General features: G+C 31.6%; 2 protein-coding genes across 2 annotated transcripts in view; both read left to right on the forward strand.

The window, feature by feature from the left end:
- The window catches only part of LOC134717666 (perlucin-like protein), a 7419-nt gene extending 4855 nt beyond the window's left edge, over positions 1-2564 (forward strand). The window contains exon 4 of the mRNA XM_063580162.1: positions 2320-2564. Within this exon, the coding sequence (XP_063436232.1) occupies positions 2320-2564 (245 nt within the window). The remainder of the gene's footprint in view (positions 1-2319) is intronic.
- Positions 2565-15150: 12586 nt separating this feature from the next.
- LOC134718604 (deleted in malignant brain tumors 1 protein-like) lies at positions 15151-59781 on the forward strand. Its single transcript, XM_063581232.1, has 27 exons — positions 15151-15213; positions 18533-18581; positions 19620-19655; positions 21422-21463; positions 22629-22770; positions 24671-24825; positions 25808-25858; positions 27590-27613; positions 27909-28053; positions 29908-30071; positions 31380-31400; positions 33049-33105; positions 35413-35436; positions 35726-35870; positions 39574-39737; positions 41727-41747; positions 42801-42866; positions 43834-43975; positions 44477-44655; positions 47497-47556; positions 48250-48391; positions 49900-50069; positions 50992-51036; positions 52811-53013; positions 56823-57226; positions 58228-58499; positions 59558-59781. The coding sequence occupies exons 1-27, from the start codon at positions 15193-15195 to the stop codon at positions 59728-59730; spliced, it is 3117 nt and encodes a 1038-aa protein (XP_063437302.1). The 5' UTR covers positions 15151-15192; the 3' UTR covers positions 59731-59781.
- Positions 59782-62220: the final 2439 nt, after the last annotated feature.

Raw genomic sequence — 62220 nt, forward strand, 5'->3', positions numbered from 1 at the left:
TGGATGCATTCGAGATGCTTACAGAATGGTTTTATTGTCCAAAAGGAGATGGTAAGAATCCTATTAGGCATATTGGATCCTTCTGGCGTTGCTGCGAGAGTTAAGCGCAAACTAAAAAGAAGGCACTATAGATCCAAGGGTCCCAACTACATATGGCACCTTGACTCATATGATAAGTTAAAACCGTATGGAATTTGTGTCAACGGATGTATAGATGGGTTTTCAAGGTTTATAATTTGGTTACGTGCTGGTAGAAGCAATAATAACCCACGAATTGTAGCGGGATTTTATGTAGAAGCTTTGACTTCTTTAGAAAGGGTACCACATTCAATACGATCAGACATGGGAACCGAAAACAGTTATATTGCTGAAATGCAGTCATTCTTAAGGAGGAATGGTCCCGGAAGCAGAACAGCTTTTCTCTATGGAACAAGTCAACACAATCAACGTATAGAGAGCTGGTGGGGAATACTTAGAAAAGAATGTGTACAATTTTGGATGGAATTCTTTGAACAGATGAAGCAAGACGGCTACTTCACAGGCGACTTCATCGATAAAAGTCTGATACAATATTTTTTCATGGATATTATCAGAGTAAGATAGAATATGATATATAAATATCATCTTAAATCAAAACGAAACAACGAAGAACTATTCCAAACGCTTAATTTGATAAACGTTTAACATGTTATATGTTTCAGTATAAAAACGTACTTGAAAGAGACATTTTATATAAAAAAAAGTCGTAAAGACATAAAGACTTAAACTGGCAATGTTTTCTTCCAAAAATTTGCAACCACTGGCCCTTGTAATTATCTTTTGACCCTTTTATCTCTGAAACAAACAAAAAAAAGCTATGTTAGAACGGTTAAATGAAATTTAAACAGGAATTTCATATTTTTGTCAATGTGAAATCGACAAGAATGCGATTGGACCAAATACTTGGAAAATGTTATTTTGTCAGCTTAAGCCCATAATTGTTGAATTTGTAATAAGGTTGTAACTTGAATAATAACAACGCACCCTTATGATCATTGTGCTCAGAGGTAATGGAGTGGTCGTAGTGATCGTAATATAACGACTGGATTATTCGGGTTAATAAGGTTGTGGTTTATGATTTGACCGTTCTTAAAACATTTTTATCTCCAATAACGAAAAAAGCATGAATTAGTATGGTTGTTGAAAAGTATAAGTCTCAGACCGCGGCTCCTAACGGTGGCTACATAGATTGTGTTCACAAATGCAGACATTTAACATCCATGCATTATGTCACATTGATTAAATATCATTAAACTAACCTTTCTTCATAAACTTCATCCAAGCAAGAAATCCGCAATGTACAAATCACGCGCATGTCAATAAGGGCTCAAATAATCGTGCGCACATATTAAATAACTCGTGTGCACAAGATAGTAACTCGTGCGCACAAGTTGTGTAACTTGTGCGCGCAAGTTGTGTAACTTGTGCGCACAAGATAGTAACTCGTGCGCACAAGTTGTGTAACTCGTGCGCACAAGTTGTGTAACTTGTGCGCACAAGATAGTAACTTGTGCGCGCAAGTTGTGTAACTTGTGCGCACAAGATAGTAACTCGTGCGCACAAGTTGTGTAACTCGTGCGCACAAGTTGTGTAACTTGTGCGCACAAGATAGTAACTTGTGCGCGCAAGTTTGTAACTTGTGCGCGCAAGTTGGTAACTTGTGCGCACAAGTTGAATTTTTTTTTTTGCATGGCACTCCAGGGCTTCCGTAAGAAAGACGTTCGATCTGCAAAAATGATCAAATATTAAATATAGCAGATATCGAATATATATAATTTTTTCTAGTACAAACAAGATAATAGCCGTCTATGCCAAGCGCTTCGAATGGCTAGATGACATAAACTAAAGCAAATTAAATGTGTATATAGAAATAAATGATAAAACATGCCGACAACAATCATATAACATGAACGTGTGTAGAACATATTAAAGTTTATATGAAACAAATATATCTCCGTTTTTAAGCAAGAAGGCCAAATGCTTGCTAAAAAAGGTAATGTGATATAACAAATAATTTGGTGCGTTAGATGTGCGTTTCCTATACAACAGACTCACCAGTGACGCTCGAATCAAAACAGTTGGAAAGGTGAATTTACATACAAAGTTGAAAATCATCAAAGAGCGAACATTCTGCAAAGTTAGGCAAAAGCCGTCTATGCCAATCGCTTCGAATGGCTAGATGATATAAACTAAAGCAAATTAAACGTGTAGATAGAAATAAGAGATGAAACATATAAAATATTAAATATAGCAGATATTGAATATATTATTTTTTTCTAGAACAAACAAGACACAATTTCTTCATCGGTTTATCGGACCAAGATCAAACAAATGTTTGGAAATGGACCGTAAGTGGCGAAACAGCTGATTTTACTGACTGGACTTCCGGTGAACCTTCAGGAGGAACAGAACACTGTACTGTTTTATGGGGATACATTGGTTATTGGTGGAATGATGAAGAATGTCAAAAACAATTCCAGTATATTTGTGAAGCTGATAATACATTGCCTGTTGTTGGAAAATAAAAAGAAGAATTCTATCTGCTTTGTTTTATTTTTTTTGTTTAATAAAATCAGTTTTTTGTTCAAACAATCGTAAAGAGTTAATATAAATGATTTCTTGAAAAGCTAATTATATTTAAAAACGAGGACATGGTCAACTGCAACTAACACGGAATGAAAATAAATTTTAAAAGTTCGTGCGTCCGAAACTTTTTTTTCTCCGTTTCCCTTTTAAGAGGAACGCACACACCTTTACATTTCAAAAGCCACCGCGCGAAAAAAACGTATGCTTGAATCTATACAACCAAATAGACCTTAATAGAATAGCTTCATTCACATATATGATCAACTGTGAGATATGACCAGTTTTGAATGAATTTGTTTTAATTACGAGATCAAAATCCCGAAAAAGATGACACAAATCAAGTGCACGATTGATACTCATTGAAATTAAAAGTCATTTAGAATTCTGTGTGCTTTCAAATGTTGTGAAAGAAATTTTTTGATAAATTTTTAGTAATAAGCTCCATTATTTTCCTGGGCTTGTCACATAGCCGTCCTGACATTCCCACAGCAGCACAAAAATCACAACTTTCAAACTACTTACTCTTCAATAGACCCGAGATCAACACCAGTTTTTGGCGGTATTCGTGTTGCTCAGTGTTCAGTTTTCTATGTTGTGTTTTGTGTAGCATCATCTGTCTCTTTGTCTTTTCCTTTTTAGCTATGGCGTTGTCAGTTTATTTCCGCCCTTAGTTCGAATGACCCACCGGAATCTTTCTCCTATCGTGTCAAGACTCAGGACGATTAAGGGCTGGGCATAATGTTTAAACATCTGTTAAATGGGGAAAACTGTAGTATATGTTATGCGGGAAAGAGGGGGAAAGCGCGAACTATGGCAGTCGCCTCCCCTTTCCCGTCGAAGGGTTAATATGTATTTTGTTGTTCTGCTGTTGTTTTACATGTCTGTGTTCTCTATTTAACTACGATAATTGGGGGACTATCGTTTGCGTTCTTTCGAGGCTCCTGGTGAATAAAACAAAGATGTCAATATATGTTTATTTGGAGTCCAACCATACGAGTAAATTAATGTTTCATTCCTTAGGGTTTCCTATTTTAAACCCTAAGAACACGTGTTTTATTCACCAATCAAAATGACTTTTAGAATACTTATTTTTATAAGGACCGTTTTTATTGGTTAGATCTCTGTAACCCTATTCTCATTTTTGCATAATTTGGGGTTACTATTTTTAATAACTTAATACTTTGTTTTTACGACCATTAGGGGAATCCGATTATTTTGGTTAGATTGAATTCTAGGTGAACAATAGAAAAGAATAAGATATATTTGCTCAAGGAAATACTTCTAAGAGTTTAAGCTGTCAAACCTTATTTATGTCGCTAAGTGTCAAATAAGAAGAATTTCACATCTAATACTTATATATTAAAAGTTACATAATATTAAAGACTTTCTAATTATATCTTTTTTTATACAAAAAGCTTTATACAAGAATTAGTTATTTTCTACAATTACATAGAAGATTCCTAAGTTTTATATGAAATATTAAAATTTATTTCTTTAAAAATATTTTACCTCTTTTTACCTTCATTATATATCCCTGTTGTTCGAAGAAATTGCTCCGCAATTTTACATTTTAATTTATTTATTTCAAAACTTGTTTAAATTTAAAAATCTTTTTTTTTTAAATATTCTCTTAACTGGATTTGACTATTTGACTTTGTGGCTTATGATCAGTTGATATTGTATATATCGGTTTTACAAGTTGTTATAACCAAGATGACTTATTACGTTTTAGATATTCTAATTCTTATTTTTCTTATTAAAAAAACCAATGCTATTCTTAATATTATACATTTTTTCTATCTCTTTATTCTGTATTTTAGGAGCGTTGGTGTTTTTTTTTTCCATATTATTATCATTATTATTATCGTTTCGCTATTTCTTATATGTGGTAAGCCCGCTTTTCTTGGTAGTCTGCTCGAACTCCAAACATACCCGAGTCATTTCCTCTCGCTGGAGTATGCTCATTTCCTGGGTACTTTGCTCCGACTCCAGAACTACCGCAAGTCATACCCTCATTTTCTATTATATTACTTTAGTCGGATTTGTTGTTTGTTTTACAATGGATAGTTTTCTAAAATATTTGATTACAGTTAAGATTTTACATTATGGTTAATGATTTGCTTATGCTAGAATACATTATGTTTGCTATAATCAAGATTTTACATGATGACTAGCTAGGTCAACATATTTAGCACTAAATTAGGTTTGTACCGTCCTAATTCTTATGATTAAACTCACATTAAATTCTTACATACGGGAACCTTAAAACACATGTTTTACTCAACATTTATCGTAATCGCTATAGAACCATTAAAAACTTACACAATTTACCAACATTTTATTCATTTTTACACGTGCATTTCTGTTTATTTATTTCTCTATTTTTATTCCTTATAGGACACTGTGCCTTACTTCGGCAATTGCTGCTTGCTTTTTTTAAGTCTTTAAACAACCAACCTCTTCTTACAGATCGTATTTTTTTTTACTTTTATCTTTTGAAAGTTAAAGTTTAAGGCATTATTTTACGATTCTCATGTAAACAAGGGTATTTCTTTCTACTCTTTTACGTTAAATGAATTTGAATCGCCTGAACGTTATCTTCTCAGATATTACATTTCAATGTTACTTTTTGAATTTTCTATTTAGTAAACAATTTAAATATTTTACTTCTCATCTCATATTGCTTTGTTTTCTTTTACATTAGTCATCATTATTTTAGTTTCTTATTTGCCATTTACAGTCTTCCAAATTAATATTTTTCTTTATCAATTATACTTTTTTACATAGTTTTGCACTTAATTAAATAGAAAGTCATATTCCGTTTATCTTCATTTATACATTTCTTTTCAAATTTAGCTTTATCAATTACGCTATTTCAATTTAATCTAATTCTTACATAGATTTTGTATTTTTTTTACTAACTTTAACTTATTTTCTATCTTATCTTTTTTTCTCACTAAGTATATTCGCTATTTTATCTATTTTAACTTTATTTTGAACTTATTTCCTATTTAATCTATTTTTAACATTAATTTTAACTTACTTGCTATCTAAGAAACATATATTTTTAACAATAGAACATATATACAATATTTACACAAAGAATGAAGCAATATAGTTCATTTTAAATCCCACTGTTCTGAATCAATGTCCGAATTAAGCTCCGTAATGTTACACATGTCTCCATTTTCCATTCTGCGTACTTCTTTCTCCTTTCTACACACTCCTTTCTCCATTCTGCATGCTCCTTTTCCATTCTCCTGTTTCCTTTCTCCATTTTCTTTTCTCGATTCTCCTTTTTCCGTTCTTTGTTCTCCTTTCTCTGTTCAAGTCTAAATGCTCCATTTGTATTCTCCTGTCTCCTTTCTCCATTTTCCTTTATCGATTCTCTTTTCTCCATTCTACTTTCTACTTTATCCTTTAGAATATATTTAACACACTTGATTTCTTTTCGAATTTCGAATACACTATTCTTCGGGAAACTACTCGCTTTACGGGTACCGTGAATCTTTCCACTTGCCTCCACCATTTCTGTTTTGCGGGAAAGAGGGGGAAAGCGCTGACTGAGGCAGTTGCCTCCCCTTTCCCGTTGAAGGGTTATTTGTTTTTGTTGGTCTCTGTTGTTCGACATGTCTGTGTTCTCTATTTAACTACGATAATTGGGGGACTATCGTTTGCGTTCTTTCGAGGCTCCTGGTGAATAAAACAAAGATGTCAATATATGTTTATTTGGAGTCCAACCATACGAGTAAATTAATGTTTCATTCCTTAGGGTTTCCTATTTTAAACCCTAAGAACACGTGTTTTATTCACCAATCAAAATGACTTTTAGAATACTTATTTTTATAAGGACCGTTTTTATTGGTTAGATCTCTGTAACCCTATTCTCATTTTTGCATAATTTGGGGTTACTATTTTTAATAACTTAATACTTTGTTTTTACGACCATTAGGGGAATCCGATTATTTTGGTTAGATTGAATTCTAGGTGAACAATAGAAAAGAATAAGATATATTTGCTCAAGGAAATACTTCTAAGAGTTTAAGCTGTCAAACCTTATTTATGTCGCTAAGTGTCAAATAAGAAGAATTTCACATCTAATACTTATATATTAAAAGTTACATAATATTAAAGACTTTCTAATTATATCTTTTTTTATACAAAAAGCTTTATACAAGAATTAGTTATTTTCTACAATTAAATGTACATAGAAGATTCCTAAGTTTTATATGAAATATTAAAATTTATTTCTTTAAAAATATTTTACCTCTTTTTACCTTCATTATATATATATTAACTTTTGACGTAAGGGTACCCATATTGCAACTAATTAGAACCTACTTTAATTTAGCTTTAGACAAAATAAAATCATTTTGTGTTTATTTTGAAGATGTTTTATTAGGTCTTTCCACTTTTCTGTGGAAAAAACTATTGTTTTTCTTCTGATTATTTTTTTTTCGCAATATGTCGTTTAGATATTTGGTATATGATATCGAACAGTTTATGCGCTTTTGAAATTTACCCTGCGTAAACGAATACTTTACTTTGTAGGAGTTATCTCCCCAAACACTGTTTTCCTTGTTAGCGCAACTCCTTCGCAACTGTAAAATATTATGACAAATTTATTTTACAAAATTGCTCGTTATATCCTTCGCATGATTTGTCCTATTTTGACCGAAGCGATATGAACGCTCCATATGACAGTTATTTCCCCTTATGCATTTGATATAAGTGATATGCATTTCTATCTTGTAAACCATAAGTGCTAGAGACCTAGGATCTTTTGATTTGAAGTCCTTGGTCCAAAAAAATGAAAATTAGGTCAAGGTCAAAGGTCAAGGTCATATTCTAATTTTTGAATTTGGCTTATTATCTCTTATTTCCAGAAACTGTATAAGATAACGACAAATTATTTTACCTAAATTGTTTGTTGCGACATGTCGTTACACGTAATTTTTGATTGCAAGAGTACGTTGAACGTAAAAGGGAGTTTTCGCCCCTCTTGTATTAAAAAATATGCATATGGTGATATAACTCATTAACCAACTATAAATAAGACCTACAGTCTTTTGATTTGAGTTCCTTGGTTTATGACCTTGAAATTGAGGTCAAGGTCATAGGTTAATAGGACGTTCTAGATTTCGACCTTCGCTTTAAATTCATATAAATACATCATAAAGCCATAGGAACTAACATTATTAACTGATTTTTCCTATATCAATATCAAAATAGATCTTTACTAGTGGAAAGACCTTCAATTGTTCTCTGAACAATTGGTTTTTATTTTTTATTTTTTTTTCTTCAGCCTTATTTTGTTCTTGCGATAAACATTTGTCGCAATATGTCGCGTAGATATTTGGTATATGATATCAAACAGTTTATGCGCTTTTGAAATTTACCCTGCGTAAACGAATACTTTTCTTTGTAGGAGTTATCTCCCCAAACACTGTTTTTCTTGTTAGCGCAACTCCTTCGCAACCGTAAAATATTATGACAAATTTATTTTACAAAATTGCTCGTTATATCCTTTGCATGATTTGTCCTATTTTGACCGAAGTGATATGAACGCTCCATATGAGAGTTATTTCCCCTTATGCATTTGATATAAGTGATATGCATTTCTATCTTGTAAACCATAAGTGCTAGAGACCAAGGATCTTTTGATTTGAGGTCCTTGGTCCAAAAAAATAAAAATTAGGTGAAGGTCAAGGTCATATTCTAATTTTTGAATTTGGCTTATTTCCACTAATTTCCAGAAACCGTATAAGATATCGACAAATTATTTTTTCTAAATTGTTAGTTGCGACATGTCGTAACACGTAAATTTTGATTTCAAGGGAACATTGAACGTAAAAGTGAGTTTTCTCCCCTCTTGTATTTAAAAATACTCGTATGGTGATTTAATTGATTAACCAAATATAATTAAGACCTATGGTCTTTTGATTTGAGGTCCTTGGTTTATGACCTTGAAATTGATCTCAAGGTCATAGATTAATTTGACGTTCTAGTTTTTGACCTTTGCTTTCAGCTCATAAGTATACATGATAGAGCCATGAGACTTTTGGCGAAAGGTATCAAACCATTTAACCTTGAAAAAAACAACCGGAAGTGACTTCGTGTAAACCGGAAGTAGCTATTTTTTGCACTTTATTAATAAAAAAGTATATAGAACCAGATCTTTTTGGAATCAGTGTCAATTAAATATTCGAATATTATCAGAAGAAACATTTTTCAAACCGGAAGTAACAAATTATCTCCCTTATTTTTTTTTTGTGTATAGAAACTATATATTTCTGGAATCAGTGTACAATAACCTATCAGTTGACGATTGAAATGACATTTTAAACTTAATTTTACAACTTTCATATTAAAATATACTGAACGGCTTTAGAAACGCAACACTCATTTTGTTGATTTTTTTTTAACAAATCTTGTTTGATTATCTTATAACTTCTGTTCATGCTTATCATACTTCTTTCTCCTTACAAAAAAACAAAATCTGACTTACCTGTGGTTTTTGAACATACTGAATTTTTAAAGTCGCACGAATTTCATTAAGCGAAATTTTGGACCAATGAAAGATTGTTTCAGTTTTTTTTGCTTTATGAAACAGTTCTTTCAATCCTTTGCCTCATTTAATTCAGTTTAATAATGTTGCATCTCCATTGTGCCAAAACTGAGAAATAAGAAACTGAATTAGACCTTAAGAATACTGCAAACATGAAAACATAAACGTGCTGCAACCATACTTTATGACTTCAGAAACTCGTCTTACTGTCCTTCCGACAACGATGCAAGTTGACCAGATCTGTTTCTGGCCATCAATGAACAGATCAACGTGTAGCGACAATGAAACGTCAACAGAATTTGAATACTCAACGTCATTTGCAAGACATGTTAACGGACGCAACGTCAACTGCTCATCAAATTGCCGAGTGCCATTGAGTACAGATTTATACCATAAATGTTTCCCATCAACTAAATTGCCAAAGAATAGACTGAAGGAAAGCCATTAAAGCCCTCAAGTTGAAACCGCATAATTGCCAAAACCAATTAATGGGTTGAACAAATGCAAAATCAGAAGGTGTAAAACAGAACCTAAAACATGTCAGACAGAATTTGTTTACCTTTCAGACAATCATTTTGGCGTTTGTAACAGGAAATAATCTAGTGTTGCGTTTCTAAAGCCGTTCAGTATACATTGTTTTCAGTAGAAAGACCTTCAATTGTTCTCTGAACAATTGTTTTTTAATTATATACTATATGGTTTCACCAATTTAATTTTGAATCTATATGGATTTATAGAAAAAATGATCTTAACTGACCTAATCTAAACCATCAATGATTCTGTAATGAGGAGTACCCAAATGGCATCCATGCTTGATTAAATTCGCATTTCAAAAGTCGAATATCAAAGATTTGTTTATTTTCTTCAAATATTTCGAACAATTACTTTTGCTAAAGGTGCACATTGGGAACTCGGTGCAATTTGGGTACCGTGACGTTAGATGTCTTGTGGTTATTTTTGTCGTAAGTTTGCTGGTCTTATTGACGCATACATATACCACACTTCTTCGTATGCTAAACATGTTGTCACTGTTGTATCTGTCATATTATGTAACTTACCTCAGTTTGTTTGACATCTTGTAGTTTTAATAAAAACAGGAAAACTGTGATATATCGACGTATATTGTTCCAAATGGGTTTTTAGAAAATATTCCAAATATTTCTATTGAATCGGTATTTTGCGTGTTTTGTTTTTGCTTGTATCTGCCTAGTGTGTGGTTACGAGATTTGTCCAATAAAGTGTCAATAGTTATAAACAATGGTTCATAACATATTATGTTCTTTGTTTACGTATCAACTTTTTAATTAAATATTAAAATAATTCAAGAAATAATGTTTGGAATAAAACCGGAAACAAATGGTAAATGTTTTGCTCATTGTTGAAGTTTGTACGGTTACATTAAGATGATAATACCAAGGTTGTTTGTACAATTGAGCGACCATTTCGCAACTCTTTAAACTAAATAATTCAAGAAATCATAAGTGGAATAAAATCGGCCGCAGGGAAAACACAGTAAACGAGGTCTGACAAGACGATAAGAACCACCGGCATTTTTAATATTGACAAGGAGGTGTTCTACTGGTAACAGAAGTAACAAAAGTTACTCTAAGGAAAATTCGAGTGAACGAGGAGCACGGCCCCACTCTGACACAAGGTCATAACTGGAATAACGTTTCCTCGGTACTTGGAGGATAAAATTCAAAACTGATAACAGTGAAGAACCGGCCACTCTGGTAAACAAGAGAGAGCCGTTTAAAAAAAAACCACAACTTCCCTGTGGTACTACATGAGAATATTTTAACATATGGCCTAACGTAGAATTATTGGGTCATGACTCCCCTGTCATCATGCCAGATCCCGACTCTGCACTAATACTGCGACAACTGTTTTATTAAAGATGATACTAACAAACAATGAACAATATCAAAATCTATTAAAAAGAAGTCTTTTTTGGAAACGCACATATGTATACGTTTATACAGTTTAATTCTAGAAATTAAAAAGTTTGCTACTTTCTTAGTAAACGTCCACCATCAAGACGTCAGCAGATTGTAAGACGCGTAAAAACTAGCACTGTCTGTTTGAAATCAGTATCAAGTATTTATATAAAAATGTTCCATCCTTTATTTAAAAGCATTCGGAAAAACGTGAAATTGCAATAACAGTTAACGATATAACTGGACACAACCACTGCAATATTATGTGATTCTAGACGAGTCGAAAAGTGCATCCATTACAATAATTGCCATACTCCATTTAGTCCGAAAATCCATTGTTTCCAGCTGGATCCGTTTCCGGTCTTCCTAAACTCACTAGGTCACTAGGTCATATACCTGAAAAATATTAAAAAACAACAGCAGAAAAAATTAAAAACCAATTGTTCAGAGAACCATTGATGGTCTTTCCACCAGTAATGATTTTTTTTATATGAAAATATTAAAATTTAGTTTTAAATGTCAATTTCAGCGTCAAATGACAACTTATTGAACGCTGATTCCAAAAATATAAGGTTTCTATACGTCAGTAAGATATAAACAAGGAAGATAATTTTTTACTTCCGGTTCAAAATAGGTTACTTCCGGTACTGTCTTAGAGTTTATTTGACGCTGATTCCAAAAATATATGGTTTTACATACTTTTACAATAATTTATTACAAAAATTAGCAACTTCCGGTTTACAAAAGGTCACTTCCGGTTAGCTTTTTCAACGTCATACTGCTTGCAACCTAATGCAAAAAGTCTAATAGGTTTAACATGAATACATATGAGGTAAAAACAAAGGTCAAAATCTAGAAATTTAAATTAACATATGACCTTGAGCTCAATTTCAAGGTCATGAACCAAGGACCTCAAATCAAAAGACTCTAGGTGTTTACTTTATATTGTTAATGAGTTATATTACCATACGTTTGATATTAGATATAAAAGGGGGGAAAACTCGCAGCAAATGTTTACGTACCCTTTCGACTAAAAGTTATGTGTAACTACATGATGCGACTAAAAATTATGTGGAAATATTTTGTCGATATCTTATAAGATTTCTGAAAATAAGAGATAACAAGCCAAAGTCAAAAATTTAATCATGACCTTGACCTTTGACCTTGACCTCATTTTCAGTTTTTTGGACCAAGGACCTCAAATCAAAAGACCCTAGGCCTCTTACACTTGTGGTTTTCCAGTTAAAAATGCATATCACTTATATCAAATATAAAAGGGGAAATAACTCCCATATGGAGTCTCCGGACAGCTTCGGTCAAAATATATCAAATCATCCTGAGGATATAACAAGCAATTTGGTAAAATAAATTTGTCGGTTTCTTATACGGTTGCGAATATTAAGCGATCACAAGAAAAACAGTGTTCGGGGAGATAACTCTTACATTGAAAAGATTTTGGTTACGCGGTGTCAGTTACAAAAGCGTTATAACTGTTCGATATCATATACCATATGTTTAAGCGACATCTTGCGAAACAAAAAAATTGCGAAGGAACAAAAAGTTGGCGGAAGAAAAAAAATAATAATAATAATCAGAAGAAAACCAATAGGTCTTTCCACGGAAAAGTGGAAAGACCTAATAATCCAAAATAGCAGATTGTCGGGGTAGGTTGGTGGGATTGAACAAGCTTCCCGTTCAAACGTCAGAACACTTGGAAGTGACGTCACAATACGCTACAGTCACGTGACTTACACGGTCGAATGCAAAGATAAAAGGGGGGAATCGAGAATAAATACGGAATTATAACTTGTTTGTGTCGGTTTTGTTTGTTTGTTTGTTTCAATCGGTTTCGGCTTAGTTTTTTTTATCATGACAAAATATCGTGGTTAAACGTTTGATGAATAAAGTCATATTAACAACCAAACATAAATTGGACATGCGAACTTAAATTCGTGATATCTATAAATAGTGATAAGAAATGAACAACACAAATATTGCTAAATATTTACAACGATTTTTGAGAAGCTGTTTTTAATTTTAAACAATTCTAAGTAATTAAGTACTGATAAATAACTTTTGAAGTAAACTAAACTAAAACATTGACTTGGTACAAAGACGTTTAATAATGAAGAAAACTGGTTTAACAATGCACCGATACACATACTATTTATGCTATTATTTTTTCATTTCAATTTTTTGCTTTTACTTGCATTTATGTAAAATTTATTTTTCATTGCCAATAAAACAATTAAAAAAACATCAACAACAAATCTGATAATTTAAAAACTAACTAAATATGAGCAGCACGACAGGTGCAAACATTTTGCAGGGACAGCTTACCTTTCCGGGCATCCTGACACCCACAGTCTTTTATTACAGGTTTCGCGTTTCTCTGTCATTTGGTTTGTTTATAGTGTTTTGTAGACACTCCTCGTTGCATTTGTTTTTTTTTGTTTTGCCGTGCGTTTGTTACTTTCTATTCTACTCAAAAGTTTTTTTTTTCTCCCTTTGGTATCTCTTTTAGATAATATTGTCCAATTAAGGAAAACGTTAGTGAAACCGAAATAACTGTCTCATTACGTTTGTAAGACTCCATCAGATGGACCCAGATATTTGAAAGGAAAACGTTAGAGATCAAGGTAATTGTCTTTTTCTATGTTAGGAAACGTCCGAGATATCCGAAATCTATCCTGGTTCCCAGTACTACGGTATTAGCTGAAAGCCATACGGTTTTTATTGGTATATATGTCATATACTGGATATTCAGATCGGGGACCAGTCTATCCGAAATCCAGCGCAATGAATATATTTGATTTAAAAGATAAAGAAAGGAAACGCGGTATCATTGCATATGAATCAGCTATAAACTCGAATCAGAAAGACAATAAATGCTATACATAATCAATATTAGACAACTTAAACAATGCTTTATATGTTAATGAAGTGAGTTTTATTTCTGATTAAAATATAACCCACCACAAACAATGACTGACTTCGTAAATAGTTATAGTCATTTTGTAAACGATACATGGCTTTATACTATTGTGAAACAAAATCTTGTTGATCAATTTAAACAGAAATGGCACACTAACGTGCAAGAATCGTCAAAAGCTATTAACTACCGTATGTATAAAGAAAACTATATATTATTTAAAAAAATTAGATGATAGAAATATTATTACATTATGTAGATTGAGAACAGGAAGTCATAGATTTCCTATTGAGACTGGTAGATGGCAAAACGTTGCAAGAGAAAATAGAAAATGCTTACTTTGTAATTCTGGAGACATCGGAGATGAATTTCATTATATTTTTATGTGTTCTGTATTTAATGATGATCGTAAACAGTTTTTGAGAAAAAAATATAGAAATCAACCAACTGCATTGAAATTTAATGAACTGATGAATAGTAAAAATCTTTCTGATCTTAATAACTTGTGCAAATATATAAGACTTGTAAATATTCATTTAGGCTCTCCTGGGTAATTCATGTACTTGATATCATTTAGTTTAATATGTATATCGTAATATATGATATGTACCTCCTCTTGCTTTCGTATAATTTTCGTATGTTTGTACATATGAACTATGTAATTATTGTGTGTATCTCTATACCATTGTAATTTGGTTTGTTGAGAAATAAAGATATATATAAAAATGAGATCCATGTATGTCCCTTTAATAATAAGAATTTCGTATCTAATAAGACGGTTATTATGATAAATTTAAAGATAAAGCAAACTTAATAAGAGGGAAGTACTTGATAAAAATCAATACTTGTTTTATCATAAGTTCAATGTAACAAGGTGAATTTAAATTCATTTGTGTTTTCTTTTATATGTAATGCATTATTTCTTTATTCTATTAGAAAGTTAATATAAACATCTATAAAATTCATCGTAATTATTTCTTTCTTTTTATGGAAAAAATATAGATTAAACAAATCACAATTTAAAAAAAAATCCCTTTTTGTGCCCAATAAGGACAATATCAAATTTTTGTAAAATTCATTATCTGATGTTTTGTTTACTCCATTAACCAGACTCTGGTCAAGGGAATACAATGCTTGTAATTCTAGTCTCTGTGAGTATTTTTTTTGAGTCTGACATGTTTTAAGCATACTCTCCGAACGTAAAATGTGTACGTTGAATGAAGAGTCGTTTTAAGATAAAAAAAAATATTGAAAAAAAATATCCTTAGAAGTCAAAATTTTAATTTTTGTTGAATTTTGAACAATATAATAGCTCACTGAAATATGTCAAGGATTGCATCAATCAATCAACCATAAACAACCCCATTGGAACGATGAACATACGATTTTACAATATTTTCAACATATATTGATAAACATTCCGACACATTGAAAGGTGTAACATGAGGTCAATTATATAAACAACTTAAAGTCATATGAAACTTCAACCAATAAAAACTAATTATTGCATATGTCTTTTTTTATAACTTAATGGGTTAGTTCTTATTACAAAACTTATGTCCATATACTTTTTTTAAAAGAAAGTTCTATGAATTGTCAAAATTTTGAAGAAATTTACTTATATTTAATTGTATGCTTCCAATAAACAATTCGCCGATATGTTTTCTGTATGCAGTACACTCAGCGTGACCTTTCTTGTAAAAATACGGTGATTGCAATACGCATGGATCGGTAATTTAAATGAACTATAATTGTATTGTTATACACGTGCTTAATATTCATACTTTTCTGTTGATTGTTTACTATAAAGGTGACAATCGGTAACCTATGGGCTTCAAAACATGACAGACCGATAGAATTGTGCACAGAAGACCAAAAAAACTATGAAAAATTGAATAAACATTTTCATTCAAAAGTTACTCGTTTCATATGACTTTAAGACAATATACAAATAACACAACCAAAGCACAAAACAGTGTGAATCATTATGAAAGTAGTTATTTATATATGGACGAATCTGACTGATACCAAATAAATACATGGCATATAAATAGTGGAATTAATTACTTTTGTCAAAATTCCGTTGGAAGTACATGATAGATGGATGTTCATATCGTTGATTTCAATTTTTTTCAAAGATTAGATTTTTCGTCTCTCTATGTACTCATCTACATCCCCATTTTTATAATCTCATTATGAAAACATTCACACACATAATGAAATGGGCATATAAAAAGTCAGAATGAAAAATACATGCTTTAAGTTAATCTCACATAGGTCAATTTATAGCTACAACAACCAATGAGAATATGTCAAATTGCTTTGATACGATAACTACCCTTGAATATTCCGTATATCGCTAATTTATCGTATTCCAATTGGCACTTACTGTGCACAACTTTTTGCGGACCTGTTTCTGTATTGTTATGCGTTACAATTTAAGACTAACATTCTTAAAACAACATTTGACACAACAAAATTTAAACATTTTGCTTAACTTACTTTAAATAAAGCTAATATTGACAACGAAGACGGTCCTTTCTTGGATCTTGATATCTATATCAATAACAGGAAGCTTAAAAGACCAAAATTTACGATAAAAAAAATAATTTTACATTTCTTTATTTTTAAATAGTGACGTTCCCTTGTCACCATCTTATGGTGTTAACATATCTCAACTTGTTAACCAATTCTCACCCTTCCGGAGCACCTGATTTCACTCCCGGTTTTAAGTGGAGTTCTAGTTGTTTCTTATTTATTATTTATAACTGTTGATGTAAATGTCCTTTGGTTTTGATTGTTATTGTCTTGTATGAAACCTATGTATTATTGAAAAAAATATTACATCATGGTTTTCGATATCACAAACTACTCAAAACATTTACTAAATCATCATCGGAAATAGACACTGTGACAGTAGTCGATGTCAGTGCTGGTGGAGGTTTTGTCCCCGAGAGTATCACCAGACCAGTAGTCAGCACTTCGGTGTTGGCATGAATATCAATTATATGGTAATTTTTATGAATACCTGTTTACAAAAATTTGAACAACTAATGATTTTTCATCTCAGGAATAGATTACATTAGCCGTATTTGACACAACTTTTTGGAATTTTGGGTCCTCAATGCTCTTCAACTTTGTACTTGTTTGGCTTTTAAATTTTTTGAACTGAGCGTCACTGATGAGTTTTATGTAGACGAAACGCACGTCTGGCGTATCAAATCTTAATCCTGGAACATTTGATAACTTCTTCCACCACTTGGTCGGTGCCACTGCTGGGGAACGTTTCGACCCCGAGGGTATCACCAGGCCAGTAATCAGCATAGTATATTTCGTATTTTACGATGACTTTCATTAACACTGTTCGAGTACACTTTTTTGTTAAGGGGAAAGCTGAGGCACGCCGTTTGGTACGCCATCCACTGTTTTTCGCTGTTTAGACGGGTTGTTGTCTCTTCGACATATTCCTGACTATTTTGTATTTATTCGAAAAAAAGTTGATGGCATGATACGTGTTAACAATCAATGTCTTCACATATATTTTATGATGGTATTATTTTAAATTCCTAATGTTAGGAATTGTACTAGATTTGCGCATAATAAAGAAATCAAATCTTTCATTTTGTTTAATTGATGTCTGAGGCTGTCATGTCAGTTACTGCTAATAGTCCTATAATATTTTATGTATCATTGTAATTTGGTTAAGTTTCTTCTATTACCTGTTCATCGGACTCGGAATTCGTTTAAGCTGAGTTTCACTCTGCGTATTGCCGGGTGTTTCTTTACTAGCTTTTTTAATTGTCTTGATGCATGGAGAGGGCTGAGATATCACCAAACATTTTTAAACCCGCCGACTGTTTGCGCCTTACCCAAGTCAGAAGCATTTAGACTTTATTAGTATTTTTTTTAAATTTTTGTTCATTTATATATTTCAGAGACGTACATTTTCACTGAACTAGTACACATTTGACAAAACTTTATTTTTTTGAAAATCGTAGGATTTTCTTATCCCAGGAATAGCTAACCTATGTCGTATTTGGCACAACTTTGTGGAATTTAGGATACTTAATGCTCTTCAATTTTGTTCTCGTTTAGCTTTACAACTCTTTTGATATGAGCGTCACTGATAAGTCTTATGTAGACGAAACGCGAGTCTGGCGTATTAAGTTATAATCCTGGTACCTTAGATAAATATTGATCATGTGCCAATCAGCTGAAACATGATTTTCACGCTATGTGAAAGACACATGTGCCTTGTGCTGCTTTCTGCTCTATGGTCTAGGTGTTGTCTCTTTGACACATTTCCCATTTCAGCTTAAACTATTTTAATGAACACACGAATCTTTTTGTATAGTTCAGTAAAATGATAGAGTGTTAATTTTCAAATTTGAGAGTGCTTTTTTTGTATTAGATCTGTAACATATATATATTGTATGCATTTTATAATGATTCTGATTCTTATTTCTACAGATTAGTTGCGTCTTTCTGGACGGAATATCTGCAGTTTGGTTTGATAATAGTAAGTTGGAATAACCTTCTACACAGCTAATTTTGCATAGGTACTATCTTTGTATTTAAAATATGTAGTATTGAAAATTTTGATATTTAGTACTATTTCTTTACTTTAAAATTATTGTACTATTTACGTACCCGTATTTTACAATACTTGAGTAACCAAATAGTGTTGAATATGAAAAGTAGATTTCCAGTACTACATATTTTTGGTACAGACATAGTACCTATGCAAAATTGGCTGTGTAAGTAGGTCGTAAAACACTTAATTTACAGGAATTACAATAACAATAATTTGCTTTGTTAATTCAGTTTTTAGAATTTATTTCAATAAAAAAATCAGAAATGTGATATATTTATCATACCGGACACTAACCACAGAGCAGGAGGTATGTGCGTATTAGCCTCTTAACCATATCCGTTTGTTTTTGTTCGTGGTAGAAAGCAAATAAAAAGAGTATTCAAACTCATAAGTCGAGAATATTATACTAACAACGCCACGGCGAAAAAAAAGAAGACAGAGAACAACTCTTCCAAAGACTGAGCGACGAGAATCCAACAAGGTGCTCTCATATACTCAGAAAGAGTAAGCAGATCCTGCTCCAAATGTGGCACCCGTCATGTTGCTTTAAGATGAAGACTTATTGGGTATTATGAAAATATTAAGGTATCTTTTAAGAGTTTATTGTGTAACTCGCAATTTGAAGCGCTGTTGAAGTTTTGGAGGATATGTGTTGCTACAAATGTTTTATTTGTTATATCTATTTGCCAAAATGTTATTGAATAGTGATTTAAAAAAGCAAAGAGGGTTAAGATTGGTAAATTCAGCTTATATGGAGCAAATCTCACTCGGAAAGCTTCAGAATTGCATCTTGGTGGCGTATTCAAACACAGAAACAAGCAGAAATATCACTTATAGTGTGACCAAACTATTACTCTCAAAGCTCTTCCTGTTTTATTGGAGTTTTTGACATTTGATCAAAATTTATTCCGAATTGATATTTTTGATAAAGTGAATCTTAATAATTTGGATATTTCGTTTAAGGTATCACTACTGAAGACCCATCAGACATATCTACAAGTAAGTAATATTATGATTTTCATATCGATATTATTAAATACTTATATTGACAAAACAAAAATGCCGCTATCATATTTTAAAAGTATTGCATTGCTATTATAATTTATAGCAATTGTTTATTTAAATACATAAGGAGAACACAGCACTTCAACTTTTACACGGACATAAACCTTTCCTTTTAACTAACTTCTGAATGGATATTTAGAATTAATTGTTGTTTATTTTTGAACAATTTGTTTTAAATTTCGTATTTTCCTAATCATCGTGGCTATATTTATGATTCATATTAGATAATATCGTTATTTGATATAAGAAACGTTTGTATCGATTCGATTCTTCCATAGACTGATATTGTAGTTAAAACGTTTGTTTAGCGTCGTGCCTACCTTTACCAGAATAATATTCTTATGGAATGAATCAGTCACATTTGTTTCACTTATAATTTTGACATTTCTGAATAGCTGAATACATGCATAATCCATGTACAACATAGGGTTATATCCAAATTCACACGAATTAGGATTCACTGAGATCCAATTATTCACTTGCAAATGAATAATTCATCAGCTATGTTTCTTAGCTTATTTTGAACGACCAAATTTGCCGCTAACTGCGAATTATTATTTCACTTTTTTATTTTCATTATTCGAACAGAAGAAGAAAATCATATTTAATTTTTTGCAATGTCTCGTTGCTAATGCTCCTTTAACAAATTGAAACATTATACAGTTATGAATCTTATATCCTGGACGATACAGTGTACTTGTGTTTTGGCCCTTTGGCTGTTAGATGTATAGATGATTTTTGTTCACTAAATAATTCAAAATTTGTTGACTTTGATGAACGCATCTATCCCATCGAACTAGAGATAAAGGATACTAAACAGCTACAGATAAGTCGGCCTCATATCCCATCGAACTTGCATCTAGAAATTGTCATTGAGGGTCGGTTAAAAACTAAACTTTACGACAAAAGAGATGATTTCAGCTTTCCAATTGTGAACTTTCCAATTCTAAGTAGAAACATTCCAGCAGCACCTGCATACGGAGTATATATCTCCCAATTGGTACGATATTCCCGTGCTTGCATTTTCTATCATAATTATCTTGATAGATGGTTGCTGCTTACAAGGAAGCTATTAAACCAAGAGTTCCAAATAGTGACGTTGAAATCATCCCTTTGTAAATTCTATAGACGCCATCACACGTTTGTTGACCGTTATGGAATAACCGTTTCACAAATGATATCGGGTATGTTCCTTAAGTCGTAACTACAATCCCCTTCTCGTTCATGAATGTAAGCTACCGACTTAGAATATTTACCAGATTTGTTATCACATAAGCAACACGACGGGTACCACATGTGGAGCAGGGTATATGTCATATGTACTTTTGTTTGTCTGTTTGTCTGTTTTGTTTTTAGCCATGGCGTTGTCAGTTTATTTTTGATTTATGAGTTTGACTGTCGCTCTGGTACAATGTATCTTTCGTCCTGCTTTTAACACCAATTCATTAGATAAACATTTATTGATACATTGTAATTAAAATTGTAAAAAACCTTATATTTTTGTTACACTACATTGTCAGGAAATGGTAACTCTATTCGTTTGATATGAATAGTTGTTTGTAGATCCTCCTCTTCATTATTTTCCAAAGTGCTGTCTGATTTCTGAATATCAATGATATGATATGCAATCTGTATTATAACTATGTTCTTGCTCTCTTTCTCTGAGAAAAACAAAAACAAATTTTGAAATTGATTTTTAGATTCTGAAACTACGACTTACGATTGGACGATCGGACGATATGGTATGTACAGTATGATTATAGCGCTTTACCTCTCTCTTCTTTATGTTTTTTTAATTTTAAAAGTTTTAACTACTTGTAGTCACATTACACAGTAGGACACTATTTGTGCAGAACATACTGTAAAACTATAAAAATCGAAGTAAATACTATTAGTATTGCCTGCTTTTATCATTATGTGCATTGCCTTTTTTCAATATGATGTCTCGTGTTTAAGTACAAAAGCAATTTTTGCAACGTGAACTTCGTATGAATCTCACGACAATCATTTCACATAAGATTTAATTCAAACAAGACGTGCAAAAAGGATGGTGAATTTCCCATGAATTATGATTTACATGACTCTGAAGTAAAACAAATTCACAAGTATTTCATTTCAACTTTTCAGAAAAAAAGATTTTTGTTGCTTGATTTTGATTACATTTTAAAATTTATAGATGGTTTTTTTCCTAACTGTGAACTATACTTTAAAAAAAGGCATGCGATTTTCATGTGGAAATCCATGGGTGTCATATGTATTTCACATGAAACTCATATGAACTGATTGCAAATGACTTTCACGTATTTATTAGCTTGTTTGAGGTTACATTCACATGAATTTCATGTAAGATTCACATTAGTTCATGAGAATGCAATTTCGCTTTGTATTTATCACAGATCATCAGAAATAAAGGAACGTGTTTCATTTGGCTTGAGAAGACATGATCTACTGAAACTAACTTACAAAATATTACAATACAATTGAGAATGAAAATGGGGAATATGTCAAAGAGGCAACAAGCCAATCAAAGAAAAAACAACAACAGAAGGTCACCAATAGGTCTTCAATGAATTAACCATCTGATAAAAAGTTATAGACATTTAATCAATGCATGCATCACACGACATGTAAATCAAATTGGAAATAGAAAATAAGACACAATAACAAACATCGAATGGGTGAATAATTTTAATGATTACAGTTATATATATTTGTTTAATATAGACTCATCTTAATTCAAATCCACAATTAAGAGTTCATTTTGGTGAAGTTAAAACATTTAATGCATTTCCGAAAGCTTAGAGGTTTTAGATATACTTAAATTTTAATGCAGATGCTTTGTCCTGCTATTTTACCATTTAAACAGTAATTTATTAAACAAGGTCACATGGTTAATTGTTGATACAGGTCATATCCCGATACGCTTAAATGGAGGATCCCGAGGATCACTTATGCTTTACTACAACGGAAGATGGGGTTATGTTTGTTATAGCTCTCACCAACGTGCATACCAATTTGACTCAGTTTGTCGCTATCTTGGATTCTCATCGTACGTATTTATACTTTTATAGATATAGGAAGATGTGGTGTGAGAGCCAATGAGACAATTCTCCATTCAAATAACAATATAAAACAAAGTAAACCATTATAGGTCAATGTACGGCCTTCAACACGGAGCCTTGGCTCACACCGAACAACAAGCTATAAAGGGCCCCAAAATTACTAGTGTAAAACCATTCAAACGGGAAAACCAACGGTCTAATCTGTATAAAAAAAGAAAATAAAGAAACGAGAAACACGTATATATTACATAAACAAACGACAGCTTCTGTACATCAGATTCCTGACTTAGGATAGGTGCAAGCATTTTTAGCGGGATTAAACGTTTTAATGGATCCAAACCTTCTCCCTTTTTCTAAAACAATAGCATAACATCACAAAATAGAAAAAAACACACGATAAAATATAGACTGCTTATATAACAAGCATTTGGCTTATAGATCAAACTATCATGATTACAAGAATATGTATTATATACTTTTATACACAAGAGCAAATATTAACCAATAGCAATTTATGTGAAAGTATATTCGTATACGTGTTTTTCAACTTGTATCATTTCTTCACATATTGCCAAACAATATTTTCCAAGTTTCATCAAAACTTAAAATTAAAAAAGCGAATGTGATGTGATTGCCAATTAGCCAACTCCCAATAAACGACACAGAAATTAACAATTATTAATCACCGTACAGCTTTCAGCATAGCCCATATCGCATAGTCTGCCATTAAAGACCCCGAAATGACAAATGAAAAACAGATAAAACAAGAAAAACTAACGGCATAATTCATATACAAAATGATAAATGCAAAAACAAATATGTAACACAGCAGAAAACGATTACCACGGAATTACAGCCTCTGACTTTGGACAGGCACATTCCAAAAGTGAACGATATTAAACTTGTTTGAACGCGCGCCTACCCTCCCCTTACCTGATTTAGTGGTGTAGCAGTACAACATAAGAACAAACTATACAAATCAGTTATAAAAATCTCAACTCCATCAGATGGATGCACATAGAAATCTAACAAACGCAGAGTGGACGTAGACTAGTACTTTTACACCACAACAACAAAAAGACACTACGTACAGATCTAGGAGGACTCGCAGTTACAGACAGCTAGTTCAATGCTTACAACAATACCTTAAAACTCATAATCAAAATCATTCATGTTATATAAAAAAGAAGATGTGGTATGATTGCCAATGAGACAACTATCCATAAAAGACCAAAATGACACAAACATTAACAATTATAGGTCACCGTACGACCTTCAACAATGAGCAAATAGTAAAAGCACAAAAATACTGAACTCCGAGGAAAATCCAAAATTAAAAGGCAAAATCAAAAGAACAAAGCCCATACAGCATATAGTCAGCTATAAAAGGCACCGATAAGACAATGTAAAACAATTCAAACGAGAAAACTTATGGCCTTATTTTTGTACAAAAATTAACGAAAACAAATATGTAATACATAAACAAACGACAACCACTGATTTACAGGCTCCTGAGTTGGGACAGGCACATACATAAATAATGTGGCGGGGTTACCCATGTTAGCGAGATCTCAACCCTCCCCTAACCTGGGACAGTGGTATAACAGTACAACATAAGAACAAACTATAAAAATCAGTTGAAAAAGGCTTAACTCATCCGATAGACAAAAAATAAAAGTGGACGTGGCCGGGTACTTATACATCCCGACCAAAAAAGACACAATGAACAGATCTGGGAGTACTCGCAGTTATTTGACAGCTAGTTCAAAGTCATTAACAAGTAATCAAAAATTCATGCCTCTAAGACTAAGCTATCAATCCGTACACAGACTGCAATTTATCAATCAGTACATATTCAGCATCCAATATAGTCAATTCTATTTTTAGAGCATATAGTATATCCCAATACTATGAAAGTAAACCAGCTATAGTTAAAGATTTTCTTTGTCCTGGATATTCCAATAGCAATGGCGTAGACGGTTGTACTGGACGCAACTTCGGAAGCAACACTTACTGCACTTACAAATTATACATTGAATGTGGTATGTTAGTGAAATATTTCATGCACTGTTTGTCTAGGGGTTTCAGAGATGTATAGGTGTTTCATAAATTTACATTGAAGTGAAATAACGTGCTTTTTATCGCAAATTGCATAAACTTCATTACATGCTTTGTCTATAGAATGATTAAAGAATTTTTGTTATTTTACCTGTTCCTTTGCGATTAAAATGGTATCATCTGTATTAACCCATCGTGTTTGCATTTTATTAAATTTTACTTTCTTGTAACAAGGAATATTAATTATCTAGAAATATAATGTGATTTGCATTTACATGTTGTTGTTTTTTTTTGTTTTTTTTTATCTAAAATCTGATTTATTGCACTATTGCATTATTGCTGTTATAATGAATTCCATGTCTACAGCATTTGACAGGACACCCCTGTAGGTTGTTCAGTAAATTAATAATAATAAATGGTTTGATTTACATGTAACAATATATGTATACAGATTACTACAGAAATTAATTTCCGGAAAAAATTACATTCGTGGACCGCTTTGACTCTGTATATATGCTAGTTTACATGTTAGATAATTTAAATGACTTTTATATCAATAAGTGAATGTTTGTATCATGACAAAGAAGGTTATTGGTGCTCGATAGTTTACCTATAAGTCGAAACACATTAATGACAGTTGCTGATTATAAACCATATCACATAGACCATGTTTCGATAAAGCAGATTTTCTCGTTTCGATGAAAATAGTAAAATAAAAATGATGTCGATTATCTTTTTTTTAAATATTTTTTGTATAAGATAATATGTTGATATTCCTGCTATTATAGTTAAAAAATTGATTAAAACAAATCAGGTGTATGCTTTGACTTTATATTGGTTTTAAACTATATGGAATGCGAACAATACTTAACTAAACATATTTGCTTCAAATAGATAAGCATATTTCAAGTATCGGGTTTCTGATAAAATTGAAAGGAAACAATGTCCTCTTATTTTCTATTTCAGACTCCAGCCCAATAACCACTGAGGAATCAGTAACAACGTCTCTCTATTCCGGTAAGTATTTCGTTATAAGGAAATTGTTTTTCTTTACTTGTTATTTCTACGTTCAATAATTGACCTGCAAAAGTAGGAAATACATAATATTCTTAAACACTATTATACATTTAGATGAATATCTATATTGAAAACTGTGTTAATAAATTAATCATATAGCTTTTTTAAAAAAGTCAGTGTGGATCACGAGTCGTAGAACAATAGTCACAACATTTAAAGATGTGATTAATCTAGTATATTATCGCCTCTCATTAATCTATTCAACGTGTAATAAAGGATCGGCAGCGCTTAAAGTCATAAGAAACCTCAAATCAAAAAAAATAATGCATATGTTTTTTATAACTCAATGGATAGTTTTCATTATAAAACTTATGTACATATACTTTTTTCCTGAAGAAAATTCTTTAATTTATTCATATTTAGAAGAAGTTTACTTTATTTTAATTGCTTGCTTCCAGCAACCAATTCCCCCGACATATTTTCCGTATGCAACGTGACCTCAGTGTAACCCATCTCGTAAAACTCCGGTGATCACAATACGCATGGATGTCCTTAAAATAAACTATTATCTGAATACACATGTTAAACACGTGCTCTCTTTCCATGCTTTTTTTTTAATTTTTTGTCGATTGTTGACAAACAGGTGACCATCGTTAAACTTCGGCTTCAAAACACGAACTTTAATTACCTGCCATATTTTCACAACAACACTGACCGATTGAAAAAAAAAATGACGATTATACGAAATTTTCACGAAAAAAATGATAAATTCGTGCACAGAAGACTAAGTTTATGATGTGTGTATGCATTGGTTCAAGAATTGGAAGAACATAATTTTTCACCGGTCACTCGTTTCTTATGACTTTAATGTAGTAAGATAGTTCACGTGGCTCGGTACATATATATGCCGTCATTGTGTTATTGTGCTATGCTACATTTTTGTTTTCCTGTCTCCTGTTTACGTATGTCCTTTCGCTTTTCTTGGTTAACATAAATTCGTAACAGACAGAGAGAACAAAAATTGACGATTATACCATTTATTTGAGTAAAATATGATAAAATCGTGCACAGAGGACTAAGTTTATGATATAAATATGCACTTGTTCAAGAATTTGATAAACATTATTGTTCACCACTCACTCGTTTCATATGACTTTAACGGATGCTGTTTGATTACCTTAAGTAGTAAAGGCGTCCTTGGAACGTGATTCCTTATCGTAAGATAGGCACAACAAATAACAGATTTATAGACGTTGTGAATGCTTGAATAACCATTATTTCGACATTTCATAACCTAATGCATTCTGGGTAAATTTTTCAAAAGTGTACACCAAAACTTCCTGATTGGTTGAAAATGACATAAACAATGGAAATTTAACCAATGACATGACATTATTTTCAATTTTGATTACGAACAAATGCAATTGCCCATGATACTTTAAATTTTGAAACGGCCAATTTTTACCTCTATTTATAAACTTTTGGCACGACATTCCTTTATATTATGACATGACCGAGTGTAAAATGCTATCTAAAGCCGATTCAAAAGACCAGACTGTTGAAAAAAAACCAACACAATTACAAACAATGTACAAAAATGCCACATAAAGAGCAGTAAAAGACATTGTAGATATAAACGTTGAAATATATTTTGTAATCAAATCTTTAAGTTTTGAATGTATCAGAACAACACATGTATTTACAATCTTCAAGTTTTATCTTGTTTTTCAGTTGATACTAGTGGTTCATATACAAGTAAGTTTATAGTTGAAAAATGAAGTCAAATCTAGCGTTTATAAAATGTCTTAAAAGTTCAAGTAAGCGTGTTCAGCAATAAATACCTAAGTGTTCACATTTTCATGTTGCATGTAAAACAAAAACCTCCTTATTTCTTTATTGTTTTTCATCTGTCTGTACTAAAGCCAAATGATTTCATATCGAAATGTATAAAGAAAAGAAATTATATTTTTCATACCGTGTACACAAATTTGATTCGTGTCAAAGAAGACATATATCATACATTTGATTACTATAATATTTATTTTTTTAGATGTAAGGCTTGTTGGTGGTAATTATTATTGGGAAGGACGTGTTGAGATATACCATAATGGAGCCTGGGGAACTATTTGTGATGACAACTTTGACACAAACGAAGCTAAAGTTATATGTACAATGTTAGGATACAACAGATATGGGTAATTCAGTCAGTTTCTCATCTTTTTAGATTAACTACGGTTCCAAAAAATATTAGAAGATGTGGTATGTGTAACAAAGAGACAATTCATATTTGTAAAAGTTAACCATTATAGGTCTTCAACACGGAGCCTTCAAGTTGTCTCACACCGAACAGCAAGCTGTAAAGGACCCTCTTACCACATGTATGTAAATTCGGATATGATTGTATGTTTTTTTATGTATGGTGTTCCTAATACAATCTTAAACTATTTTGAAGACAATAGTTAAACTCATAGTTCTAGTGGCATTTCACTTTAAAAAAAACAAAATCACAAAAAGCAAATGTTAAATGTTTTTGTTTTTGTGATAGTAATAAGTTTATATAACACACGAGTTTGAAATAACATTATTCTATTTAGTCGATAATAAAGCTTTACAAAGCCAAATGTAAAACAATCAAATGCTTTGTCTGCAGGAATTGAAAACTTCAACTAAACAGTAACATGCCACTCCCACCATTATCATGCATTTACAAAATAAATTAAACTCATAAGAAACCTCAAATTAAAAAAAAATATGCATATGTTTTTTTTTATAACTAAATAGATAGTTTTCGTTATACAACTTATGTAGATATACATTTTTTCTGAGGAAAATTCTTTAATTTTTCCACATTTAAAAGAAGTTAACTTATTTTTGATTGCTTCCTTAGAGGAATCAATTCGTCGACATAATTTCCGTATGCATAGTGACCTGAGCGTAACCCTCCTCGTAAAAATCCGGTGATCGCAATACGCATGGATCTGTCATTAAAATAAACAATTATCTGATTGTACATATTAAACACGTGCTTACTACCCATGCTTTTGTTATTTGTTGACTATAAGGTGATAGTCGGCAAACTTCGGCTTCAAAACTCGGCATTTAATGAGCAGCCATATTGTTAAATCATAACAGACGAAGAGAAAAAAAAATTGACGATTAAACGATAAATTTGCGTAAAAAATGATAAATTCGTGCACAGAGGACTAATTTTATGACATATATACATGCATTGGTTTAAGAATTGGATAAACATTATTTTTCACCACTCACTCGTTTCATATGACTTTAAGTACTATTTCTACGACGAGGCAATACTTGTAAACACTAATTGAAACTTTAGAACACATAACAAAAAATAAGGAGATGGTATACGGTTGCATATAAAACAAGTTTCCAACAAAGAAGGTAGGACAAAAATATGTATACATATTTAAATAGAATCATTAATTTTCGTACTAGAATGAAACACAAATCATAATATATTTATTTGGAACATCCATACGAAAGGTTCATAATAATTTATGTGATATTAGCATCCGTTGTATTGCTTATAGGTTTAAACATATTACATCAGCTTATTTTTTGTTTGCAAGTCAAATGGTGAGTACAGTTGCTTACATCTTCGTCGTTTGTTCTCTGCTGAAAGGTTATCTTATAAGCTATCGTACCACATCTTATTATGTCTGCCATGGCATCGAAAATGTTTATCACTTACACTATATTTGCAATAGTTTTTTAAAGGAAGTTTTATATTGATTTATACTACTTTTTATGTTTCTTGATACAGGGTGATAATAAAAAGGAAAAGACTCCTCATTTAGATGTTAAAGTCAAGTGTAATCGTTGATGTGTGTATAAATTTTGAAACAACTGATTATGTTGTATTTGTTCGTCGATTAAAGGTTTTGAAGCAAGTGCAAAAAGTCATGGCGTATTACAATGTATTACCATCGTAATTTCGATATGTTATGAATTCAGCAAAATTATTCAAAGAAATAACTACCATTAAAATTTCTAAATATTTTACACCACATTTCAAATCATTTTAGGAGCGTAACAGCATATGGGAGCGCGGCATTTGGTGAAGGGCGCGGTTCAATTATGTTGGATGACTTACAATGCAATGGATATGAGAGCGATATATCGCATTGTGCATCAAATGGATGGAACCACCATAATTGTGGTCATGGCGAAGATGCAAGTGTTTCCTGTCGTAAGTTCATTTGAATTAGACGTGCATATTTGATTGATCCACTGGTTGATATCGGAAACTATATTTTTAATCTCGTCAAAGATTTATGTTTTACCTAATCACTGATGAGCTTGTTCTCGTAATATGTTATTTTTGAACTCGTTTTTTCATAAAGTTTGTGTAAATAGCAGATTTTTTGTTGTTGATTACGTACTTGCCTATTATCACAAACATTATAACAGATAGACAGGTTTTCAAATACGTTGATATGATCAAAATAATCAGTCGACACCTTATTGAAGTTATTGGCCTTTAAATAAAACTGAGAAAGGAAATGGGGAATGTATCAAAGAGACAACAACCCGACCATAGAAAAAACATCAGCAGAAGGTCACCAACAGGTCTTCAATGTAACGAAAAATTCCCGCACCCGGAGCGTCTTTCAGCTGGCCCCTAATCAAATATATACTAGTTCATTGATAATGAACGCCATACTAATTTCCAAAATGTACCCATGAAACTAAAATTAAATTAATACAAGACTAACAAAGGCCAGAGGCTCCTGACTTGGGACAGGCGCAAAAAAGCGGCGGGGTTAAACATGTTTATGAGATCTCAACCCTCCCCCTATACCTCTAGCAAATGTAGAAACGTAAACGCCTAACAATACGTACATTTAAAATTCAATTCAAGAAAAGTCCGAGTCTGATGTCAGAAGATGTAACCAAAGAAAATAAACAAAATAACAATTATACATAAATAACAACAGACTACTAGCAGTTAACTGACATGCCAGCTCCAGAATTCAATTAAACTGATTGAAAGATTATGATTTCATCATATGAATATCAGGCACAATCCTTCCCGTTAGGTTTGTATCATACCATCATAACACATTTGAGAAGAACATAACCCGTGTCATGCCAACAACTGGTTTTTGAATAAATGTGTTAAGTTCCGATGCACAGACCCTATAAGTGAATCAATATTAACGCCAAAATATGCAATCTTTAATGACCTGACAACAGTATCGTAACTATATCCCTTCTTAATAAGTCTATTTAAAGGTTCTGTTAGTTTTTGCGGTGAAAACTGACATTTTTGTGCTTTATAAAGAATATTTTCATAAAAAATGGATGTGAAATACCTAAACGTATAAGAAGTCTGCATGTTGAGCTATATTTACGAATGATGTCCTTATATCGATGATAAATTTAGTTAATATTTTGACTAGTTTGTGATATCTTTATATATAAAGACTTTTATCGAGGGAACTAAATAGCACATATCATGTAAAAATACGTTTATCATTTTATTGTTTAATTGCAGGTTATCCTAAATCAGGAGGTAGTAAGTACAAAAAATCTTATGGTAGTGTTTTAAACTTGTATGTAAGTTTGTTTAAACGTCATGTTAACAATGGACTCGCATGCATGTTACTACAAAATCTTTTTCAATGACAACTGTATCTGTAAAGTGTAATGTTTTATAAAGACGATTGCTTCATGTGAATCTTTATTTATTGTTGCTTTTTATTGTTTCAAAATTAAAGATTGCATGTTTTTAAAGTGATGTAAGTATTCTTGACATGTTAATATTACTTTTTTGTACTTTTACCTGAACTTGCCTTAAAATTTGATATTAAACTATGCAAACTTGTGAACGTTCATACTCCCAATAAGGAGAATGAAAAACAATAAATCACACACTTATTTTGCTTAATCTATTGAGCACATTAATGGGTTATATTCATTACATTTTTTAAAGAAAACTGTTAGATTTCAGATAAACCTATTGGAAAACTTAAGAAACATTTATTCTTTAATTTGAAAATTAACATGCTTTAAATTCTTGTCTTTCATTGTCTTTCATATTTTGTTTCTAAAATGTCTATATGCCATTTTGTGTTCCCTTCTTTTCTTGTTTACACAGTTTTCTTTCTTTTGTTTCTTTTTTTTTTTATAGTTATTAAGATTATAAAACAGTGTTGACTGATGTACCCCAATTTTAAACACTTGTATTTATTTATTCATGTTATTATGTCTGTTTTGTTTTATGAAAGATTTAAAAGCTACCTATAAAAAGAGGTTTGCAACACCATTTTTGTCGGACTATGTCTGAACCAATTTAGTAACATGACAATCGTTTTCTATTCGTTCGGGTGGTTTATATAGTTAAAAATTTGAGCGTGTCAGGTTTCATAGAATTGCCCTGTTTTGAACTTATTTTGGAGTTCGATGTTTTTGTGTTTTTTATTTTTTTTATATAAGAAAATACCAGTACCAGTACCATGTCCGGAATATGATATTTGTATTGCGTTTGTCTGATATGTTAAAGCTTTTTATTTTGCCATTTATTTCATTAATGAGTTTCCTTTGGGAATTGGTTTAAGAGTTCGATATTTTTGTTATTTTACTTTCACCTTGGCGATTGAAATCATGTGATCTGTATTATTCCATCGTGTTTGCATTTGATCAAATTTCACTTCCTAATTATACATTGTAACAAAGCATATCTATCTAGAAATATAATGTAATTTGCATTAAAAGTGTCAAATAACATAGATGACTTTTATATCCGTGATATCAGTAAATGAAGTTTTTGTTCATAAGAAAGGACAGTTTGTAGTTGTTGGTCGATAGTTAATCTTTAAGTCGAAATACAATATAGACAATTATTAATATCATATAGAACATATTTCGATATCAGAGGTCTTTGATTTGATGAAAATGTTTACGATTATCTTTTCTTTTAAGATAACATTTTAAATAAAAATACATTTTAATTATTCTGTGATCATAGATTAAACAAAACTGAATGCTTTGACCTTGTTTTCAAACTGGAATGCAACAAATACGTTGATAAAGATATTTGGCTTCCATGAGATAAGCATACTGGCAACTATTAAGTTGAAAGGAAACAAAAACTAAATCTAAATATATCGACATCCAGTTCAGTAAGCATTGTATTTCAATGTCCTCTTTCCTTTGTATTTCAGACTCGATAACCACATACTCGGTAACCACGGAGGAATCAGCCACAACGCTTCAATCCGGTATGTATTTCGTCATTTCAAAAAAATAAATAATTGTCCTTTAATAAAAAAATATTGACAATCTAATATATTTAGGTGAATACATATTGAACACATTGTGAGTACGAACGGACAGACTAACTTTGGAAATAAACTGATGAGATGGTATCCAAAGTATGTCAGTCGGGGAAGGAAAATCTTTACATCAAAATCTCCTCTAAAAAAATCCAATGTAAAACGAAGGGTAAACAGTGTTTCACGTAGTAATATTTGAACTTCATATTAAATTATAACTTATACTTTTTAGTCTATTTTTGATAATATCTATTTGATGTTGCTTGGTACTTAAACATCTCGCCATGAGTTATTGTGCTTTGGTAAATTCTTATATACTGGTCTTTCGAATTTGCTAATATGCTTTGTCTATATGCCTTTTGCTTTTTTGTTGAAATATATTTGTTTGGTTTTATATAGATTAAGATTATAAAACAATGTTGACTGCCATTCCCGTATTTTTGACAATTGTACCTATTATGTCTGTTTGTTCTGTTCACGTATTTTGTTAAATATAATATAATGTATGTGACTGTCATACACCACTGGGTCGATGCAACTGCTGGTGGACGTTTCGTCCCCGAGGGTATCACCAGCCCAGTAGTCAGCACTTCGGTGTTGACATGAATATCAATTATATGGTCATTTTTATAAATTTTCTGTTTACAAAACTTTGAATTTTGCGAAAAGCTAAGGATTTTCTTACCCCAGGAGTAGATTACCTTAGCCGTATTTGGCACAACTTTTTTGGAATTTTGGATCCTCAATGCTCTTAAACTTTGTTTTTATTTGAATTTTTAACTATTTTGATCTGAGCGTCACTGATGAGTCTTATGTAGACGAAACGCGCGTCTGGCGTTTAAAATTATAATCATGGTACTTTTGATAACTGTTTACACCACTGGGTCGATGCCACTGCTGGTGGACGTTTCGTCCCCGAGGGTATCACCAGCCCAGTAGTCAGCACTTCGGTGTTGACATGAATATCAATTATATGGTCATTTTTATAAATTTTCTGTTTACAAAACTTTGAATTTTGCGAAAAACTAAGGATGTTCTTACCCCAGGAGTAGACTACCTTAGCCGTATTTGGCACAACTTTTTGAAATTTTGGATCCTCAATGCTCTTCAACTTTGTTTTTATTTGAATTTTTAACTATTTTGATCTGAGCGTCACTGATGAGTCTTATGTAGACGAAACGCGCGTCTGGCGTTTAAAATTATAATCCTGGTACTTTTGATAACTGTATACAGCTGCAAAGGTGAGCTAGCTATTTAACATTTCAATCTACTATTTTTTAAGAAAATGCCAGTACCAAGTCAAGAAATTGACAGTTGGTATTCATTCGTTTGATGTGTTTGGGCAAAGAACTTGCTATTTGATGAAGTACTTTCCGTTGAAATTTTCCTTGGAGTTTGGTATTTTATAATTTTGATTTTTACAGGTGACTTTTGCAAAGGTACCTTAGTTTAGGCTTCCTTTAAACGTGATTCCCAATCATAAGCTAGGTTTAACACATAGCAAATTTATAGATATTGTACATACTTGGATTACCCTTAACTGTTACCTTTTATAAACTATTGGCACATTAAAAGTCCTTACAAACATGGTACGACCAAGTGTAAAACGTTAAGCCGAAACAGATTCAAAATATAGACAGAAAGAAGAATGTTTCAATTAAATTAACGCCATAGTACAAACGTTGAAAAAATGCTCCAAAAAGGGCATTAAAAGATATATAAAGGTTGGAATATTTGTGTTATCAAATGTTTGTGGTTCATAATTTTTTCTTGTTTTTTTGTTTTTTCATATAGGTTGGTTTTCCCGTTTAAATCGTTTTAAACCAGTAATTTTTGGGGCCCTTTATAGTTTGGTGTTCGGTGTTAGTTAATGCTTCGTGTTGAAAACCGTACTTTGACCGTAATGGTTTACTTTAATTTATGACTTGGGCGGACAGTTTTCTCATTGGCACTCAAACCACATTTTCTTATATCTATGTATTTGCAATCGTTATATTTTATTTTTTGTGGTTTTCAGTAGAAACTAGTGATTTATATTGATAAAATAAAAAGCCGATTCAAAAGACCAGACTGTTGAAAAAAAAACCAAAAAAAACCAATTACAAACGTTGTAAAAAATGCCCTAAAACCAGCAAAAAAAATACATTGTACAAATGAACGTTGCATATATATTTTGTAATCAAATCTTTAAGTTTTGAATGTATCAGATCAAAACATGTATTTACAATCATTCTGTTATATTTTGGTTTTCAGTAGAAACTAGTGGTTCTTATACAAGTAAGTTTTTACTTAAATATCGAAGTTAAGTCTAGCGTTTAGAGAATGTCTTCAAAATCTATAGAGCGTGTCTACGAATTAATGTCTAAGCATAACCATTTTCATTTTACATTTATAACACTCCTTAGAATAGTTATTTTTTTAATTTTCTTCACTAATGTCAAGAGATTTCATCTTTAAATATATCAAAAGAAAAGAAATTATATTTTTCATCCCTTGTACAATGGTGGATTTAACATTAAAAAGAGAAAATATAATATATTGCAATACTATTATATTAATTTTGCAGATGTAAGGCTAGTTGGTGGTAATTATTATTGGGAAGGACGTGTTGAAATATACCACAATGGAGTCTGGGGAACTATTTGTGATGACGACTTTGACACAAACGAAGCTAAAGTAATTTGTACAATGTTGGGATACAACAGATATGGGTAATAAAGTCATCTTCTCATACATAAATTACCGTTCCAATGGATATAATAAGTTGTGGCGTATGTGCCAATGACACTGTGCTTAAACGGCTGTGGGTAACTTAAGTTACCCACAGCCAAAGATGGAGCCGCCTTGCGTTGGTTAGGAACTTTTCATCTCTAGAATAACAATACCATTGATGCATCAATTAAACCACTGAATTAAAAAGTTGTATTAATCGTTTAGGGAAACCCCTAAATAAAACAGGTGATAAAATTCTACGAAATAAAAGATCACAGCCCGATTTAAAATAACGCTTAGGCTGTCCGTAACTTCAAAACAACTTGTCCGTAACTTTTTTTATTATACCAATAGGGATGTCCGTAACTTTCCAAGAATCCACATACGTGGACTTAATGTTCAACTTATGATAGATATTCAATCGAATACATTATCATAAATGAAGTAGATTTCTATAGGATAATATAATTCATTGTATCAATGGAAGACAAAACTGGGAAAAATATGAAAAAAAACCCCGATAAATCCGTTAAACTCGGGTCTGATTTTTTATGACATCAGGTTACCCAAATTGCCCAGTTGAAACATAATTGTTGATTTTTATTTTTTGAACCAGAAGACTTCGCAAGTATTTTTTTACACATTACACATGCATGTGGCGTGTATGCACGAACTGATTTTCTGCCAACAATGACAAGAGTAGATCATGAGAGAATGATGGAATTTTTTTTTTTGGGGGGGGGGGGGGGGTTCAAAATTGCCCAATCACATGACAATTATCAGAGGTTCAGCCAAAAACGGTGATATTCAAAAGACATTTATTTCCATTGATTTAAAAAATCCCTTAATTCTAAGTCCTATGACATTCAATTAGAATTTAGTGGCCTGTTGCATTCGATGGTATTATGCTCAAACTTTATAGATTTTGCAGTAAATGAGAAAACTTGCAGAAAGGACATTTTGTAAAAATGGATAAACATAGTTTACCAGCTAGCTGCATATTTCACTTGTATGCAAGTTGCATTAAATTTCATTAAATTAAACCAAACTAACTAAAAGACACAATAGTTAAAATATAGCGACAAAAAAGGAATAGAGTAAGCAAAATATTGAAACAATTAGAAATAGTACTAGTATATGAAATATAAATAACGAAGACAACAGGGTTGTTTCATAGTTCAACAATCCCTGATAACAAACAAAAAGAAAGAAAAAAGAAAACATACTAGAAAACGTATTAAAAACAACTTAATACTATTACTAACTGGTGGGATGTATAAATACCGAGCCCCTTTAAAGAGTATTCATCAAAATACACATAAAAAGAAACCGATGTGAAAGTAAACCGCAAACAGATAATTAAACAAACAAAATCAAAGAGTATGACAAAGCCATGGTCCGAAGCGAAAACGTTGATTAAACGCACATCAGTTAATAAAAGTTAAAACTATAACCAGGACCGAGTACGACAAACCCCACATAAAACTTCCGTTGTGTAAGTATGATGCGTTAATAAAATCACATTTGGTGGTGAATGCGCAGTATAAACCTCCGTGAAGGTTACAAAGAAGGGGTTTTAAGATGTTAATTGTCTTCTAATTGTTGAAATTATAATTCTTTAAATTCTAAATCGAAAGTTACCCACATTTGAAAATAAAGTTACGGACAGTCTGCTTAGTTGCGTTTAAAAAGTTACGGACGTCTTATGCTTTTTTTAAAGTTGGTCTTGCACTTTAATGAACTCTAAATTAACAAACTTGTGGTAATTGTTAACTATTTCTTTATTCAAACATCCTATAAATCATTACATTCTGCATAAAAAACGTCGCAAAAGGGTCATTTTGTATGAATTAGATATCAACGAGTTTAGAGTCTGCCATCTTGGGCTGTGGGTAACTTAAGTTACCCACAGCCGTTTAAGCACAGAACTCTCCATCCAAGTCGTAATTTGTAAAAGTAAACCATTATAATAGATTTTCAACACGGAGCCTTCAAGTTGGCTCACTCCGAACAGCAAGCTATAAAGGGCATCATTTACCACATGTACAGTCGGGTATAATTGATGTGTGGTAACCTTTTATCAGTATGATGTTCTAAATACAATCTTAAATCATTTTGCAGATCATAGTTGATCACACAGTTCTACACAGGCAAAATTTGCTCACATGAATTTCACATCAATCTCACGTCAAATTCACATAAAAAATTTCATGTGAGATTCACCTCAATCGAGCTTTTACATGAAACTCACGTGGAAATTTTCATGTGAATTTCACATGAATTGAGATTCACATGAATCTGATGTGAAATTTTTCACATGAATTTCACGTGAAATTTACAACAAAAAAGATTGATATTTTTCATGATTTTAATTAAATTTGAAAATTGAGATGTTATTTAAAATACTCTATTTTAAAAATTCATGTGAACTTCACATGAAAATTTCAACGTGATTTCCATGTGAAATTTACATGAGTTTCACATGAGAATCACGTGCAACTCATAAAAATTGTTTTCACGTGAGTTTCCGAATAAGCTCGTTTGAGGTGAAATTGATGTGAATTTCACGTGAGATTCACATGAATTCAAAGTCATGTGAAATTGATGTGAGTGAAATTTACCTGAGTGTGTAGTGGTATTTCAATTATTAAAAAGTTAAAATCATACTAAGTACAATAAAAATGTTTTAGTTATGTGATAAACAGTATGATAGCATTCACTCGAGGATAAGATTAACTAAGCCAAATATATAGGCGTGGCATAGCATAATACAACCCAAATGCTAAATTAGAACAGCCAACTATTTATTAGGAGATGAAACCTCTCACTTAGCAGAAATATTATAATATATTTTTTCAACATCAGTTCGATAGATTCATAATTATTTGTGTGATGTTATTTTGTTCGTTGTCGTGATCAATTTCAAAATGCAAGTTTTTCTCTTCATGGGAGGGAAGAAATAACAAGATTTTTTTCAATCAACTTTTGTTGAACCACGAAAATTGATAGCGATGAACACAATAATGCATCCTCACTAAAATGACGTTACACACTTAAAGTAATGTTTTTACGCAAGAAAGTTATATTCGTGGTTATATAGCGCAACATGGCATGAATTGAAGTATTATCCCTTAGGAAAACAGCAGTACATTCTTACAAAATGTTTTTAGTTGTACTGCTCATACTTTAAAAATATTACAAATCGTTGGTACTAAGCACTTTTAATTTAACTGACTATTAGGTACGTGTTTTGCTGATGTGTAAAGGTCGAATAATGACCTCCAGTTACGAACATCTTCGTCATATGTTCTCTACTGAAAGATTGTCTCATTTGCTATCGTACATTATCTTCCTATGTTTATACAATGTTATATGTTAATATGTATAGCTATAACAGGTCATTTAAAGTCTGTCAATGATATTTGACATGTTTATTACACACAATATTTAAACAAAAGATGTTTTAAAGGAAAATACATTTTGATTGTAACTTCTTGTTCGTTTAGTAAAGGTGTTGACACTAGTGAAAAACAAATAAACACAAGTAGTGAACGTGTGTAGAAATACTAGTCCTAGTCATCATTGTCATAGCGTATTGTCTTTGTATTTTTGTAATGTTTTGAATGGAGTAGCAATACTCAATCAAATCACCACCATTTAGAATAACCAGAATGTTTAACATTAAAATATCAATCATTTAAGAAGCGTAACAGCATATGGAAATGCTGCGTTTGGTGAGGGGAGTGGATCAATTATGTTAGATGACTTAAACTGTAATGGATATGAAAGCGACATATCTCAGTGTTCACCAAGAAGATGGAACCACCATAATTGTGGTCATAGTGAAGACGCAAGTGTTTCCTGTCGTAAGTAAATTTGATTTAGACGTGTAAATTTTGTTTGGTTCACTGTTTATATCTGAAATTATAGACTCTACTGACCAGTGCTCGATAATTTAACATAGGTTTTTACTGTTTACCGACATAATCGTCCAAACTGATTTATGACCTTTTGTTTGATCATAGTTGACCTTATTTGGAATAAAAGGACATTATTGGTTGTAAAATTCCTATTATGATTTCACCGTGGGGCATGCTTGATTCACATACTAAAAATATGCCAAAATTGAATACAAATTGACCAGTTCTCGTTAATGCAATAAAAAGCTCAGAATAAAAATAAAATAAAAACTATGATGTCTATTTGATTAAATGAACATTTTTCTGATAATTGACATTTAAATTTTACTGAAATGGTAATATATTCATAAAAATGCAGAGGATTCCAAAATTTAGAAAACAAAAACTGTGTTAAAAAATATTCATAGTCTATTATTACTTAAATTGTACACAAATATTGCAGTACCATGGCTCATCAGTGACAAATAAAACACCAAACCGGAATATATATAAAAAGAAAAGCAAGTTTATCCAAAATATATTGTTTACATAAAAATGACGGCGGCCAAGTGAAAATATGTAGGGGCTCTAGGGGGACAAAAATTGATGTTTCAAATGCCTTGAATTGAATATAATTGTTAGAATCACATCATTTGAATTGTTAATGAATTTGCAATCGATCCATGTTATTTGTAATTACTAAATATTTGATTAAAGTTTTTTTTAAACTTGATTCCAAGAGCGATCTTTTCAACTTCGATTCACCACCGTCGATTCATCGTCTGCTATAATTTTCCCGTTAAATTAAGATCATGCAAAATGTACATTTCCTGTAAAGCCCCTTTTCAGGTATAAATACAAAAAAAATATGAATTCAAAAATGTTTTATTTTCATTAAAAAATAATTTCTGTAGCGCCTTATCGAGCACTGGTCGTTATCAAGCACTGGTCAGGGTAGTCTATGTTCAATTTTATCAAAGAAGAGATTCACATGTCAGAAGTCAATGATGTAATAAGTCGTCACCTGCTGTTACGCATTTTCATTTGGATAAATATATGTTAAAGACAGATCCGTTTTTATATATTTATTATTAACCTTTAACGCCTTTTTACACTATTGTTATGATATATTTTTGTCGAGCCGTCAACTTAGGTTGAAAAAGCGAGATATAGCGATCATAAATTCCGCCTTCGTCGTCGTCATTGTCCGCAAGTATTCACTCTGTGGTTAAAGTTTTGAAATTTTAATTTTAACTTTCCTGGTTTTCTACAAAACTTGAACAGAAGCTTCTTTGTGATTATAAGATAGTATCCAGAAGTAAATTTTGTAAAACTAAATTCCATTTTTCCGTATTTTACTCATAAGTGGACTTTGTTTTTCTGCCGGAAAACATGATATTCACTCTGTGGTTAATTTTTAAAAAAATTTAATAACTTATTAAAACTACCCTAGATTTGTACCAAACTTGGACAAAAGCTTGATTATTATCATACGATAGTATCCAGAAGTATTGTTTTTCTTCCAGTAAACATTACACACGGTCCGCAGTTACAGCTTTTAAAACATTTATTAGATTCATAAACTATCCTGGATTTTTACCAAACGTAAACAGAAGCTTCTTACAATCAAATGATAGTATCAATATGACTTTTTTATTTATCTTTTTTTACTATTTTTCTGTTTCTACGACTTCAATGTAAAACCCCAAAAAAGATTAAATATAAAGAGTTTATAAAATCAATATAAATTCCGAGTTTAAATGTTTTGGCCATATAGGCGTTAAGTCTGAAAACCAGGTTTTAAAGAAGAAAGTTGCATGCTAAGTTTGATATTTTTTTCATTTTGTTTTAAATTGTCGAAGTTTGTCCAATAAAAAGTTAAAACCATTTTTTCGTTGCAAATAAAGGTAAAACATGTCTTAAATAAATGCTCACACATTCTTTGTCTAATTGCAGGTTACCCTAAATCAGGAGGTAGTAAGTATATTACATCTTATAGACATATTTAAACTTGTATGCAAATTTGTCCACCATTACTAAGAATCACTCTTATTCCCGTATATATTTACATTACAAATTTAAAAAGGTGACGTAATAACGACAGAAAGATTGTTGCTTAACGTTAGAAGATTATTCGGAGACAGGTCTTAGTACATTCGAGGACAAAATTCAATCAAATGTCTAAAGAGTAGATACGTTTATTGCAGTCAAGTAGTGACCAAATGAAAACTTATCCATCAAATATGTGTAGACACACCAATAATGATTTCAACATTATGTCAATCGCATGCACGTTACTACATTCAATTTAGAAGGAAAACTAAACCTGGTTATTGTGCAGGTTTAATGTGTTATATTAACAATTGTTGCATGTGAATTTCTTCTTGTTTTAAAATTGAAAAAAGAAATTTAAGTGATGCAAATGTTCTTGAAACTTCAACATTACTTTTTGTAATTTTGCTTGAAATTGTTTAAATTTTGTTATTAATTATGCTTACTTTAATTCTTTTACCATCCCCATAAATAGAATAAAACTTTGAGAATAAAAACACAATTAATTTCATGTGTTAAAAAGAGTTTTATTTGATGGGCTTGTATTTAAATAAATTACGATTCACTATGCAACTTTTCGTCGGTTATAAAGTTTATGATCCGTTCATCTGTCTTTCTGTTAATATGTTCGTTCATGCTCACAAAGATTCCATAATTATACTATGTAAATGAGCTGAATTTACAGAAGATAATCGCCACCATGTACATAACAAAAAGGCCTATTAGCAGATCAACTGGAGCTTTATTTACATGTATTTTGTACTTTTTTGTACCCCCCTGTAACGTGATATATGATTAGATGAATTGTTTAAACTTATTTGCCTAATGTTGTCAATAATAACAAGATCAGAATAGCCCTAGTTGTTGGTAAGCCAGTGCTGTATGTATCAAAACACTAATATATAGAATGTAAAACGTTGGTATTGAACTTACACTTCTTATAAGTATCTCGTGTTTCAAATTGTGTTATAATTGTAGGAAATGAAATGACAACTGTCTCATTCCTTGACAGAGCTACAACTGCTGACGTACTTGGAAGACATGGTAAAATTGTTTATACTCTTTTTAATTTTATGATCAGAGGAAAATCTTTAAAATCATTTAACTGTTTTGTTTTTGTGACGGCTCATTTTAAAACGACGAACAGATAATAAAATCACCGGATTAATTCAAACAGCACCAAATATATTTGAAGAGCAATTGACGCCAATACGGACAACAATCCGAGGTAAACCAAGGATTGAAATTAATAAACTAAAAACCGTTACTAATATAATGTGTCTCTGTCTTTATTTATACACGATATTGATGCCCACTTTAATGATATACAAACGGTATATTAATTTATGTGTACATGTGATTGAATTAGGTATTTCAGGGGTTGAAGTCATAAAGCTCGGAGCACAATAATCATGCTCGAAACATGAAATCCAGCTTTTTGAATGGTTGATTTTGTAGTATAAGTAGAGAAAACTGACTCAAAAGTTTTATGTTTTCAAGGCCAGGACTTTTTAATTGGTTGATAATTAAAACGGACATCTATCAGAATATGTAACAGTAACTGAATGATAACGTCAAAGTTTAGTATTGACTTAAAAGTAGAGAACAAATCGGTCGTACATTGATAATAAGAATAGATATCTGGTAACAAAAGTATTAGAAACTAAAAGAAACCAACTTATTTATAAATATATTTGTTTATTAAACAACCATCATCGATCACAATTAATTTTTACTTTCAAATCTTATCTTTAATCTTTAGCGCTGATGCGACATTATGAAATCGATGATCATTCGATCAACCACAATTTATTACATGTTTTTTTTTTTTTTTTATCTCAACCTGATGCTTTATTTTACTGTACATTAAATAAGCGGATACAAAAATTGAAGTAAAGAATCAAAATTCTACATATGTGTTCCTTGGAAATATTAAGTTGTTATAGGTAATTATATATTTTAATAAAACGTTTCTAATTTGTTTGAGTAAAAGGCTAGTTTATATTAACAGGGCACATTTCATTCCGCCTTACAAACGGTGGTTATGGATTGTTAGAAATCTATTATAAAGGACGATGGGGTTATGTTTGTCACAACTATAATCAGCAAAGAGAAGAGTTTAATTCTGCTTGTCGATATCTGGGATATTCATCGTACGTATATTTACTTTTTAACGATATTATGGGAAAGTTAAATGGATGTTCTACCCTTGGAATATATTACATTAGCTTAAATTAACAAAAACCTTTAGAAATTTTGTTTCCCAAACGCTCTACAACTTCGTTTGTTATGTGGACGTTTAAGTTGTTTTAATTCGAGTTTCACTGATGATTAGTTTGTAAACAAAACGAGTGTTTTGCATACGGACATTACACACGGACATTACTGGTATTTAAATTGAGTTTAATTATCTTAACCTTATGTATGTTGGCCTCTAGAGAAGAGTTGTATCAATAATAATCAAAATGCATTATTATTTTGTATACTTTTTGTCAGAAATAAAACCCATCAATACAAAAAAAAACCAATTTAACTCCTATTGCATTAATTTAACAAGAAAACTGAATACAATCATCACTGTGCATGCATCACTAGTAGCTCAACTGTAATCCACTCAATGTTCAATGATTTGTAAATCGATTTGATTTTTACAGTGCTGTCAGAATTAATGGACAATATGACCGTTCCCATTCTGCTATAGTGACAGATTTCCATTGTCCTAGAAGTTACTACTACTATTTTTTGTTTCCCAATGGTATAGATGACTGTACTGGTAGTAGATTAGGATATTCTAATTACTGCAATGATAAACTCTACATTGAATGTGGTACATGTACGTATAGCTTTTACACGAATAAACACGAAGTAGTAATTAGTGGATTGTAGTTCATTTATGTCTTCTGAGTTTATGAGAATTTTGAAAACCTGATCTTTGAGCAATTTATTTTGCAGTTAATCATTGGTATATTGCATTCGGATTCCATTTATTCTTTAAAACATTGTATTATTCATATAAATAAATATGCATATTTAACATTGTTGTTAGCAATTATGAATATCATATATGTTTTCAACCTTGTATGGATATGTCGTAGAGTTGTCATGTGTTTACACGTACTTATATACTCATTATAGATTATTACATGGCATTTTCCATATGGCCCTGGTATCAGCCGTAGACTCCCATATCAAGCCAGAGGGCTTTAGCCCGAGGGCTTGATATGGGTCGTTGGCTGATACCTGATGGACCATATGGAAAATGACATGTAATAATCTATTTATCACATATTTTTAAGCAAGAGAAAACAAAGAGCTTACACCAAATTATGTTTGATATTTCTTCAAAAATCAAAAAGGTATTTAAGGTGGCTCGTGGGTACAAAAAATTTAGCAAAAAATTAAACCTTTATTTTTTCATAACAAATTTTGTTTATTACACTATTAGCTGTTACTTTATGATATGGTACAAAAAACAACCCAAAAATAAAAAAATGTATCACTGCGAGTTAAAAAAAAAGTTCGTATCACAGTAACAACGTTTTGTGAAAAGTTTCAGAAATAATTAACAATAAATATATTAATAAAAGAATTGCAAATATATGTTAAAAACTGCTTAAGAAGAATCTTATATCGCTACTCATTCCAGTGTGGCTTCATATATTTTCTAAATTCTTATGACGTCAAAGTTTTACGAACAGTTTTGTGATTTTCACTGTTGATTTCTCAGTACTTTTTCTTCTACAGCAGATTCGTAACTTTCTCAATTTCTTTTCATTGTGTTCAACTTGTTTACAAATAGTCTTTGATTGACAGGTTACCGGAAGTTAAACTTGGGGGCTTGATATGGATTTCGAGGGCTGATAACCAACCTTGACTTCCGGCTATTATTGGCCATGCAAAAACGTACATATCAGTACAAAATATGTGATAATTTCTGTTACAACATCTTACAATCATTTAGGATAGATAACTTGGCGTAACCGAGGAAAGGTAACACTTAGTTGCGTGTTTAGTTCGGTCCAGGTGGAAGAATGATTGAAAGCGCTGGAAACAGTGCAGGCAGTATTGTCTCGATATATCACAATAACATGAGTTTGAATGCCGACAAGAGAAGAACAAACATTTGCTTTCAAACAATTTGCAGAATAACATTGTTTTTATATGCCTATAATATGTTTTAGCTGTTTATCACCTCCATTTGCGCGAAATCTTAATAGCATATATTCAAATGCATGCCAGAAAAGAACCAAAATTTGAAGATTTAACTCTTGTGTTCTGATATTTAGAGTAACTATGAAAACAAATGTATTTTCTGCCTTATAGCACTTTACTGGTGATCCGAATTATGGGTCTATCGTAGAGTGGTCATTTGGTTGGAGCTACTTATTATTTCTGTTACAGCATCTGACGTTCCTTTACCAGCGATAATTTAGCTAATCTGAAAAGATTTCCATTTACATACCAAATATATCATGTGCTATGTCAAAACTCAAGATTCTACTGAAAAGCAGGAAAGGAAACACAGCGCCACCGAAATCGGAATTGTTAGTTCAGTCTAACCGAGTGGCCTTTTGCGCTTGACACAGTGCAGTTGGTGTTGTCTCGATATCCCAATAGCTTAAGTTCGTATCCTAGCAATGGAAGAACAAATGTTTGCAAATATGTATATTAAACATTGTTGTGCTGATATTTATACTATATATATGAATACCTTAAAATGTAACTCGAACACACTAATGAGTGTTCAAAATATAGTTGTCAGTTTCTAAATTTTCATGCAGTATTTTTCTAAGCAAATCAGCTTCATCCGGCTCGTGGTACCATGAAGATTAAAGGGAAAGTTATTAAGATTTTTTTTTATCTTATTGTGTATGTCCTTTGAATCTCATTGTATATTGATTTTGATATAAATCAAAAATGCAAAAACAATCCGCCTTTGTGTAATTCGATATAATAATCAATGTTTGACATATTTCAAGGTGACCTGCAGCCATTTCTTTTAAGTGGAGCTTATGAATAGCTTTTATATTTGCTGTTATATTCAAATAAAGTATAACAACAATATCAGCTAATAATTAATAAACAAATAATTCCTGGGGGGCTTCAATTTCTTATGATTTTACGAAGGGTTGGCTTTTTATGTCAATAAAATATCCCCGAGTGACACAGCAACTCTTTTAGATCAAAGCGTTTTATGTGAATGGAAATGCTTGTTGTTCCTGTTATTAAATATACTATGTATATTTACGGAAGCGACGAGGAAATAGGATAAGTGACATTCCAAAATGATATACAATAACATTCTAAGACAGAATTGAATGAAGTTGTTTTTAACTACGTTACATTTATACGAATTCCTTCCATCGTTTTTCATGTATGAACGTTTTGACGATTTTGAGTTTCCCATTCGATCATTTTCCCTCAAAATCTCTAAATTCTTTCAACATTGACGTGAATTTATCATTCATTAAAAGCATACGATCGGAGAAGGATTGTAGCAGTGAACACAAATCATGACGTTGATTATCAGGTGACATACGAAGATTCAATTTTACCACGGGTGTGTACTCGTAACTCTTGAAGAACGTCATATTAAAAATCCGAATAATCTTATTTTCAACTTATCATTTCTCTGTCTTTGATTTTTTTTAATCGATTTATCTATTACTTATAGATGTGGACGCTACAACTGTTGAATATGAAGTTACAACTGCTGGCGTGCTTGGGACTCATGGTAGGACAATTAAAATAGTACTCCTTATTATGATTTCATTAACACACGAATACAATCCGGATGTAAAGATTAGCTCGAGATTATCTGTCTCTCTTGATTTGAATGCAATTTGATAAAGGAATCATATAATTATGACAGTAAAATTGTATAACTTGCAGTAGTTTTGCAATAAAATTTCTTTATGGTGTTGTGACTTTAAATTGAGACAAAGTCCACATCTCATGTGTGTTCTAATTTGACTTTAATAATTTATATAATTGCATGTCAGTCCACTTAGTTCTAAATGGAATTTTAAACCAGATATCATATTATCAAATTAAACATGTTACACTGTACTTGTTTAAATTCTTTTAAACAAGAGGAATAAATTATGGTTTAAAAAAAATCACCAATATTATCTTTTTCTTGAGGATATAAAGTTACAAGAAATTCATTAATATGGCAATATACAATCATGAGTAATCAACAGTAATCATGATTACTTTAAAGAAAGGTAATGTAATGTAATCGATTATGTTTGAAATAAGGTGTAATCGTAATTTTATTAGCATAGTAATTGGAATTTAATCGATTACACTTTAAAGAAATTGACCCCATCCCTGCACTGATATTGTTTCAAATGTCAAATGCACCATATTGACTTTCTTCTTATTTGAGTGTGTCGTAAATAGAACTAATATTATGTGGTTTTAGGTCATATTCCCGTACGTTTAACATATGGTGGTGAAGGATATCTACAGATCTACTACAATGGACGCTGGGGTTATGTATGCCATAACTCCAGTCAATCTACATACCAGTTTAATTCTGTTTGCCGATATCTTGGATATTCATCGTATGTTTTTTATATTTAGTGCATTTAACCAAACTTCACCACAATTATCATTGGGGTATCTAGTTTAAAATGTGTCCGGTGAACCTAACTAAGATGGCCGTAATGGCTTAACATAGAACAAAAGGGTAAAATGTCGATTTTGGTTTTGATAGCTGAAACCGAAGCATTAAAAGAAAATCTGACAAAGCTTATCTCTCCTGATATTTTCAGACGAATCGGACAACCCGTTGTTGGGTTGCTAAAAAAATTTATATTATTTTTATATTAGATTTTCTGCCCAAGAATTGGTTAGGAAATTTTCCAGGTTCTGGTTATTATCTTTAATATCATTATAGAAAGAGATAAACTGTAAACAGCAATACTGTTAAGCACAGTAAGATCTACAAAAAGTAAAACATCACTAAAATGGTCAATTGGCCCCATATAGGAGTTAATGTTCTTTATAGTCAATTTGTAACAATTGTTGGTAATTTTTCGTTATCTTACACAAATCTTCTCCTCTGAAACCATTGTTGGAAACTGTTCTGAGTCAAAATTAACCAAACTTGGTGACAATTATTATTAGGGTATTTACTTCAAAAATTGTGTCCGATTAACCCACCTATCAACTAATTTGGTCGACATAGTTTAAAATAGAAAATGCAGTTTTTGGCTTATATCTATAAAACTTAAGAAATTATGTCAAAATTTACTGAGATAAAAATGTTCATTGGGATAAGATACATTTGTTCTGATATTGTCAGAAATATCAGACGAATTGTTATAAGATTACTGCCCCTTGATTCGTAGTGTTAAGGATATTTTGTTGTGTTTGGTTATATTTTGAATATAATGATAGCTACAGATAATTGGAAAACAGCAAAATGTTCAGCAAAGTACGATCTACAAATAAGTCAACATGACGAAAATGTTCAATTGACCCCATTAAGATTTACAGCCCTTTCAAGTCAAATCTAACAATTTTCGTATTTTTGTGTACCCTTTCACAAAAGTCTTCCACAGAAACAACTGAAATTGATAAAACTTCGCCACAAATAAGCATAGAAATATTATTTTTTTAAGATGTTTCAGATGACCTGCTTGCCAACCAACTAAACAGACATGGCTAAAAATAGAAAATAGGGGAAAATGCAGTTTTCACTTGTATCTCTAAAACTAGAGCACAAGTGTAACGATTGCATTATCTCATGCATCAATTTTAAATAAAAATATCATATGAGAGAGGCTCCTTCATTCTTTTTTCATCAAAATTGTATACATTATGTGAGGTACTTGACATAAACTTAATGATCAAATAAAATGCCTGTTATGTGTATGAAAAAGTTAATTTAGATTCTATTTGGTATTTTAAAAGCATCATAATAGTCATGTCCTTATTTGATATTATGATAATGTATTATACTTCATGTGTAAATGAATGTACATTGTATGATACAATGTGAGACCAAGAAAAATGTCTTTCTTATCATATAATTAGTTGTATTGATATTTGTGTCATTGACTTTCAGTGCTCATTACGTATATGGTAGATACGACAGTTCCCATACTGCTCTTGTGACAGATTTACAATGTCCAGGGAGTTATTATTATTATTCCTCCTCCAATGGTATTGATGATTGCACAGGTGACAGATTAGGATACACTACTTACTGTAACGACAAACTCTATATACAATGTGGTACGTACACACCTCTCTAAGGTTCATTACTTATCATTGTTCATACACTAGACTGTTGTTGAAGATCTAGAACTGAATACCTATATTTGATATCTTTGGTAAACTGTGGATTGATCATTTTTCTTTGATTTAGTTTTAGTTCTAAACATATTTATGTCTAGTGGATTGGGAGAAAATTTATTGCAGCTTACTAGTATATAAATCCTTTTTCACTTTGCGGGTTCGAGTGTTGTCTTGTAGCGGCATAAGCCTGCTCTTTTTTGGAATCTGCAAGGATGTCTTTTACATGCAATGGATACGACTCTCTCTCTTAACATGAGCTAGTCATTTATCGTTCGAGTCCAAGACCATACTCGCAAATGCTTTCAAGGGAGAGCTGAATATTCAATCTGTGAAATTTTCGTCCCGGAACAGGAATCGAACCAGTAACCGTCGTGTAAGTGGTCTGATGCACTAAGCACTACATTATGATTAGAGTATTTTAACGGTTTTGATCTATAGAAAACATAAAACTATACCCATAAAGACTTTAAGTTCACAAATTGTTGGATTGAAAATATGTTATGGAATTTTCAATCAGCGAATTAAATGAATTAAATAACGAATATCCTTGTCAGATATATCAGACATAAGTGGAACCAAATCTTTTTAAAACAATCACATTGGCTAGTTTAATTTTCAATAAATATTTACCAAATATTTACTCTGACCATTTAATAAAAGACATATTAAAAAAAAAACACGAATCACATACTTAATCGGAAAACTTTCATTTGATTTATAGTAGTCTGACACACTTTGTTTTAATCATTGAGAAGCTTAATACTTCCTAAATAATTGAACGTGATGCGTACCTTCAGCTGATTTAATCAAAGTTATCGCCCTGTAGTGTGCCATCTTACATTTCTGTTTTCTGTTCCAGATACAGTAACCACTGAGGAAACAGCCACAGTACCCTTTAAGACGGGTAGGTTTATCAAACAAAAACAAACTCAAATTATTCTGACCGTTTTACACGGACATGAAATATCATTGAGGTGGTTTTTTTCTGTAAAAGAAGAGAGGGACGAAAGATACCACCGTGACAGTCAAACTCATAAATCTAAAACAAACTGACAACGCCATGGCTAAAAAAGAAAAAGACAAACAGAAAAACAAAAGTACACATGACACAACATAGAAAACTAAAGAATAAACAACACGAACCCCACAAAAAACTAGGGGTAACTTATGTTACTCTGAATATTCACTTTAAACAGTCTAATTATTATTCTCTAGGGAAGTAGTTACCTACACAATTTTTTTGAATTTTGTATTCAAATGTTATGAACCGCGTTATTGTTTTGGCTATTGTGACATTTTGATACGAGTGCATATTATGAGTCGCATGAAGACAAATATTGTTACGAAGTCATACGTTTTTAACAGTTGGATATGTTAATTAAACGGATAGTTATCAATTTTGATTGGCACTGAACTGGTTTTTTTTTTAATAAAAACAAATATGATAATAATTATGATAGAAACTACTATTATTATTAGAGTATTGCATATCATTATGATGAGTAATAGCATTTACATGTTTAACATGTTTGTTAAATTTCGCCCTGTTATCAAATTATAAAAGTAAGCTTTAATTTATCTTAATTAGGATGTCAGTCAGTGACGTCTTCTTCTGCTGATGTTATTTTTGTTGTTGATGAATCCGGAAGTGTAGGTAGTGATAACTTTGACAAAACAAGAGCATCCATTGTTGACACAATCCGCCATCTTGATATCAGAAATGAATTTAAACGAATCGGAGCCATGACATTTGACGATAATAGCCGAACAGTTTTTAGTCTTAACAATTACCCTGGTGATCCTAACAGCATGGTGAATCGCGTTATGTCAATGCCATACTCCTCGGGAGGGACCGATATTGCAGATGAACTTTCCCATGCATGCAGTAATATGTTTACCAGCTTCAATGGAGACAGGTCAAACGCCACAAATTATCTTGTGTTGTTAACAGATTGACAATCACGGGCCCAACAAGAGGCTGACCGATGTAAAGCTGTGGGAACTAAAATTATAAGTGTTGGAATTGGTGATAGTAATGATGAACAAGTGTTAAAAAATCTTGCCTACAATTACGACTATTATCTAAGCACAAATTATTCCGATATTGCTGGTTTCCTACCCAAGCTAGTAACAACAGCTGTTAATTGTGGTGGTTTAGGTACCTTGATTTTCTTCAAATGTTTTATTTACACTTTACATGTACTAAGTTTATGACGATACACATGCAATGAATTTATCCATGGTTTTATACTTTTGTGTTGATAGTGTCTGTAAGCTATAAATCAGAGAAGCAAGAATCACTGTCAATACTAACTAAGTCAAAGGAGGTAGACGTTATTCAATCTGCCGTAAAATAAAGGAAAAAAAGGCGGCTGTTGGATTATATAATATGGTATCCTATCGAACTTACAGAAATGTTCATAAGACATTTGATTTACATATTGGGTTATTCTTCTTGGTATTTGTCGTATAATTATTTAAAACATGAATTCAAGAAATTAAATATAAAAATGAAAAAAATAACTGAAACATAAAATCAACTTCATCATACAAATGAAAAATATTTATACCAAGTATTAAATATATAGCAGATACTGTTTGTAAACAAAATACAGATCTTATTTGTTTATACAAATATAACCAATGAAATTAGTCTTAATGATTATTTTATTCATCAGAATCAACCAATGCCAGACATATCACTGTAAACTGTCAGCATAGTAGCTGGTATGTTAAGGTCCACCTACCGCCAATGGAACAACAGTATTCAGATTTTAAAGAGACTGATATCTACCTGGGCTCTCACAGTTGTACTGGAACTAGATCTGGTGATTACCTCATTTTCAATGAAGATTATACAACATGCGGAACAAATAAAATTGTAAGTAGTGCATTGTTAAACATGACTTTTTAATTCGAAAAAGACAATCTTCTAACTAAATTTTTTTTTGAACTGGTTAATAAACGTGCATGTGTCTCATTGGATCATACACTATATATTTTATTTATCGGTAATCGGTACATTTTGCCTTTGATGTGTACTCGCTGATAATGTCAGTATCAGTGGAATGGCCGTGATATAAAAATTATTGGGCTAGTACGCAAATGACCTGCGCAAATGCAACGCGTAAGGATCTACTTTCTCTTTTCATTCACAAAAATGCGCGTGATTTTCTGTTCGCAGAAACGCTCGTTAATCCTTTTTGAACGATTGTTGTGAAAATGTAAACAGGAAATGTATGAAAAACCTGATATACTTTAAAATAAAAAAAAATACGTTCTCTATAATTGATATATGAAGTTGTCCTTGCTATTCACAAGGAAGTACAACTAACAAATCGTCCATGCGGTTCCAATTTTTATTCATACAAAACCAATACATAACCCTGATGCTGTTTCAAGTAGTTTTCCTTTTCTAGTTCTTGAGAAGTTTTTGCTTCACCTGTTCAGTCACTACGAATTGTTACAATTCATATTTAAACGCAACACATAAATAGTGACCAAAAAAATACCGCTATTGCATTAGCGAAGCTAGAAAGAAATTAAATTTACGCATTTTGTTGGACCATCATATACAATTTTAAAAGCTGTGGTTTCATTATCCTTATATCGACAGATATTCATAGAGTAAAAAACAAAAAGTGAACATATTCAAATGTGGATCTAGGATAAATTTTAAAAAGGGGGTAACCGGGGGCACCTAGCTATAAAAGTCTGCATTGACCAAAATTGTAGCCTTTAAAAGGGGTGACTGTGACCCGGGTCGTCTTTCCCTAAATTCGATTCTTAAATTGAAGTAAACTGCAGGCTCTTTAAAATTCAAGTTTCATATTTCTGGTCCGCGTTGAAATAAATGAACATGACTTTGAATAAAGCAAGAATTATAAGCTCAAAGTTTAATGACGTCTATTAAAAACTTATCATTGAATTTAAAAATGATGATCGATGAAATATCTGCTGATTTATATCGTATCATTCTAGAGGGGGAATATGACCTTTATCATGTTTATAGGACTCTGGGATCGGGTGTTTTTTTTAGCTCGGGATTGGGGATTGGTCCTCGCGGATCCGGGAATTCTTTTTTTGATTTTCGGGACCTCGTGATTTCATGTTTTTAAGCCCGGAATGTCGGTATCAGGACCCTGAATATGCTGATGCTTTGTGAAAAATTAAAAAAAGTTGACTTACCGGTATGCTACCATTATATTTGGTATTGTTAGAGTCATGTTCAAATCAGAATATTAATGAAACGCATGCAATAATACATTTCAATACTTTGTGCAAAAGAACACAGTGTTTACTGCATTGCGACATATTTTCAAATGACGCAATGCAGCCTGTGACGTCAAGTGTGATTCGCCGTGATTCGACGCGAAAAGAAGTTTGTTTTTTTATTTCTCTATTATGTTGTAGTATTTTTTTTTTTAAATTACCGATAAACAGAATAAAGGACTTTTTGATTTTGATACTGACTTTATCACAGAAAATATCAGGCTCGACCTACGGGCTCACCTGACATTTTACTTCGATAAAGTCAGTATCAAGAAGTCCTTTATTCTATATATATCAAATAGCAAAAGAGTTATAATTCAGCTGTAAAATGAGCCTTATTTGTAATGAAATATACCAGTTAAAACAAACATATTACAAAAGCAATTGTTTTCCTTGCATACAGTCTAAATTGAATGTCTTACTATGAATATACAACATGTGAAACAAATAAAATTGAAAGTAGTGCGTTGATAAAAAGTAAAATCACAAAAATACTGAACTCAGAGGAAAATCAATTTGGAAAGTCCATAATCACATGGCAAAATCAAACGTGACTTATCTATTCGAAATGAACATCTACAAAATTGTTTGTGTTATCGAACATTCATATGGGTAATAAGCCGGAATGTGTCTCGTTGGGTCAAATAATAAATAGTTTACAGAATCAGATAGCAAAAAGGACTATTTTACAGTTGTCAAAGGATCCGCATTTGTATCGGTTAGTACAACTAGCGAAACAGAAATATTACCAAATCAATGGTTTTCCCTTACTACAGTCAAAATCGAATGTCGAACTATGCATAGTTTAATTTTTGGTGAAGTTCTAGATACATTTTTTTTATGTATCTAGAAACGGTAGAATCGTTTGCCAAATTGTTCATCTGTCCTGTTTTTCTAACAGTTTATATATAACTGTAGGCGTCCTATATCATGATTGTTACGCTATTGATGAAGATGCTTCTGTAACAAATGAATTATGAATCACACATATTATAAGTTACATAGTGTGCAATTTTCCTAATTCGAAAATATATTGGATCAATAAAGTTCCTATCGGATGAGGCGAAGCCAAAACCGATATGAATTTTATTGAACCGATAAATTCCGTATTAGGACAATTCAACACTGTGTAACGAATTTATCCTGATTTTGTAATTTTACATATCATTATATTCAATTTTCAATATTCAATTTTATGACAATATCAACCAAATAAATTATAGATATTCAATCTGAAACTAAAAAAAATTAAAACATTAGATAAAAAAAAGCAACTTATCTTTTTTTAGTAGGTCGATGATTGAAGGGAGATAATTCATATTGACGTAATAAGTAAGGGAGATAATTCCAATTGAGGTGATTGAAAATTGTACTTCAATTTATTAGGACAATATCAATCAATCAAATTGCGAGAAATTACTCTGAATCAGGAGAAATAAAATTACATTTATGAGTTCATCTTGAGAAATACAAAGATATTGTCCAATAGAGATTTATCGATTAACTATTTGTGTCGAACGCCGCTTTCAGTTAAATCATGGTTGTCATGTTTTCGGGTTTCTTTTGTTTTTTGTGGGGTATTTTTTTTTAAAGTCTGCGGAATCCTAAGAGGATCATTGCTCTTTGTATAAATATAAGGAAATGTGTCACAATTTATAAAAATAAACCATTTACGGTCAAAGTACGAACAGCAACCTATATAAAAAGCCTTACAAACTACTAGTGTGAAACCATTCAATTAAGAAAACAAAAGGTCAAATCATTATAAAAAAAAACGAGAAGCGAGAAACATCTATGATCCACATCATTAAACGACAACTCCTGACTTACAGATTCCTGATTTATGACAGGTGCAAACAAATAAGTAGGAATGTTCCAAATACAATAACGTGATTGAGAAGATGCGTGTTTCTCAATTTTGTTCAAGCAGTTAGAATATTAATAGAAATATTAAAAAAAAAAAAAAAAAAAAATTGGTCTATAGATGTTTATCCAGATATATGACCCTTGAAAAAACTGGACATTTAAAAAAAAATGTTATCGTGTGACACAAAAAATCGTTGTGATGCATACCAACTTGTTGAAATAACTTTTTTGTTATATCAGCTCGCAAAAAATTCTTCTATGTTTTGGATTTATAATTTATTTTGCCTAAAAAGAAATGCACAAACACTAAAGTATTCTTTATCAATTCAGCAATGAGGGTAATAATTTAAAGTTTCTAATTCTAGCATTTTAATAAATTCGACAAGTTACCATTTTTTTGTACAAAAGTTCAAAATAATTATCTTAAATTTAACAATATGTTTGTGTTATAATCATAGTGCAAGTACTCAGTATGATACAACTTTTATATTTTATATTATCAATTTAGTTAGAATAATTACGTTTTTTCACGAAGCTTTTTGTATTTCACAGGCATCTGCGAATGGGGTTATATATACAAACACGCTTGTTTACGCCGTGCACGATCCAAACCAGCCATACATTGTCCACGAGTACAGGTTCCAGGTGAGTGTCGAATGTGACATGTCAAAACAGGAGTCAGGAGAAAATAATATCAACAACATCCATGGGAATTTAGAACAACAGACAATTTCTGGTGTAGGACATTTTGTCGTTCAACTGAAATTCTTCAGTGATTCAAACTTCCAACACGAGTTCAATGGATTCCCACCGTCATACATGGTTGGTCAGAATGTGTACGTTAAGGCAACTACTCCAATCCATGACTATAATGTGAAAATGAGGTTATCAGACTGCTACACAAAGCCCAGTAAATCAGCAAGTGATTCGTACATCTACTATCTAATAAAAAATGGGTAAGATTCGTACATCTCTTATCTACTCCAAAATGGGTAAGATTCATTACAGGGACTATTTTTTAAGGAGTGTGTTTGATTGTATCATGGACTTTTGAAATGGTTTGTGTAAGATTTGATCAGAAATGAAAATTAGTAATAGTTATTGCATAACTCATTTACTAGTAATTGGAATAGGTACAATCTATGGTAACAACCTACTGAAACACATGAAATCCTCTAGTTTTACCCATGTAGTGACATTCACACATCTTTTCATGACATGAATTATGAATTATGAATTTTTGAAAAACTAAGGTTTTTCTACCTCAGGCATAGATTCCCTTAGCTGTATTTGGCAAAATAATAAGGAATTTTGATCCTTAATGCTCTTCAACTTCGTACCTTATTTGGCCTTTTCAATTTTTTTTCGGGTTCAAGCGTCACTGATGAGTCCTTTTTTGACGAAACGCGCGTCTTGCGTATATACAAAATTTAGTCCTGGTATCTATGATGAGTTAATTCATAATTTTATTATATATAATTTCAAAAAGAACATTGTTGAAAATCTAATCAAATCCTTGTTATTATTTTTTAGTTTTAAAAGGAAAAAAAGGTTCTAATGTAAAAATCCAGAGGGACTCCTGTCCCGCCAAGTTTTCAAGGACTCAAATCTTAAAGATAAGCACATAAACTGTTTTTTTGTCTGCATAATTTTTCCAATTTCAATTTATTAAAGTATTTAAAACAGTTTGCAACTTCAAAGAGGGGAGCAAACGATTAAACGGTGAAACGCCTCTTTGAAAATCATTTAAACTTTTAATTCGTTTATGCCTTTTGCATTTATTAGATATAAGAAGGTGTGGTATGAGTACCAATGAGACAACTCTCCATATAAGTCACAATTTGTAAAAGCAAAAACTTTATACTAGAAGGTCAAAGTACGGCCTGCATGCATGCCTTACATAATGATTTTTTAATCAAGAAAAATCTACTATCATGTATGTTTTTTTTTACAACAGATGTCCTGCGACACCTAGTGCGTTTATAACTACCAAGTCTACACATGAGACGAGATTCCACTTCCAGGATTTTGAGTATGCCTTCCATCCCGATTCAATGTATGTTCATTGCAATGCCACGTTTTGTCATAGCAATGACTACTCACGTGACTGTGAGCCTCGTTGTAGCAACAGGAAGCGAGTCGGGAGTATAGATCAAGATGATGAACCCATTGAAGGTGTTGGACCAATTGGTTATGCTGAAGATGAAGCTACAGTTGTTTTTCAAAAAGGCAAGTTGGTTAAGGAAATTTGAAAACATTGAAAAGGGCAAGATAAAATATTTACTTCGGTACCGATGAGTAAACTGATTTAAACGACAAACAAGTTTACGAACAAACAATGTTAGCGCGTTACGAACAAAATGTTGTATAAGTTTATTATAAAGTATACAAAAATAGCCATTGCTATAAAAAAAATATATCATTTTTCTACTTTTAATCCTAAGAAAGGCTTTTCTAAATAACCTTCATCAGGAATGTTCAGACCTTAACATTTTGAAACCAGGGATGTATATAAACGAGCATAGCCCCAGTTACCAAATTCAAAAAATGAAAACGCAAAACCAAATTGTCTAAAGAGGTGAGCTAAAAACTATTTTTTTTTTATAATTTCCTACTGTATTCATCGAGATTATAAAGGTTTAGTTCATATATGTTAAAACGGTCAATACTTAAGAAGTCATTTAGATTACATTTTTTTCATAAGGTTTTTGTTATACTAACGGACTTAAAACAAACCTGCATTGGTTTAAATATCATTCTTTGTAGTTAAGCACATTAAAAAGTAAAATCACAAAAATAGTGAACTCCGAAATGGAAAGTTCCTAATCAAATGGCAAAACCAAAGATAAAACACACTAAAGTATAAACAACAAATGTCATATTCCTGACTTGGAACAGGCATTTTCTCATGTATAAAATAGTGGATCGCGCCTGGTTTAATAGCGCGTAACCTCTCAATTGTATGACAGTTGTATCACACTTCATTATATTGGAAACGATGCGTGAAATAAACAGACATACTAGGTAAAATTGTCAAAATATGGGTACAGCAGTCATCATCGTGTCATATTTTCAACTAGAACAAAAACAAACAAAAATTTAACGAAGAAGCGCAAAGAAGCATATATCAAATTTAACAATCATGTTCATTGCTTACTTTTTTTTATATCTTTATCTCTGTTAAAACGTGATTTTTTTATTACATTAGAATTATCACGAGAGATAATCCAATATTGGAACAAATATTTTTGAAACTGAAATTAATATTTACTTTCAAAATACCACAGGTACAGAGGCGTTACATGCAGGAAAGAAACCGGAAGTAAATAATAAGGGAAACAACCCTGTGTACGTCGTTGGAGTCGTCGTTGTAGCAGTGTCAATGGTGGCTGTTTCGGTTGTGATGTCGATATACTTCAGATCGAAGAGACGTCAAAATGGACAAGCTAAAATTGTGTAAACAAATAATTTGCGGCTCGTGAACTCAAATCATTGAATTTGAGTATTGACAACAATGCTAATATATATAAATATATATTTATATGAATGTTTTGTATATATCATTTATATGATGAAGATTTTATGTTTGTAAAAGTTCGTAATAAAGTCATCATATGTTTTCTTCTTTATGTGTTATACATGTTATTACAACACCAATGAGTTATGAAAAAGATAAACAGCACTAAGTTGAACATAATATGAACAGCTGATCATTTTTATTGTACATGATAACAAGTTGTTTCTGCTGTTACATCCATTAAATAAACACAAATTGTATAGTTGTGTGGAATATATAGACATACAACTATTTGACAGACCAATAAATTTAATGTAAAAAGTGAACATGTGGAAGTTGTTACCTTAGTTGTTGTTCTAAACTAGAAGTAGGGAGCGCATATTTCATGCATCACTCTCTTTGGGGTACACTCATTGTTGTAATCAGAGGGAAGCTATACCGAAAAATAAATATTTCATATAATATATTTGATGTCAGCACCATACAAAACGACAACAAAGAAAAAGGTGTCACACCACGAAATACTCCCTTGAATTTTGAACGTATGTGAAAGTAGGCCTACTCGGTCAAAAAATAGTGCATTTGATGTCATTGTTTACTCAAACTAACCAACAAATTGGGAGATATGAAACTTTTGGTGAAAACGAAATATATTCAGACCATTTTGAGCTAAAATGTACTTGTTTATTAGTTTGCATTCAAAATTGAGGATTAATGCACTCCATATATAGTATGTATACTAATTTAAAATTCCAGAAAACCATTTTTTTTAGTGGTACCTTTATTCGGAAGACCTTTTCTGTTTTATGTGATTTTAAACATCTGTTGAAAATTGGCATGTGGAAAGCTGATACATGTACCATTCAGGATATACCTTGTTTCTATAAAGGTAAACTTAAGGTAAAATATTTAGACAGCTGTACAAATTGCAACATTTGGTTCAACAGATATGGAATTTCAATTGGTGGTTCGACACCTTTAAGCGAAATTCGGTGAAACATCAAATAAAGGCAACAGTAGTATACCGCTGTTCAAAACTCATAAATCCATGGACAAAAAACAAAATCGGGGTAACAAACCAAAACCGAGCGAAACGCATTAAATATAAGAGGAGAACAACGACACAACACCGAAACGCAACACACACAGAAACAGACCAATCATCAGACAAAACACCACGAGAATAACAAATGTAACATGAAAACCAAATACATGAATTTGGGATAGACAAGTACCGTGCCACGTCTTATCTGAATATCTCAAAAATAAGAGAAAGCACAAACGACTCAACGTTAAAATGCAACACAAAGAGAAACGAACAATATTATAACAATGACTATCTTCCTGACTTGGCACAGGATACTTTTAAAGGGGAATAAAAGTGGTGGGTTGAACCTGGTTTTAAGGCATGCCAAACCTCGCACTTTAATGGCAAAGTTAAATATAACATTGAAATGACAACATAATATTACAGGACTACAATACAAATAAATAGAACATATTAGACACAGAAAAACATGATTAATAGATAACAAAAAGCATCAGGTTTAAAATTCAATACGCCAAAAACGCGCCTTGTCCACACAAGACTCACCAGTGACGCCCAGATATAAAAGATCGAAAGTGAAAAAAGTACAAAGTTGTACAGCACTGAAGATCAAAAGTTGAAAAGGTTTCGCAAAATACGGCATTGTTTTTAGGCCCGGGATAAGAACATTCTTATTATATAAAACAATTCATGCTATTACAAACAGTAAATTTTATCAAATGAATATGAAAGAGATATACACAAAGAAACTAAAGTATTAACTAATTACAGAAAACTAAACCTGAATACATAACGCCTAGATATAAAAGATCGAACGTGAAAAAGGTACAAAGTTGTACAACACTGAAGATCAAAAGTTGAAAAGGTTTTGACAAATACGGCATTGTTTTTATGCACGGGATAAGAACATCCTTATTATATAAAATACTTAATGCTATTGCAAACAGTAAATTTTAACAAATGAATATAAAAGAGATATACATAATGAAACTGAAATATTAACTAATTACAGAAAACTAAACCCAAGTTTATCACAAAATAGACACACATCCGAATCAGTCCACGCGTCAACGTAATTAAAAAAATTGTGACGTCACATACGATGGCGAAAAGGCAGAAAAGTTATGCCACATTTGAATTTATGAAATTTAGAAACAGCATGACGTCACATATGAAAAACTATCATTCAAAAATGAGATAGAATTAGGATTGATTAAGAACTAAATACTGATAATTCATTTAAACAAAATGCATATTGCAATACTTATTAATAGCAATTAACTGTAATATATATATATGTCCAGTTTGTTATGAATCCAACTTCAAACGTAAATAATCGTACAAAATGTAATATAATTAATAAAGAGGAGGTGATTAATTTTTCT

Source organism: Mytilus trossulus, chromosome 5, assembly GCF_036588685.1.
Source record: "Mytilus trossulus isolate FHL-02 chromosome 5, PNRI_Mtr1.1.1.hap1, whole genome shotgun sequence".
Classification (NCBI taxonomy): Eukaryota; Metazoa; Mollusca; class Bivalvia; order Mytilida; family Mytilidae; genus Mytilus; species Mytilus trossulus.

Coding starts and splice junctions, on each gene's coding strand:
- LOC134718604 (XM_063581232.1), top strand. CDS start 15,193: ATGCTTGTAATTCTAGTCTCT. Junction 18,582..19,619: donor TGCAGTTTGGTTTGATAATA/GTAAGTTGGAAT, acceptor ATTTCGTTTAAG/GTATCACTACTGAAGACCCA. Junction 51,037..52,810: donor CACAGTACCCTTTAAGACGG/GTAGGTTTATCA, acceptor TTTATTCATCAG/AATCAACCAATGCCAGACAT.